Consider the following 72089-nt stretch of genomic DNA (forward strand, 5'->3'; position numbering starts at 1 on the left):
AGATGTATAAAAAAATGTAGCAAAGAGACTCATCAAGCGTGCATGAGAAAACAAAACTGGGAGAATGATGTAGTTACTGGGAAGCAAGCCACCTTCATGGTTTGCATACTTTGAAAATATGTTCCATCTGATTGCTTAAATCTGGAGAAAAATGAGTGATTTGAATTTCTGACTCCAAATTAATCATTTGGCCATTGAAAGAATTTACAGAAGATATTCATGGAATTTGTATGACCTAGAATGATCTCACCCGTCTCTCCCTTCCCTCCCTCCCTCTCTCCCTCCCTCCCTTCCTTCCTTCCTTCCCTCCTTCCTTCCTTCCTTCCTTCCTTTCTTCCTTTTTTTCTGGAAATGGGGATCCTTCCTTCCTTCCTTCCTTCCTTTTTTTCTGGTAATAGGGATCAAGCGTAGGGGTGCTTTATTACTGGGCTATATTCCCAGCCCTTTCTCTTTTTTATTATTATTTTTTTTATTTTGAGGTAGGGCTTTGCTAAGTTTCTGAGGCTTGCTTTGAACTTGTAATTCTTTTGCCTCAGCCTCCCGGGTAGCTGGGATTACAGGCATGTACCACCATATCTGGCTCTATTCATGTTCTCTCATCTGCTTTTCCACTTGCAAACCTTTCCTAATTCCTAAAACTTATAAGAGATACCCAGATACTGAACTTCAGTGAATTGTCATAAAAAGTTGAGTTGAGTCTATTGCTGGATTGTAGGGAAATGAGAGATATAGATAGATAGAGATAGAGAGAGAGAGAGAGAGAGAGAGAGAGAGAGAGAGAGAGAGAGAGANGTGTGTGTGTGTGTGTGTGTGTGAGAGAGAGAGAGAGAGAGAGAGAGAGAGAGAGAGAGAGAGAGAAGCTTATTTGGGGAGGGAGATACAGATCTAATTCACTTGAAAGAATAGCACCCGAGAATAAAGAAAGAGGTTTTTTAAAAAAAAGAAGCAAATACATATGGTGATGAGGTCACAAACTGAAAAATAGGAGAAAGGCCACATTTCAAAATTAAAATGATTAGTTGTCAGATGAATATTTACCCTCAATTTAACATTTTTAAAATAAATAATTTTGTAATATATATATAACTGTTATATATTATCATATATTATGAATTACAGAATCCTTTGCATAATTGAATTAGAAATAAATCTCTAAGTTTTTTGAGAATAAAAATTTTTATCCAACTTCCTATGTCTTGAGATGGATTTTTTAGATTATTTATTCATCATTCAATACTAATCAATTAATTAATAACTTCTCACATACCAGGTACAGAGTAGCTCTCCACTGCTTACATTCTAAGAAAACAGATAAACAAGTCATCACAAGTTGGACTGCAATAAGGAACTACTTTTGTCTGTGGAAACATAATAAGGGAACCTGAAAAACTACTCCAAGGAGATTTTTGCTGTTGATTATTAGGGTAAAAAGTAAGGGGGAAAGTATCAGAAAGCACATGAGAAAGTTCTGAAGCTAGGAATTTTGGCACAAAAAGACCTGGGATGTCTGGGATGTTGAGTGTAGCGAGGAAGAGAAGGGATTGGGGGATGCAGTGAGGGGAGGGGAACCTGATGAATGTGCAGGTTATACCTTATACAAGGCCACTGAGGAACTAAAAGTCAATGCCTCATGGTGAGATTTTTTTTTTCTTGAATATTCATCTCTTCTCCACAGGTTTATTCACTTCTTCCCTCTCACATTTCCTAAAATTTAAACTTCCCTTAATGCTGTCACTCCTCTTTGTTACTGGCTCATCCTTCTCTTTGTACACTAACTTCCAGCAAAAATAGCAAATGCTTACAGGCTCTGCTTCTTGATGAACTGTTCACTCCTTACCCTTTGCAATCTGCCTTCTGTTCCCAGGTGGAACTGCACTTTCCAAGAGGTCCTTGACTTGATGGTCACAAGCCAGCAGCCACCAATTTTTGTGTACCGATTTCCTCAACACTCCCTTTCTGAGGTCTGTGATACCACCTTGTCTATTCATAGCATCTCTAGCAACTGTCTCTGTCTTCTCACCTTCACCCTTCATCCTTCTATTTTTGGCCTATTTCCAATTGTTTCCTCTCCTTTATTTCCTCTTGATTCTCTTTTTTTCCTGGACTATCTGCCTCTACCACTTGGGTTTCAGCTCTTATGAACACTGAAGATGTCTTATCTACCTGTCCAATCTAGATTGCTCTTTTACTGTTTTACTCTTTTTTTTTTTTTCTAGTTGCCTCTTTTGTAGCTACAAATGGCTGTGCCATTCGTACCACAAACTTTTAGAAAGTCAGAAACCCACTTCACCCAGGTGACTTCTTTTCTTATCTTGGTTAAGTTTCATCACCAATCCACCCTGGGAACCTAAATATCATCTTTCATCCCTTTCTTACCTGTCCTCATACCACTTCTCCCATGTAATCACTTGTTAAATCCTATTGCTTCTACTCACCAATGTCTCTCATGGAGTTACTTCCCATTCCAGCTGCTGCTGCCTTCATTCAGAACCAGTTCCCACTTAGCCGTGGTAAAATCTTCTAATTCATCTCCCAGCCTCTATTTGCAGCTTCACCTAATCCAAATCTATTTCCCATTCCTGTTAAAGCAATCCTCCTAAAATGTACATTTGGTGATCTTAGTGTCTTGCTTGTTTTGAAAAAAGTTATAAATCCTTAGCCTGAAAGTGAATGGGCCCCACAGGTTTGCAATAAACTATTTTTTTCTCTTTCATCTTCTTTATTTCTGTGCCCTGCCCAAAACAGACTGTTTTAAAAGTCTGACATATATTCATTCACACTTTCATTGCTTCATATTTTTCTATGCTTTCTGAACTGTTCATTCAGAAAACTGTTCATTCCACGGTGCCAATGAAAATGGTAATTCTTCAATGAGATCATCCCCTGATCCTCCCAATTAAAATTAATTGCTATATTCTACATCTTCCATGAGTATTTTGTATGTGATTCTGTCACAGAGAACATTTATCCCTTAAAATATCATTATGCACTTGTCATGTGTAAAGGACAGAATTTGTTGTTTGTTTGTTTTTACTGTCTCATGTGAAGGTATCTTCCCAATTCCTAGAACAAAATTAAATATACAATGCATTTGATGAATATATGGTGATTATCAGTTGTTCTGTTGATGTACAAAGTACTTCCAAAGACTCAGCTTTTATTAAAGTATAAACACACACACACACACACACACACAAAAAAAAAAAAAAGTCCCTGTAGCCTCTTTTGCTAAATGAAAACATCTTTTCCCGCCCAGGATCGTCAGGAGCTCTTTCTTATAAAGTTGTTTTTATTCTTTCTATTTAAGGATGAGAGACTTGCTTGGACCATCTTGAGGAGAAGAGGTCCAGTGTAAGAATTCATAAGGTCTGAAATTAGAAGATGTCAAGAACCAAAGCAGCTCTGAGGCTGTGCTCTTCTCTCCAGCTGTCATCTTCAATGTAGTGATTGCTCATTCCCCCTCCCCTGAGAGTTGCTTCATTATCTTCTTTGTTCAATTTTCTCCTCTTACTCATCTTTATCTTCTTGTAGCCTTGGTTTGGAAGGAACCTATTGAGGTGCCACCACCTACTCTTTTGGACTCTGTATCTATGTCATGGCCTTTCAGCTTTATCCCCCACCTTTCCATATTTCCCAATTCCCAGAATCTATGGGAGCACCTCTGGGCCCATCACCTCTGGCCTGCTGTAGATCTTGATGGCCTAGGCCAGGAACTATGAACCAGGTACTTTTTTTTCACAAGGGGCATGAGCCCTAACTGTCCACACTCACCAAATGCCATCACCAAATGGCATGTACTTATATTCCAATGTGTACTTAACATTTGGAATTATTTTCCTCCTATCATATATTCTAACATAACACTAAAATAATTTTATTGATTAAAAAGAAATCATAACCTCAATTTTTGTTTCTCTTATTTTTTATAATGTGCTTTGTCCTTCAAATCACCCACTTATAAGATTTAGGATTGCTGATATTCCAAAAAGTCACAAACCTTAGAGATTCTATTTCTCCTTTTCTTCCTCACCTTTCTTAATAGAGCCCTTGTAAATACCAAATTTCTGATATTTGCCCTTAATTTTCTTGCTTCTGGGAATTTTTGACAGACTGTTAAGAGAAGACACAAGGCTGGAGTCTTCGTTTCCTGCTGTACTACAGGCTGTTGCTCTTTGACACTTAACCCTCAAAAGAATTTTATGCTCTGTAATTTGCTGAGTGAACAAGTTAGAGAGACCATGAAAAGAAAAAAAAGGAGGGACTTTTCTAGATTAAAGTTATCAGGTCTAATGTCCTGGGAAATTTCCAAGATTGTTTAACTTAGTAATTCCCAAATTACATAATTCCTCAGTTCCATATCTTAATAAACCACATTATGGCCATAGCAAAAACAGTCTCAGTTTCTAATTTAATCTCATTTTATATTTTTCTTTATGATCTCTTAAAAATGTCCTTTTATGGCTGCAGCCAGAATCGGAGTTAAATGTTCCTTTATCTTGGCCGTCTTTAATTTTTTTAATTGACTGAGTTTTTAAAAATAGTAATCAAGTGCAAAGTCTTCTATGGCATGTCTTTTGCCTCTAGCTAATATTTGTAATTCCTTGTTAATGTGTTTTGGTATGTGAGTTTTATTCCCCAGCTCCATTTAGGTCATGACAAAATTACAAGAGAATCTAAAACTAACAACTTATTCTTCATGTCAGGAAGCCCAAAAGGAGTGATAATTAAGAAAAACAATGTAATGTAACATGAAAATCAATCTCTAAGGAATCAAATGTGGACTATCTAGATTTCTCTGTTGTCATTGGCAGGCACTCAGTACATACTCATTAAAATAACTGCCAGAACTTTTATTAAGTGAACAGTGTTTTCTAGGGTCATTTCAAATCTTCACTATCAAGATCTTAAAGGAATATGTATTTAAAAACAAAATTAATTTTGGAGGAACATTCAGAGTGATTAATGACAACACGGCCTTCCAGAAAAGTCTCAAGTTAATTGTGTGTCATGCACTAGAGTGTCATCCTTTGAAAAGGCTGCAAAAGACATTCACGTTGCACATGTACAAGGTCCTTCTCTTCCATGAGCCACCACATCAGTGTCCTCATTTATGTATGGGGCCCTGGGTAAGAAGCATGCTTGGTTTCCTTCCTGTGTATTTCACAGCCTGAAATTGCCTTTCTGCTGGAAGATCAATGGTCTTGGTCTATTGTTTTCTAACTTAACTTTAATCAAAAGAACCCTAGCAGTCATAGTGCTTTTAGCAGAACATCCTGAGGGTTGCTTTGATAACCTTAATTACGTATTACAGACACATCTGTTGCCACCTTGAGAAGCCAAGATATATCATTGTTCATATTAATGGTTTGAGACAAATTTATGTTGGAAAGTGCTTAGAATTTAAAAAGCTATCTCCATTAACTTATTTGTGCATGAATTGGGAAATGCCTGCTATTTTTTAATTTTAGCGGTAAATCATCAAACTTGATGAAATCTTGGTTCCATTAAGAACCAATGGTTTTAATGATTTACCTCCTGACAATTAAGCAGAATGACAAGCTGTCTAAAGTCTAAAGTAATATTTTGAGACTGTCAGAAAATTTATCACTGCTTTTGTAACTTAAGAAAATGTTTGTGCCTATATTTGTATCTCAGTAAGTTATAAAATGAATTGTACCTCTTGTCCCTCTTTTAGTGCACTCAGCTTCATACTACCTATATGCACATTTTTTGTTTCATATTAGTGTATGATTTTTAAAATTATTACCAAATATGTCAACTGGGAAACATGAATTAGAGTTAGAAAAGTTCCATTTTACTAAAATCTGAACTTAGCACTGTGATGTTCTGGTTCATACTATTCTTAAAACAAGTATCATTGTCTGTCTTTTACCATTTAGGATGGTCATGTGAAAGCCAAACGGATGTGATCAAGAATTATAGTTCAAAATTACACGTTTTTTAAAAAAAAATTCATGACAACCCTCAAAGTTGTGAAATACCATAATACTTTGTATCTCAGCACTCAGTTACAAAAAGCAGCTGACTAGCAACCATTTCTCAGTGTCTATTTTGCCCCTGCTGTGATATAGATTATTTTCTTTAAAAATGCTATTTTCTGCTTTGTACCTAATATGTATGCTGATGGGTTCCCTGGGGGCCTTGGAAGCTGATAGAATGAAACCACCTTGAAAGTTATCAGCACACCTTCATCCAGGAGCTGGTTTGTTTGGGGGCGATCTTAATCTTGTTCTGACCTTCAGGATGGATGAGATGAGCAGGAAGAAGCACAGTTTATGTTCCCAAGGCAAATGAATGGTGTCGTTATAGGACCAGACTATATCTACTGCACAGCCACAGTGACAAAGAGGACATTTGTTTCTCTGTGTTAAGCTTTTGTTAAGAACCTTTATTCCTGCCCCAAACTGTCACCACACAAGATGCTTATCAAAGACACTGACAACTTTCCAGGCTGCTTTCTCTGCCTGTGCCCCAGTTGCTGCCTGCTTTTGGGTGTCTGTTACCATTTCTAAGCCAACTTCTCTTGCATTTCACGAGCCACTCTGAGCAGCAGTCTCCAGGTTCCACACTTCAGAAAAAACTTCTCTCATCTGGATTTATACGTGACAGGAGGCAGCACTAGTTGGGTTTCCCCGCTTCATATATTAGCCAAAGCGAACTGTGACACTGGTATTGGGGTCAGGAGGGCTTCCCCTTAGGAAGGTGATCAAGATAAATTGTCCTATGTTAATAGGGGTAATTAAGCCGAGAAAAATATTGAACTTGAATTTGAGTAAATATGCCTGGTATTCTTTCCTCTTCAAATTCCAAGCACAGATTTTATGAAACATGTTTTTCAGATCTAGTATTGCACTTTTAATTTTTTTTAACTTAACTAGCCATATCTTGTCTTAGTTTCTTGTTTGTTTGTTTGTTTAGAAGAGTACCTTGTTTACTTGAGACAGCAATTCTTATCTTGACCCATAAAAGTACTTTTACCTCATATCCAGATGAACTTGTGTTCCTGGCATGGCAGGCTATAGGTCATTTGGACAGTCTCCCAGCTGGTCTTTTGATACTCTTGCACTGGTCTCAGCATTTTCTGTAACCATTTTAGGTCACAGTCTCCATACTAGTCATCCTTCATTCTGGGTCCTGACTGTGTCAAGAGTAATGTGTGACCAGGTAGTCAGACTTCGTTGCTTAGCAAATTCATTAATCTCTGGGCCAGGTCAGGCATCAGTCTTTATATCTGATCTCTAGTGGTTACACGAGGTATGCAGTATTGATTTTAGACAACTTTGTCACTTGATAATTGCTTAGTGCCTTTAAAAATGTAGTCTCGATTAAGAAGGCAAAGGGCAAAGGTTCTAGCTCTTTAAAATGTTGTACTTTTCAGGTTTATTTTTCTCTTTGCTCTATCAAGGAGTAAAAGGAGCCAACCAAGTTCTTCTAGAAATTCTGGTTAATAAATCCCCAAAGGAACAAAACCTATGAGGTTACAGTGATTTCTTTGGTATTTGTCTCATTTAATTTCTCAAATGTTTAAAAAAATGGGAGAATTGACAATTGTAAATTGAGGGAGTTCATATCAGAGGGCCATTGAGATGGAATCTTAGATTAGTTCCCCAAAACAGAGGATTTCTTAGTATCAAGAAATAAAACAAATATGAGTTAGGGGTTGGGGAAGGTCCAAAAGGTCAGGAAACAAATAAATATGAAGTTACTAATACTAGGCAATTTATAGATGTTATTTAATTCTTACAATTACTCTTCAAGGTCATTATCAGTACGCCTCTCTCATAAAAACAGCCTTACTAAAGTTAATTCTCAAGTACCAGTAGGCTAGATTTCAGACCCAGCACTATGTCAGTATAAACCACAGAACCTTTCCAAAGCCTTATTTTTGTTCCAAGGAGAAAATAGAACATTCATTCCAATATAAAGTTATGTTTCCTATATTATGTTGGCATAACATGTGATTTCTATCTAGAATGCTTGTCAACATTTTTAGGTCAGAAGGTTAATGTTAAGACTTTGCAAATTCTTTTAAGAGAAAACATATCATTTAGATCATCTAACCCATTGACTTTTAAAGTGTCCAGAAGCTTGGTTCAAAAGCCCTTTTGATAACCAGGAACAAACCCCCTACATACGTGCATACACACACACACACACACACACACACACACACACACACACCACAACTTTTCCTAAGCTTGGTTGAGGCCTTTCAATCAGTGGTGATTATTCAGTTTCTTGAGCCCAAGTGAGAAATTTCAGGGTTCTCCCCTACCAGCACGTGCCAAGCAGGGTGACAATACTTTTTACCTGTAATCTCACTTATTGCTTTTGGAGGTGAGCCTTCCTTCCCAATTTTTCAAAGATTCATGCAAGTTGACCTAGCTAATAAATTACAGAGTAGAATTGGAGCCTACATCTTGACTCTAAACTCCACTCTTCTTTGTATCACTTTGTCTATTCACAGACCCTCTGCTGGGGTGAAATGTATATTTTTGTAGGTAGACGTAGCATTTTATAGAGCATCATAAAATGAGAAGCACAGTGGGAAAGTGATAAGACCTTAGAGTCACATAGAACTGGTTTTTAATTCTACCCATAATCTTGACTATTTTGGTTCTGTCTTTGATGTGCTTGGCTGTTAATCCCATCTAGTAAAATTTTGAGATATTGTATTCTCAAATCTTGAATTTTTCTCTTTGGTTCTTAATTTTTTAGTTTCCACCTATCATGTGCATGCTTGTTTTCCTCTCTATTCTTGAACATACAGAGTATTTTATAATACCTGTTTTAATACCATGTTCTGCTAATCTCATCATCTCTTGGTCAGTTTTTATTAACTAATTTTTCTTCTGATTGTAGGTCATCTTTTCTTGTTTCTCATATGCCCAATAATTTTTATTGAATGCCCAACATTCAGTAAATTGTGATTTTCATGTTTTTGTGCACTCTATTTTATTGCCCTTCTTTGAAGAATTTTGGGCTTGATTCTGGTAGGCTGCTGCATTTGTGTGGGCTAGTTTGATTCTTTAAATTCTTGTTCCTAAGCTCTTTTAGGACAGATCTAGAGTAGATATTAACTTTAGGACTAACTTATCCCCATGTTTAAGGTTTGGCCCTTGAGAGGCCTTTACTGAATGTTCTGTGTATTCAGCAAGGTCTCTCCCCTGTGGCTGGTGTAAACTGGAGCAATTTCCAGCCTTGCATGTGCTCCCAGATTGTTTGGCTTGAAGTTTCCCAGGAAATTTTCTTTCTTTGGAGGTTGCACTTGAGGCCTTGAGGGGCTTTTACTCAGCCATGTGAAGGTTTCTGTAACTTCTCTAAGTAGCTCCCTCCTTTGGGGTGTCTGTCCTGCACATGCTAGCTGCTCTGGCCCCCTCAAGCTCTGATCAGTCCCTCAGTGAGATTGTCCACGGAGGTTTCTCCTCCCTGCTGCACAGTCTAGAAACTGCCACCAGAAGAGCCTCACTTGTTTCTATCTCTCAGGAATCACTGCAGCCCAATGGCTGAAAATAGTTGTTTCTTATATTTTGTCCGGTTTTCTGTTTGTAGCGGGAGAGTAATTCTTGACCCTGTCAATTCCTCAAGAACAGAGGTCCCAGCTGACTGTGTTTGGAAATGTTATTTAACTGCTCTGAATCACAGTTTTATTTGTTCATTTTCAAAGAAATCATATTATTATAAGATCTACTTCTCAGTAACATTGTAAATAATAGAAATAATATTATATTTAGTAGCACACATAACATTTGATTTAGTATGTGTCTCAGATTCCTTAATTGTATGATGGGGATGATAGCTGTGTGGATTAAATGAGTTAATATTTGTAATTTATTTAGAGCAATGCTTAGCTTTCTAAAGGATTAGACAGGGGTATATTGTCTACTACCAGAAAGAAAACAAACTTATCATTAATCAATAGGGAGCACACCTAGTGTTAAAGAACACTCAAACTACTTTATAATGTCCTAATGAGATACTTTCTGTCCATGGAGAGTCCATCTTAAGTGGCTGTCTAGGGCCTCATGTTTCCCAACTCCTCCCCTTCTTTCTCTCTGCTTTAATCCCACTTTCCTTTCCTGTCCAATTTCCTGGTTCACTCCTGGCCACATGATACAATATCCTCAGGATCATGATGGCTGTGCTTGCCTACATCTTTTAAAAGCATTAATGTACATTTTAACATTCAGCTTTTAAAAACTTTTAATGTTTTCATATTGGAGCATCTATAGGACAAACCTTTCCCTTGATAGATAGGTCACTTCTAATATAATCTTGATGTGATATGTGAGTCTGTGTAGTTTTACTAGACAGACCAAAGAATTCTGCTAAAGATTGGAGGGTAAATGAAAGGATTGGAAGGAAATTGGAAGAAGAGATTGAGACCAAACACTCAAAGATCTTTGAGAACTGTCTTATATATAGTATATATTCAGGAAATGGTAGCTGTTGTATTGATATTGTCATTTGAATGGATACACAAGTGATTGCTATCTAAAAAGTATTAAGATGAAAGAAAAAAGGAAGTCAGCTGTTAAATATTATCAAAGAGTTTTAGAAGAATTGCATTGCCTCTGAACTTAATCATACGTATGTACAATCTAATTAATCTGTTATAGACTCTGGGGTCTAATATTCCCACTGCTCTCCTATTAATGTAGAAATTCTTTGTTTCATGGTCATTTAGTTGAATTCCATTGATAAAGCCCCAACTCAGAATAGACCATGATTCTTCTCCATTTCTGCTCAAATCAAGGCAAGTTGATGCCACTGTTACCTTAGGATCACCAATCTATATAACCAAATATTTAAATTTGCTTTCCTACTCTCTCTTACCCCCCATATGGCTGACTATACTTTACATTCTTGCTTTCACAACTCTACATTGTTTCCCTTTCTCTTCAAAGCACCTTTTCTTTCCTTCCCCATTGACTTCCTACATAAATCTAATATTTATTGACTACCTACTCTGATCAGGGTTAAGATTATGGTGTGCTAGACTATGAGGTTGCAATGGGAACAAAACCTGGACTTGGTCAGGGTCCCCTGGGGGAAGAGAGAGAGACAAAAATCATCAAGTGGTCACAAATCTTATGAACACTGACTATGATGAAAGCAATAATTGGAGCTGTGAGAGGCTGCCTAAGAGAATATCAGTGGGTCAAGAGCAGGAGGATGTGGAAACAAGCAGGGCTTTCAAGGGAAAAGAGATCATGTGCCAAGGCGTGTGTTCATCTCATAGATGCTTTCTTCAGGTGAGGTAGATGCCCACTTCATCAAGGGAACTCTGGAAACTGTCAGTATGAAACTTGACTTCCTCTTTTACACCTGCAATTCTCCTATCCTTTTTCCTTCTTCCTGTTACAGAGAAAGACAGACCTGAGTGTTCTCATTTCATTTCTCTCTTTCACTCTCCTCTCTTTCTCTTTCTTGCTCTTACTCTTCTAGTCAAGAGTTTTCATCACCTTAAAAAGAAAAGAAAATGAAAATGAAAACCTTCCAAGCTTCCATTGAAGCTCCCACTCCTGCTTCCACTTAATTTCCCCCCTCCATGTAGTGATCCATTTCTTGCTGGCATGGCCTATGGTTGGTTTTTGTTTTGTTTTGTTTACAATTTTTTATTAAGAGCAATGGAATCAAGCTTCCACTTTTACTCTACTGGAAATTCTATTCATCAAAGTCACTAATGACCATCGGGTGTGGTGGTGCACTCCTGTAATCCCATCGACGGGGGAGGCTCAGAAGGCAAGAGGATCGCGAGTTCAAAGTCAGCCTCAGCAAAAGCAAGGTATTAAGTAATTTAGTGAGACCCTATCTTTAAATAAAATACAAAATAGGACTAGTGATGTGACTCAGTGGCTGAGTACCCCTGAAATCAATCCCCGGTACCCTCCACCCCCCAAAAAAGTCACTGAAGACTTCCATGTCATTGACTCCAACATAATTTTTTTTTTTGCATTTTTTTTTAGTTGTAGATGGACACAATATTTATTTATTTATTTATTTATTTATTTATTTATTTATTTATTTATTTATGTGGTGCTGTGGATAGAACCCAATGTCTCACGCTTGTGAGGCAAGCACTCTACCACTGAGCTACAACCACTAAAACACTGTGGTTTTGCTATTCTTGGGCTACTAAATAGGTGAGATAGTGTGTATGTGATGGTAGGTACATGTTTTAGTCAGCTTTTTTGCTACTGTGACCAAAAGATCCAGCAAGAAAAAAAAAATTAAAGGAGGAAAAATTTATTTGGTGTTTGTGGTTTCTAGGGTCTTAGTTCATAATGTTGGGTTCCCAAGGTGAAGCAGAACATCATGGTAGAAGAGTATAGAGGAGGAAACAGCTCAGGACATGGCCACTAGGAGGCAGAGAGAGACAATTCCACTCTCCAGGAACAAAATATATAACCCAAAGTCATGCCCCAGTGACCCACCTCCTCCAGCCACACCCTACCTGCTCACAGTTACCACAGTTAATCCCTGTCAGGGGATTAGTGCACTGATGAGGTTAAGGCTCTCATAACCCAATCACTTCACTTCTGAACTTTCTTGCATTGTCTCACATATGAGCTTTTGGGGGACAGCTAATAGCTAAACCTTAGCAGTGCCAAAAGAATGTTCTGCCCCATTAGTTCTCAATTATCACATCTTAAATAAGGATTGTTTAATTTAAAACACACACACACACACACACACACACACACACACATGCTTTTTTTTCAGTTTGGAATGATTACAAAAGTTACAAATATGTTAGAGAAACCTTGTGGTTTTTTTCCCCTTTATTGGTTCTTTTTACTTATACATGACAATAGGATTCATTTTTACATAATTATAAAAGCATGGAATTTAATTTGTTGTAATTCAGTCCTTAGTATTTCCCCTTCCCCTCCCCTCGCCCCTCCTTTTGTTCTCTTCCCTCTACTCTACTCATCTTCCTGCTATTTAATTATAGTGTTTTTTTTTAAATTAGTGTCTTGTGTATGTTCATAATGGTGAGATTTTCTGTTTTTGAAACAACAGATTAAGTTACCAATCTAATGTTCTAATACTCCTAAGTATTTATAAATAAATGTATATTTCCTACCCATAGGCCCATTTCCCCCCATATAACCACAATACATTCACCACAATTCAGAAATCAATGTTGTTACATTAACACCATTTAATATTCAGTCTTCATAATTAAATTTGTCCAGTTGTCCCAATCTCTACTTGCAAATGAATCATTTCAAGTCAAGGAGTGTATTCAGTTGTCCTATCCTTTAGCCCCTTTTAGTCTGGGATAGTTGTTTGGCCTTTCTTTCTTTCTTTCTTTCTTTTTTTTTTTTTTAATGGCCTTGAAAGATTATGGGGCAGTTACTTTGCAGACCATTCTTCCTCATCCCACTCAGGCTATGATTCCCCACAGGCAAGTCCTCCTTGACAGGTTCTCACTTGCTGTGCTCATTCTCTGACAGCCCATGCCAGGTTCTCTCTCCACATGGACACTCACTTCACCCTGTCTGAGCTCCAGCACTGTGGACCCCTTCCTCTTCTAGTACATTGCTTACCATTTTTTTTCCCAGCTCTTGGCTTGAGGGCAGAATTGTGGAGGAAGGGAAGGGGATACAGAGATTAGATGTCATTTAAGATCACATCCACTTCCAGTGTTCTATGACAAATAAAGTAATATGGTTAAATACTGGCAAGCCCAGGCTCAGAAAATGGGGTCGAGATCACTGGAACAAATGACCATGCCTAAATGAATCAACGAGGCTAGAGCAAAGTGAGGCTATAGCAAAGTGAGGCCCTGAGTAACTCAGTCTGGGGCTGCATATGACACACTGGGAAGTATGACTGAAAGCATAAGATCTGAGAATGAACAAAGAATTCAGGATATGCTTACCCATGGTGCCCCCCAAAAGGAAGGGGAGATGATGGTGGATGTTGCCCAGAAAGCAATAAATATTCATTAGGGTAGATCAGGCAAGAGAGGAAAATATCTAACAATATTAATCAGCAAGAATCTTAATCCACATCAGAGAGATTAGTGATCTTATGCATTGTGGGAACAATTAATCTAGCCTAAGTAATACTATACTGATGATCACATAGTATTACTTACTGCTACAGATGCCATGAACTTGATGCCGTGAACTCACCAACTGCGAAGCCAATGCCAGCATTTATGTAATTAATGTTATGCTGCCATCCTTTGGTTGAATTTAAAATGGCTTCTCTACTAATTAAAACTATTTTGATATATTCTCAACACAAAGAGGGTATCCTGACTTTAATTATAGTATTACTTTCTTAGATAAACAGTAATGATAAAGAAATAATTTATGAAAATAGGAAATAAATAAAAATATACATTTATTGTTATGGTTTGGGTATGAGGTGACCCCAAACACTCTTGTGTAAATGCAGGAGTGTTCAGAGGTAAAATGATTGGATTTTGTGAGCTGTAAACTAATCAGTCCACCCTAGTTTGAATGGACTGACTGGTAACTGTAGATAGGTGTGGCATGGATGGGGGAGGTGGGTCACTGGGGACATGACCTGGAAGGGTGTGTCTTCCTTGTGGCTTCTTCTCACCTCTGCTTCCTGATCCCACCATGAACTGAGCAGCTTTCCTTTGCTAAGCCCTTCCACCATGATGTGCTGCCTCACCTTTGGCCCATAGTAATGGAGCCAGCCATCTATGGACTGAGACCTCTGAACTCCTGAGTCCCAAATACACTTTGCCTCCTTTAAGTTGTTCTTGTTGGGTATTTGAGTCACAGTGACACAAGTTGACTAATACATTTCTACATTAATTTAAAAGTCTTCAAAAAACTCATTCTAGTTAAAAATAGACTGCCACCACTAGGCCTTGACTTGCTTCAAAGACTTTTCTCATGCTCAGTGATACTATTTAGATCCTTTTTGTCACTATGACACTTTTCTATTGTTTTTTTCCTAGTTTGATATAAGCATGCAGTGAATTTCCTTATAAAATAAGCATGCTTTTATGAAAAAAAATTAATATTTTAATATTTATTTTATATTACATTTTAAAATAAAATATATTAAAATGTGTAAATTTTTAACAAAATTATATTTTATTTTTAGTCTTTTAGGTCAGGGTCCAGCAAACTTTTTTTTTAGTAAAAGACCAATGGTAACTATTTTAGGTTTTGCAGACTATTTAGTTTTGTCAGCTCTGCTATTGTAGCCTGAAAGTGTCATAAACAATATATTTAAAATGTGCATGGTTATATTCCAATAAAACCTTATTTACAAAAATCAGATGTGGGCCAGATTTACCCCATAGATTATAGGTTGTCAACTCCTACTTTAATTTTGACAGAACTTCCAGCCATGAGGAACGACCAGATTTATCTTCTCACTTTAAACAACTAAAAACTGAATAAAATATAAAAGAAAATGTTTTTTCAGACAATAGACAACAGGAAGCATAGGATAATGATTCCTGAGGAAAAGTAAGTAATACAATGAGTCCTATAATTGTTTCAGCCTACTCTGGGAAGAGAGTTTCTTGGCTGCAGTGCAAGGAAGAGAAAAGCCAAATGGGTGAGGATTTCATGAGATGGTAAGTCAGAGGTTTGAGTTTAGGAAGCAGATAGAGATTTGAAGGACAAGATTTTGAAGAAAATTATTGTCCTACAGAGAGAGACTTGGATATAAAGGGACATTCACAATGATCTCTAGAAGTGCCTGTAGGAGTCTTTAGCTGATAGGTAATCTCTTCATGCATGTGAAAGAATTACCCATAACTGAGGAAAGAACACCCAGAAAGGAGACGTGCTGGAAATAGTCTATGTTTCCCCCTGCCCGAGAGTAAAGACTGCCTGATACAGGAAACATTGAATAGAGTCCTCACAAGAATGTATCCTTGGTGTGGGATACATTGCCCTGGACTATTAAATCTGCCTCTCCTATGCAAAGAAAGCTTAAAGGCAAATCTTAAAGGAATCAAACAGATTTCAAGTCACCACATCCTAAAACAAAATCTTACAACATTTTAAGATCTTAACAAGTTCAATACCCAGTAAAATAAAATTTATAATGTTCAGAATCCAGTCAAAAGTTACCAGGCATGAAAAAAAAACCCACAGGAAAATAAGACACATAAACAGTAAGAAAAATATAATTCAAAGAACCAGACCTAGAAATGACACAAATGATAGAATTATCAGACAAGGAAATTAAAACACACACTATAAATTACCTTATTTGTCCTATGAAGTAAAGGAAAGCAAGAAATGATATCAAAAAAGAAACAAATTCAACACCTAGAGAAGAAAAAATATATCTTATATGATAAATGTACTTGATCAACTGAAGAGTAGATAACATATTACAGAAGAAAATATCAATGAACTTAAAGACAGACATAGAAAGTGTGAACGATAAGATCACAAGTTCAAAGCAAGCCTGGGCAACTAGTGAAACTTTGTCTCAAAAAATAGAGTGGAGTTGGCGTGGGAGTAGTCTGGGGATGTAGTTGAGCACCCTGGGTTCAATCCACAGTAACACACACACACACACATAAATAAATAAATAAATAAATAAATAAACAAAAGATTTACCATAAGTCTTCTCTCTGGTTGTCTATCTGTGTGTCACTCACTCTTTCTGGGGTAAGCTGACAGTTGATTCTATTTAATGATACCCGACTAAGTGATACCAACACAGAGTTGAGCTAGTATAAATGAGATTACACATGTGTTTGTTTTCAACACTTGGGGATTCACCCAACAGATGCCTGAAAAGAAATAATCAAAAATAAGATTTAATATCCTATATTGCTTCATGGCAGAACATATAAATTCACTCTAAATCAACACTTATTTATGAAACATCTACTATTGCTGTATGGGTAGTAAAAAGTATGAGTGTTTATTATATCTTCTTCTGAGGGTTTTAACCTTGGGAGCTTGTAAATAAAAAGGTACAAAGTGTTGTGGGAAGAGTGTAATTATAGCTCCTGGGAGAGATCTAGGCTTCAAAGGGCAAGTAGTGCTTAGTCTTTGCATAGACAAATCCTCAGTGGAGGAAGAAAACAAGGAGATGTTTCAGAGAAAATGTAATCAATGAACACAAACATACCATACACACAGCACAATATATAATATTAGGGCAATAGTGAGTCCTTTTCTCCATCTTAAGTTTGGGTTTCCTCACACTCTATTTAGAGCAATAGTGGGAAGATGGGAAAAATAGATTGGGGGCTTATGCAGGTGAACCTAGAAGATGGAACTTGGTGTTTGTCATGCAAGAGGAGTTATTGAGGCAGACATATTCACATTAGTTTACCATACCTTTTGCTACTCTGGGGAATATAGATGAACTAACTACCAATAAATTTCTTCGCAAACATATTTTATCACTTAGAATGTTTCATAACATTTCATTATATGGGGGAACCAAACTATATGTAACCATTCTCCTGTTGTGGAACCTGAAGTTTGTTTCTACGATTCTGCTACTACTGTAGTATCCTAACAGCCTTCTTTTACTATATTTTACTCTTTCACATATGCCATACGCTTAGATTTTAGATATTATACTGATTGGACAAGATATAAAGCAATCTAAAATTGCTGATACATATTTTAAGATTATTTGCTCAAGCACTTATGCAAAACCAGTTATATTTAACACTTTAAATTTAGTAATCTGTATGGATTTTAATTTTTGCCTTTGAGTGCCATGTAGGTGCTTCTGAGCCTCTGATAAATATTTCCCCATGAAGGACTACTGCTTTCAAAAAAAAAGTTTTACTCTCAATAAAAAAAAAGTCTAATAGGATTGACTAAATATTTAGAAAGCACATTGTGTTAAGTGAAACTTTGTATATAATAAATAATGTGGGTAACAGAAGATCATCTTGGATAACTAGGTTTGTAATTGTCTCAATAAAAGCACACAGTGAGATAAGTTCTTTTGGTTACTTCCTCAAACAACCAACACAATGGGGAAAGTGGAGGAAATGATCCATGAACAGCACAAAAAGGGAACCAGAAAACTTGACGTGTAAACTTGGAGAAATGACAACAATTAGAATCAAACCCAACAACAACAACGACAAAAAAAAAAAAAAAAAAACACTCCAGAATAAGGTGAGAAGCATGAAAAACAAACATTCCCTAGTACTGGAGTTTAACTAGGTCTGCATAAGAGATAAGTAGCATATTTGACCTTCACCATGATTCAGAAGCAATTCCCTGGCATTGTGTTGGTGCTACTGGTCTTCTTTGTAGAACTGAAACTAGTTCTCCTCCAACAAAGAATAAAGGAAGAGAGTTTACAACTACTGAATAATTTGCAAACCTCATCAATCCAGCAGTGTCTGCCATACAGGAAAAATTTCCGGCTTCCTCAGAATTCTGTGAATTTTCACCAGTACCCCAAAGGGCATGTACTGGCCATTCTCCATGAGATGCTTCAGCAGATCTTCAACCTCTTCAAGAAAAATATTTCTCTGGGCAGTGGGGAGGAAAACCACATTCCAATATTCCTCACTGACCTTCACCAACAGCTAGAATACTTGGAAACACTCTTGGGATTGGAAGCAGAACAGAAAAGTCATGCCCTGGGGAGTAAGAACCTTAGATTGCAGGTTAAAGCATACTTTCGAAGGATCCATAATTACCTGGAAAGCCAGCGACACAGCAGTTGTGCCTGGACCATTGTTCATGCAGAAATCAATCGGTGTCTGGTCTTTGTATTCAGACTCATCAGACAAGAAATAGACCCTTGACCGGTGTGGAGCAAGAGCCAACCACAGATTTTAAGTGGATAAGGTTGGTGAAAGAGCAAGAGGACGTATGTAGAACATTATTACCTTTTGCCATAAAATGATAGCCTTGTTTTGGTTTTGTGTGTGTGTTTGTGTGTGTGTGTATATATATATATATATAAAATTATATATATATAATATATATATTTATATATATAAATATTATATATTTATATATATATTATATATATAAAATGTATATATATATATTTTTATATATATATATATAAAATTGTGTTTTAATTTTATGTATAATTGACTGTGATTGTTTTTATTTTGCCATGCCACTTTATTTTATTAAACTGTGAGTCACAATAAATTCATTAATAATTCTAATTGGTTCTTCAAATAGATATGTTGTCATAGAAGTTGGTGGGTAGATAGAATGAATATCTAAAACTTGCATGTTTGTAAAATGACTTAGATTTTAATATTCACTGCAGCATTATTTATAATATCTAAATATAGGAAGCCACCTGAATTATTCTAAATAGAGATAGTTAAGCTGTATTCACATAAAGGAATATCACTCAGCTAGAGAAAAGAATGAGGAGCCTCTTTCTAGTCTAAAAAGAGTAAAGAAAAGAAAAAGAAAGGCAAGATACAGAATAGTGCATATAAAATGTTGGGTAAAATGTAAAATAAATTTAATTTACTGTGTAAAAATAAAGAATATATAAGAAATAAATTTCAATGATTACCTGTATTTGTGAAAAAGGAGGGCAAACTGAGAGAAGAAAACAATAAAGGAAAGATTTACACTTCATTTTTATATTTTATTTTTGAATTATGTGACTATTACAAGTTAAAATAATACTTTAGAATGTATCTAACAAGTCACAGTTATCGGAAATATGCATGAAGGAGTTTTGTTGGTGAAAGGTCAGATGAAACAGGATGGGCCAGCCTGTCCTTGGTTGGGATAGCTGGGAGGCAGAAGGCTGGAGAGAAGTGGAGAGCTGGATCCATGTCAAGGGAGAGAGTTCCAGCTCCTGGGAGATGCTGCTGATGAAGAGATTATAGCTCTTCTAAATAGGAGCCCTCAGAAATCATCATGGATCAAATGTGGGGCCAGATCACTGAATTTCCTTGATACTTGGTGACTTTCCCACATTGGCCCCATGTAGGCAACATAACCATAGTCCCAAACTTCAGAACTAGTTTCACCACTTTATGTAACGTTCTGTGCAGATTCGTTGCATGATTCAAGACAAAAGTAGTTATTGAAAGTAAAAACTTGCTGAGGAACAAAACATAATCCAGTTCAGTTTAATTAGTGCAATTAAGTAGATTAACTATTGCCTGATGATTCTAGATTTAGTTTGAAAGAGAAGGGTAGGAATTGACTAAGATACTAGAAATGAGACAGTTACCTATGGCAGTTAAAGGAGGCCAGGAAGCAGAGGCTGACAGTCAGAAACAGTTCCTTGCTGACTTCTCACTGAGAGGTGAGCAGGAGCGGACCTGCTTACTCCCAAGTTCACACAGAGAGAGTGACGTGGAGGGAGGAGAGATACCACCCTTGACCACAAATACAAGCCACTTTGTTTCTCATGGGCTGGAGAATTTGTTGTTGTTTTCCTTCTTTAAACCAGGAAGTTTTCAGAACCAAATCCTATATTTAACACATTATTCAATTCTATAATTAACCTTACAAAATACTTTCTTGTTGTCATTCTCTTTTTTTTTTCTTCAGGTGAAAACAAGATTTTAAAGGTAAAATAGAACATGCTCAAAGTAACACAGCAAGTCCCAGAGCCAGCAAATACCAGAGCAGAGATTACACTCCCAAATTGGCCTGATGCAAAAGCCTACACCATGTTCTTGAAACCACAAACCTGAACAAAATTGTGCAATATTGCTGCAAAACAATTGTATCTCTAATGATAACAAGTTTCTCCTGGCTTTTTCTATTGAAGTTCACAACAAGGTCTGCATTCTTGAATTAAATAAAAGACATTTCCCCTCCTCTAGACATTTCTTCCTCAAGAACTGAAGAGAAATTAAAAGCACATAGGAAAGGGGACAAGAGGGAATAGGTATAGTTACTATCATAAAAGACTCTGGAATAAAACCTTTTTTGGTTCTGGATATCATTCAGAATCAGAGAGAGAAAGTGGCTGGGAGAGAGAAGGAGAAAAGATAAAGAGACCCAGAGTAGCTCTCCTCTTGGTGAAATTTTGGAGGAGGGCCATGGAAATCCTAGATGAATCCAAAGTGGGTCTTGCTCCTGGATATTCAGGGCATTGCCTGAGATACCAGGTCATGTAGACAACGTGTATTATGCCAGCTTCCACAGGCAATTGTTATGTCCAATTCCATATGGGCCATGGGTGAGATGGGTGGGCACCAAAAAGTCAAAGTGCTGGGATATCTCCATTTTCTTTAACATGTAATGTTCAAGAACACTACCAATGGAAAATTGAGGAAGGAGGGTCACACATAGGAATTTATATGCATCAAGCCACACACACACACACACACAAAAAAAAAGACACATCTGACTTCTATCCATACTATCTTGATATAAGTTTATTCACATGACCCCAACTAATTTCAAGGGTTGTGGAGTTTAGCTGTTTTATCCCAAAGGAAAATGAATGGATTTGATGAACACATAGCAGTGAACTCTTTCTAGATTGTTTATCAAATGCAGTCAACTATATTTAACATCTACTACTAATACTGGTTTACAATCTCTACTCTTAGTTACAAGCTCAGTAGGCACATAAGCTACTTTCTAAAGCAAGTGATCATTTTGTACAGGCTTTGTCATTGTTTAATGGGGATATGGTTTTCCTAAATGAAACTATTCATCATGATGAGATTATTCACCCCAAAATGTAATGTGCTGTGTTAGTAAGCTCTCTATCACTATAACAAATAATTGAAGTAATCAATTTATAAAGAGAGAAGGTTTATTTTGGCTCACAGTTTTGGAGATTTCAATCTATAATTGATTGGGTTTGTTGCTTTAGGTTTGTGGTGAGGCAACATGTCATGTGGGGACATGTGGAGGAACAAAATTGCTTTCCTCATCTCCAGGAAGTAAAAGAGAGAATGAGAAGAAAAAAGATCACTGTCCCCAATTTCCTTCATAGGCAGGCTCCCAATGACCTAAGAATCACCCACAAAGCTTTACCTCTCAAAGGTACCACCACCTCCCAGTAGCACTACCTTGGCAACCAAGCCCTCAACACATTGACCTTTGGAAGAAAATTAACCTACAAAGTATAACATGCACATAATTGAATAAGACATGACTACACACAAATTTTTATAAATTTTCATTCATTCATTCACCCTTTCTTATTTTCATTCATTACATTATATAACTCTTATATGACAAAAGAGACAAGGAGTTACTGATGGGCAACAGAAACCAAAATTCTTATTACATGTGTATTCATAGGCTTCTTTCTTAACACAGGAATTTTCTCTAAGGAATATACTAAGTTTGTTTTGTTGTTGTTGTTGTTGTTTCTAGGCACTTCTTACGTGCCAAGATGAGGATGATGTATGTGCATTGAAAGGAAAATAGAACTGGAAAGAATGTAAACAAGTAAATGAAGGTTTTACTTTAGAAAGAAGGGAACATTCTGGGTAGTGAGGAAGAATGGGTCTGGGAAAGCAAGAGGATACTGTGATGCTGACCTATGCCCTGGGTGGAGCAGAAGGTAGAATACCCACTCCTAGCTTGGGTCTCTTCTATGCTGATGTCAACTAAGTGCATATTATTAACCTCAAATTCTTTCTTAAATTAAAAATTATATACTCAGTTGACTACTTGACACCTCCACTTGATGATCTAAACAGCAACTAAAAGTTAGTTTGTTCAAACTGATCTCCTTTCTTTTTCTGTTTTTAAAAAACTTTCCCAAGTTTTTTAGTAGCTGTTCTACGTTTGCAGGCTCTCATGTAGTCATTCTTTACCTTTGATTTACATCTGATCTGAGTGCAATTAATATTTTTATCTCATCAAGCATTCTTATATAGGAACTTCATATCACTCTTTATTTTGAACACAAGTGTGTTAATCAATTGAATTACAATGTTAGATTTTTTGGAACTATTCTGAAATTCCTTGGAAAAAGAATACTTAAGACTTGTTAATATTAATATGCCTCTGAATCTTTTCTGGCATTTTATTGGTAGCTATACACTCATAGTTTTCTATCTGAAGTGTTCATTGCTTTGTTCCATCTTATTTCAACCTTCTTTATTTCTGAAATCTGTTTTATACTAGGCTTAAAAATTAAGTTGTAGAATTTTCTAAATTTCACTTGCTGGGTCAATAATCATGTGTAAATGTTTTGGCATGTTCTTTTCTGATATATTTTTCAATTTACCACTTATTCAAGAGACTTCATTGTAGAATATCTTTTAATTCTAAAATAATTTTGTCCAAAATATTAGGAAAACTAATTAAATAAACCAAACTGGACTCAACAGAAAGGCTCAGAGAGTCCTCCATAAAATAATATTGTATGATTTCAATATACTTGTCTCACTGATAGGTCATTCCATCATAAAATCAACAAAGAAACTACAGAGCTAAAACACACTTTAAGTCATATGAACTAAATAGACATCTACAGAATATTTTATCCAACAACAGCAAAGTCCACTTTTTTTCAGCTGTTCAGAGAACTTTCTCCAAAATAGGCCATATTTTATGCTATGAAGGAAGCTTTAGAAAATACAAAAAAGTGAAATAGTTTCTTGCATTTTACCAGATAATAATGGAATAAAGTTAGAAATCAGCAGCAAAATAAAACACACTAACTATACAAACACACGGAAATTTAACAATATACTTTCAAATAATGACTGGATCATTAAAGAAATCAGAGGAGAATTTAAAAATTCTTAGAATAAAACAAGGATATAAACATAACACATAAAAATCTCTGGGCATAGCCAAAGTGACTCTAAGAGGAAAGTTTATAGCTATGAGTGCCTACATTAAAAAAAATCAAAAAGATCTCAAATAAACAACATAATGATACATCTCAAACCACTAGAAAAAAAACTAAGAAAAGAACAAACCATTCTCAAAACCAGTAGAAGAAATAATAAAAATCAGAGCTAAAATTAATGAATTAGAGAATAAAAGAATGACACAAAGGATCAATGAAAAAGAGTTTGTTCTCTGAAAAGATAAACAAGATTGATAAACCCTTAGCCAAACTAACAAAAATAAGGAAAAGAAGAATGAAATCAACACAAATCAATAAAATTAGAGACAAAAAAGGAGATACTACACCAGGCACCACTGAAATCCAGAGGATCATTGGGAACTATTTTGAGAACCAGATGAGGACATTTAAGGAAAGAAAACTACAGATCAATATCCTTGATGAACATAGATGCAAAAATCCTTAATAAAACATTAGAAAATCAAATTTAAAAACACATTAAAAAGATTATATAACACAATCAAGTTGGTTTCATTCCAGGGATGCAAGAATGGTTCTACATACACAAATTAATAAACATAATGCATCACATAAATAGAATCAAGGACAAAAACCACATGATCATCTCAATAGAGCCAGAAAGAGACTTCAACAAAATTCAACACCTATTTGTGGGAAAAAAAAAATAACTAGGGATAAAAGGAATGTATCTCAACAACAGAAAGGGTATATGTGACAAACCCCAAACCAACATCATACTGAGTGGGGAAAAACTTAAAACATTTCCTCAAAATCAGAAGTCATACAAAGGACGTCCACTTTCACCATTGCTAGTCAATATAGTACTTAAAACTTTAGCTGGACCATTTAGGCCAGAGAAGGATATAAAATGTATACAAACAGGAAGGAAAGCAGTCAAAGGGTCTCTGTTTGCAGATGAGATGATCTCATACTTAGGAGATCCTAAGAATTCCACCAGAAGACTTCTAGAGCTGATGATAAACAAATTCACCAAAGGAGCAGGATACAAAACCAACATACAGATATCAATAGCCTTTCTACACATCAATAATAAATCTGCTGAGAAAGAATCAGGAAAATTTTCCATTCATAATAACTTTAAAAATTACCTAGGAAAATATCTAACCAGAGAGGTGAAAGACTTCTACACATATAATTACAGAACATTGGGGGGAAAATAAAGAAGACACAAAAAGATGGAAGCATCTCTCATTTTCACAGATTAGTGAAATAATATTGCTAAAATGGCCATGCCACCAAGAGTGATTTACAGATTCAGAGCAATCCACGTCAAAATACCAATGATATTCTTTTAAGGAACTAGAAAAAAAATAATCCAAAAATTCATGCGAAAGAACAAAAGACCCAGAATATCCAAAGCAATTCTGAGCAAAAAGAGTAAAATTGGAGGCATCAAAAAACCCAACTTCAAATTACACTACTGAGTCATGGAAACAAAAACAGCTTGGTACTGGTATAAAAATAGACAAGTAGACCAATGGTGCAGCGGAGAAGACACAGAAACAACCTACAAATCTCCACTCATCTGGTCCTTGAAAAAGGTGCCAAATACTTCTGTTGGAGAAAAGACATTCTCTTCAACAAATGGTTCTGGGAAAACTGGATATCCATGTGTAAAAGACTGAAACTAGATCCCTATCTTTTACCTTTCATAAAAATCAGCTCAAAATGAATCAAACACCTAGAAATTAGACCATAAACTTTGCAATTTCTAGAAGAGAAAACATTCCAACATATAGGCCTAGACAGTGAAGGTCTTCAACAGAACTCCTACAGCTCAGAATATAATATCAAAAGCCAACAATTATGGGAAAAATACTCAACATCTCTAGCCATCTGGGAAATGCAAATCAAAACTACACTGAAATTCCACCTCACTCCAGTGGAATGGCAATCATAAAGACGACAAATAAGAATAAATTCAAGCAAGGATACTGGGAAAAGAGAATACTTTCACACTGTTGGTGGGAATATAAATTAGTACAATCACTATAAAAATCAGTATGGAAATTCCTCAAAAAATTAAACTATATGATTCTATTATACCACTCCTTGTAATCTATTTACAACAATTAAAGGCAGAATATTTTAGAGTTAAATATACAGTATTTTAGAGATATATTTCATATTTATAGCAGCACAAATCACAATAGCTGAATTATGGAATCAGCTTAGATGTGTGTCAACAAATAAATGGGTAAAGCAAATGGAGTTTTATTCAGATACAAAGGAGAATGAAATTATGCCATTTGTAGCAAAATGGATGAAACTAGAGACCATTATGTTAAGTGAAATAAGAGACTCAAAAAGACTAGTGCCATATGTTTTCCTTCATACATGGAAGCTAGAGAGAAACACGGAGAAAAGGAATCTCATGATAATAGAAGGGAGATCATTACGATAGAAGCAGGGTAGAAGTAGGAGGGAGAAGCAGTAAGTAAAAGGAAGTACTGGGGGTACAATTGATCAAATTTTATTATTTGCATGTATGAATATTCCACAAAGAAACCCACTATTCTGTATAATTAATATGAATTAGTAAAGATTTTTAAAAATTCTACAGTAATTACATAGGGTTCTGAGAATCAGTGTTTTAAAAACTTCCCAGGTAACTCTAAAGTGAAGCCAAGGTGGAAATCACTGCTTTAGAGAACATATAGAGGAACTGTGACACAACTAATCCCTATTGTAATCTGCAGATTTCTCTCAGGGACCTGACCCATAGAGGAATGTTTTGTAATCACCCAGGAAAGATTATCAACCAAAATCACTTCGGCTGTGTAGACCAATGATGGCACATACCCACTAAGGAGTTTTGAAAGAAAGCTTACTGCTCACACTGAAACTGTCAAGGGAGGGATAAGGGAGAATTGAAGGGAAAGCATTATGCATGGTTTGAAATGGAAGTAGAATGGCAGGAGGGATCCCCTCAAAAGGTCATTTGGGATATTCTTACCAGTGTAAATGGACAGAAATTGAGTGCTAACTCAGTTTTCTTGTTGGTCTCAAATGTGATGGGGTAGGGAGGTGAGTGGAGTGTGACCAGAGAGCCTACCAGTGGTAAAAAAAAAAAACAAACCCTAAATATGAGTATTTCTCCTTAATATGATATCTCCTGTTTGCTTCCAGTTCTGTCTCCACCTGTGGATAGAATGCTGTCCACAGAAATAAGGCTATAGAAAATGAAGGACAGTATGATACCAGCCAACTTCCTTATGTCCTAGCCAATCACAGTTACCTGACTAACATTCTCAGGACAGAGACTTACAGACTAAAGACAGAATATACAATGTTAATGGATTGGAATTTTTCAAATTGTTAAAAATCTTGATAAAATTGAAATAAATTTTTCTTTGGAAATTGACAAAAACATTTCAAAATTTACATGGCAATATAAAAGTTCTACAGTAGCCAAACCAATTTTGAAGAAAATAACAAAGTTCAAAGAGCAATACTAACATGTTGAAAAAAAAAATGATCTCAAAGCAACAGCCTGTTATTGGAACAAATATTGAAAAATACACCACTGGAAAAGAATAAAGAGATGACAGTGACCATATATATGACTCCCTATTTTGTGACTGCCATGCAGTGAGCACAGATGTTTTCATTGGTATTGTGGGTCCATCTTATTCGTGCTTCACAACATGCAGGAAAGTATCTTCTGATTTAAACAGCAAAAATATTTATGGGAATCCAGAATAAGTAAGTGATGTCAAGCAAAGTTTAAAAATTCAGCTTAAAAATGGTGATACTAGAAATGATCTGATACCAGTTTTAGGTTGTTATTAACTATCTAATCTGATCTCATTAGACCATCCAATGTAATTGTTTTTAGGGACAGTTTTGGAAAATTTTTCACTTTGATTTTAATAACTTAGCTTTGTCTTTTGGTCTGTCTTTGCTGGATAGGGCATTTAATGACTGAGAGCTAGTTAAAAACAAAAGTTTTAACTGTGCTTATTGGGATGAATATAACCTGGCCCTGTGTTAAGTAGTCAGATGTACTAAGACACAGGAATACCTAAAATTATTTTGTTTCCTTACCATTGGCACACTGAGCAAACTCATGAGTTAGGTTATTCTGCCTTCTACTGGTTCAAATTGGAATCCCCTGTTTAGATCCATTCAAGGCCAGGAATGTAGCTGGAATCATTATAAAATTTTATCTTAAAAATAAAGCAAGCCAAAATAAATAAATAAATAAAGCACCATAAAAATCTTTACATGTATACATTGTCAAATAATCAGAGCAGAAAAATTTGATCCCATGTGAGATTTCATGTTTGTCAAGCACATTGTGTCAAAAGCTTTCAAAACTGAAACATTTCCACCCAGTTTTAAGATTTCACAACCAATACGTTGAGTTCATTAGTAGTTTTCCTGTAAGTTTCTAAGAAGGGAGCCTTGTTTTCAAGCCTTAAGAACAATATTTTCCAAAGGCAGACAGAATACAACACATTCTGACAAAAATCAAGTTGACAAATACTTAATATTCTTAGTGCTTTTTATATATTCCTGAGTTGGCATAGGATTTCTGCTGCTGTAGCCCCATAGCTTTCACCTTGCTCAATACCCTGCCATCAAACACACACAAGTCTATCTGTACATTCAAGCACCCAGGGACAAATGATTCAGCATGGCTTCTGGACCAGCTAACTCAAATTCTCCCTGTCCTCACACTTGTTTCACCCAAGGTCATTTGTTGACCACTGAGCAGTCATTGACTACATTCCCTACTCTCCAGCCCTTTCTCTCTACTCAATGCTCTATACTGAACTTCTATCCACTTAGGATGGATGTAGCTATAAACACATGCTATTTGATGGTGCCTCCTAACTGCAACTATCCTGCACATATTTACAGGTTTCTTTTATAGAGATCACCAAAGAACTAAGTTTAGATAACAGACAATATTAGAATATAATTGATGTGCTGTGGATGAAAGCTCTCCAGGTCTATGACTCGAGCTCTGGTGTTTTCTATGCACACATTCTCCCTTCCCAGTGCTCACCTATAGAAGCATGTCCAGCTCTTCAATGGTCCATGTTCCCCAACCTGCTAGCATAAAAGCAGGGACTTACCATTTGGGGATTTACTGCAGGCAAAAGCCAGCCAACAGGTTTAGGCATTTGAGTAAGGAAACTGGAGTTGTATATTTTAATTACAAATAACTCATCTCCTTTATCTTGTTAAGTAGGTATAGTTTAATACTCAGAAATTAAAACATTCTTTAAGTCATAATTTCATGATCAGGAAGAAATTTCCTGCAATTCATTGTGAATATTATTTTTTATTATTTATATCTTGATTTTTGGTACCAGGGATTGAATCCAGTGTGTTTAACACTGAGCCATCCTCAGCCCTTTTTATTTTTTATTTTGAGACAGGGTCTCATTAAGTTGTGTAGGGCCTCACTAAGTTGCTAAGGCTGGTATCAAACTGCGATTCTCCTGCTTTAGCCTCCATATTCGCTGGGATAAAAGGCATGCACCACCACACCTGTGAATATTATTTTTTAAAAACCCCAAAATAATATATATTTCACAATCCACACAAATATAACTTCTTGATACTAGGCTTAAAGTTTACTCCATGTTTTCAGTCATTACCTCTGCCCACATGACCATATCTTGTAGATAATTATTAAAGCTATATTTCATATTTTGAATGAATTAAGACTAATATGAAGAGGTCACTTTATTTGGATTCTAGGAAAAAGGAAGATGGTTCTTTGCTCTTGGGGACTGAGTATTCTGCCCAAGATATAGGTATGCAAAAGCACACATAACTTTTAAGAAATAACATTTGTTTCTTAAAAATAAAATTATTATAAATATATTGAGAACATTTTTTTTTTCTATAAGATCTAAATACCAGGACCAACATAAATACACAAGAACAGAGTTAAATCTGTCAGGCTGATCATTGACCAAAATTCATGTTTCTCTGCTTTTAAGGTCATCATTGTTAATTTCAGCCTTCAATTTTTAGTTGTAGAAGCAACTTCCAAAATGCATGAATACTTTATTCTTATAAGAATCATACTGTTACCATTTTGTGAAACTCTAGTTCTTTCCTTTTTTCCTTAAACACTTTTTAGTGAACTTGTTAACAAAGAGAAAGCACCTGCTAACTTCCCCTGTGGTATTTTCTTAATGCAGTATCTATATCCTTCCTCCATTAGGAAAACATCCTCTCTGGAAAGCAATTTTTGTATCCAATTTTCAAATCTCATTTCTGGGAAATGCTTTCAAATCTCTCTCTTGATTTAAATTCATCCTCAGCTACTAACGATGTTCAATGAAGAATTTCTCCAAGAGGGTCTCATCCCTGACATGCTGGGACCTTTGTGCTGAAGAAGTTGCAAAGGTAGTACAGAGAAGACAGCTGTGTTGTGGGCTCACTGGAACTGGCCCAATCCTCCAGCATCTCAGGAAAACTGAAGTCAGGTTCTCTAGGAGTAACAGATGGAAACACTCGTTTTAGTTGGAGAAACATTGAGATGTGCTTCTTATCCAGACTACAAGTCACATCACAACCCAGATAAAAGTTGGGTTTGAAGAATTGAAGTTCTTTAAATTCTTTCATTTTTTTCTGTAAATATTTTCAGTTAGATTTGACAGATTTGTGCGTACACACATTTTATCAAAGAATATATGTTAATTTCATATGAAGATGTGAAAAAATGCTCAACATTGTTAGTCATTAGGGAAATGCATATTAAGAGCACAGTTAAATACCACTTCCTGTTTCTGGACATGGCCAAACTTAAAAAAATTATCCATAACTGGTTTTGGAGAGAGGTGACATTAGCTGGGACTCTTCTCTATTGAAGGTTGGGATGTAAAATGGTAGAAGCAGTTGGGGAAACAGTTTGACAGCTTTCTAAGATGCAAAACATATACTTTCCATAGATTTAGAAATTCCACTCCTACATATTTACCTAAGAGAAATAAAAACATACATCCTCACAAAGACCACATAAATGGTCAGAGCAGCTTTATTTGCACTTAGAACCCTGAAAAAAATCCTAACTGCCAATTGACAAGTGAAATGGTAAACTGTGGCAGAATAATGGATGTCAGTTCCACAGAGAATTAATAAAATTATTAAATTATTCTCAAGTGTCAATAATGTGATTTCTCTTTATTATTTGCTGAATAATATTCTACTATAAGGATATACCACAAATTAACTATCCTTCCATTCAGACTACCATATACTCTAGCTTAGGGCAGATAACCATAATATAGGAGCCTATCATGGTCTCTACACCATAGTTTAGGCAAACAACAAAATGTAAAGAAATTGCTCCTAACCTGGTTTGTCCAAAACGCAGGAGTGAAGGAAAGAAAGACCAAAAAAAAAAAAAAATCCTATTAAAATATTACTAAGATCTTCTCCACCCAGTTTGTAGAGAAGCAAACTGAAGTCTTGGATAGGTCATTTGAGGCCTATTCAAGGAACATTCTCCCAAATTGATGTCCCTTCCCCTGCCTGAGTGATGCATGTGCGCACACACACACACACACAATTCTACACAAAAGTGGTTACAGTAACATCTCCCAATTCTCCCAACATCCATTACGTTTCAATGAAAAGGATTCGCTGGCTGTCTTTTGCAAGATTAGGATTTTTAACAGTTTCTAAAATACACCCGAACCCTCCATTTGACTAATGTAAGTGTTGTAAATATTATTATTCACGGTGACAATGGGTGGACTTTCATAGTTAAACGAAAGTCAAACAGACTGTGATATTTGGAATAAACTGGGAAGCAAAATTTACTCTTAACACACCAGCAGATATAAGGTTTCCATCTACTTACCTCTGCAGTTCCACACAAATTTGTCCAGCTCACCCGGAGAGTGGATAAGGGACAGTGATCAGGAGTTTTGAGAAGTGTGCAGAAGGCTGGAGGCAGAAAGCATATCCTAATCCCCTTTTCTCTCCAGAGAGGCCCATTGACCAGAGGCCGCGCCCTGCCTGAACCGGAAATTATTTGTTCTTGTAACTATATACGCTAAAAGAACAGTTCTATTCTAGTACTGGGCCAATATTTGCGACTTCTTTCTGGGGCGAATCCAACGAAGGAACAGGTTTTGGCGCATGAAAGAGAAACCTGCGCTCTACAGATGTGTTCTGGGCCCTGGCAACTTGTGGCCAGCAGGAGGCACGCTTCCCGCGCGAGCGTTCTGCGAGTCCACTCAATCAATGAACTTGATGCAGGGGTTTCCTTTTACTTTCAATTTGTATTACATCATTGTAAGGGGGCATTCCCTCGGGCCTCCCAAATCTTCCTCAGGACACACACAGATACAAACCTGCTTACAACCGTTTTGAAAAAAACCTAGAGCTCTCATTTACTTTCTTCTTGAGGCTTTCCACTCTTCAAAGAGATCTTGAAATCAGAAACCACAGCAGAAAAGAGGAACCACAGCAGAACCAGAAACAGCTGCGTGAATAGGCGGGCAGCTACAGGACTAAGTGACTGTGATCAGGAACCAGTGGATTCAGTGCAGCAGGTACAGGGGTTCATGGGAAGAAGAGTACAGGGACCAGGACCTGTGTCTTGTCCCCGGCTCTCTAGGAAAGGACTCTCTCATTCAGATATTCTCACTCAGCACTGTTTGCTGACTGGACACAAATCCATCACTGCTCTGACTGTTTTCTCATTAATTCTTCCAGAACTGTAATCCCATCTTTGAGAAGTCATTTTCTAACAAGTGGCAGAACAGTTTCATGGAATCTAATAGGAAAATACGATTCTAAGCTAGATCTATGTATAAATACGAAGATGGCTACCATATATTAAGAACTCACTCACTGGAAGGTACACTGCTAAGTTTTCAAAAACATATGTGTTGGTTTAATACAATAGTCTTGTGAATATTTCCACTCCACCTTACATTTGAGAAACTAAGGCCCACAGAAGCCAGGTGAGTTGCCCAGCATCACACATGTGAACTGGCAGACTGGGGATTCCATGCAAAATCCTATACTGGAGATTTAAATGATTTCTAAATTTTATTTACTTTTTATACCTTTATTTTATTTATTTACTTTTATGTGGTGCTGAGGATCGAACCCAGGGCCTCACACGTGCTAGGCAAGTGCTCTGCCACTGAGCCACCATGCCACCCCCTAAATTTTATTTTATGAATTTGTGATAACAATTGTTTTAAGTCTTTGTTTACATGGTTATGAAGTTATTTCTCCCCAGTCATTCTTATTTTGGTGACTATTGTACATCTTGTACAATTAATTTGAAATTAATATTATTGCTCTGTGGTTAATAATTGTTCCTGGCTCTAAGTTCTGAGAAAGTTTTGCTGATCCTGCTTTTTTTTTTTTCAGTAGTTTTTATCATGTGTCCCAATCCTTGATGCACTTTATAACCATTTTGGAAGATACAGTAGTCATGATTTTCATGAGACTAAGGTTATTTAGCTTAGATCAATGATAAAATGACTTATGAAATGATGTAAGCAATAATTTTTAAAAAGTAGAAATGGATTTTGGGTCTCTCCCGGTTTAATCAAAGGAATTAAACATTTTAAATGATCACTAATAAAAAGAAGTATAGCAGAGTGGAAACTTAACTACTCAGGCTAATAAAATGAATAATCTAAAAAAATCTTTGTATTTTCAGTAGTAATTATATTTATGGTAAAGATATATCAGATGTTAATAGGAAATGAAAGAACATGTCAACAAAAAATTCCAGGAATTCCCTGATATTCTAAAAGAAAGCAATTTAGATCATTACCTCATACTGTGGAATGAAAAAAACTTGATGGAATACAGAATTGAATGAAAAAGATTTAAAGAGAGAGAATAGAATATATTTCAAGGCAAAATAGGAATGCGATTTGGAAAAGGCTTGGTCCTCTGACCTAGATCGCCCATGATTTAAATAAAAAAGTAACTATACAGCTCTTTGTATACATGTGAAGTTAAAAATAAGCATCACCAGCAAGACAAAGTGTCATAGGCCTGCTATCCCAGTGACTATGGAGGCTGCTACAGGAGGATCACAAATTCAAAGCCAAAGGAACTTAGTGACACCCTATGCAGCTTAGTGACTCAGTGAGAGCCTGTTTCAAAAACAAAACACAAAAAAAGAAGGAAAGAAAAAAGTGGGTGCTGGGGATGTGGCTCAATGGTAAAAGTACCTCCAAGTTGAATTCTTGATACCAAAAAAAAAAAAATGGAGAGAGAAATTATAGCAAGAGTTACAAATTATAAAATTACAAATGTAATTACAAATACAACATAAATTACCAACACAAAAACTGGGAATATTTTCCCTAAGATAAAAACACCAAATAAATGGGCTCATTCCCTACTGGGGTCAGTTCTTTTAGCTCCGAGAAAACAAACAAACAAATAAATAATAAGCACAGTAGCAGGAATCAGACTTGGGCGTAAACATCTAGAGACTTGATGTGCCACCATCTTCATCCGTCTTCATCCATGGTGGCCAGGAGGTGGCGCTGAGGCCCGGGAAATCTTGAAACAAGCCCAGAGTGTCCCGGATCTAGCTTTGCGTTTCCTTTTCGCTTTAGTTACTGTGTGGTCATTGTAACAGGGAAATCCCTCATTTCCAAAAATATTCATAAGGGGGTGGGAGAGGGAAATAAAACAAATACAGGAGTTTCTGACAAGCCGAAAACTTTCACTCAGTTTTTGCTTTCAATTAGTGGGTTGATACTTTTGAGGGGGATATCATTGTCCAAAAGTAGTCTCCGGAAAATGAAGAGAAATCCCCACGCAGTGCAAGGACTTCTGCATAAGTCAGAAACCTGTCCGCCACCCCCACCCTCATCTTGGTTCTTGTACTTCCCTGAAAGAGTTTCCCTTAGTCTGCAAGCACTGGCCGCTGCTTTCTGTTTCCTTTGGGCACAGCTACTATGACATCACATGCAACGGAAATTAAGGAGAGCTCTCTAGCAGATGTCTCTGCAAAACCTAGACGTTTTAGGGGAACTTCTGCTTTCTACTTTTGCTGCACTGCTCTTCAGGGAAACCTTTAAGCTGAAACCAGAACACATTAGAAAGCAGCCCTGTGTGAATGGGCAGGCAGGTGAAGGGAGAGAATGACCAGGGTGACCTGGGATTCTACCTGAGAGAGGAAGGAAACTGTGGTGTCCTGGAATGCTGAGGGGAAGGGAGAGGGTGTGCCCGGGACCAGAATCACGAGGAAACACTATGTGTCTTCTGCTCTTCCATGAAGACATTCATTCCCACTGTCAAGTATTAATGCAAGCCACCGTTACCTGAGTGCATGTACATGACACTTCTTCAACATGAGGAGGAACAATTTTTCATCCTTTCTCAAACTCAGGACAGACTTTTGAATTTTGGGTTGACTCCTTTGGAGGTCAGGGAATGAAGGGGGAGGGGCACAGTTCCAAAAATATTATATGGAGACAAATAATGTTCTTCTAGGCAGTGAAGAAAATAAGAAAAATACTACCATATTTCAAAAATGTAGTCTGTGAAAGATACCAACCCAAATGTTTTTAAAGGCAAGTGTTTGCTTACTATTTATAAAAACTCAGTATTTTGAACTTATTTTATTTCTAAGTAATCGGTGCTCTCTGTGGCTCAAAGAGTTTCACTGGGTTGTTCAACATCACACATCCAAACAGAATGGACTTTTCAACATAAAATTCTTCATCCCAATTTATGACTGATTTTGTAAGTTTTATATTTTATATTTCACTTACAGTTGTTAAATTCCTTTTATTCTGGAAACATGCACAATTCTCTATTCTGTTCCAGATGCACATGATTTTTGTTATATTTTCAACCTTTTTTTTTATTATTGAGTAATGGATTCACTAATCCAGTTTCCCACTTTCATTTTAGAAAGGAAGTATGTCAGTCTTTATATCTATGGTAAGTATGTTATTTTTTGTTGTAATTGTTGGGATTTTTTTGGGAGAGGGTATGCCTGGGGCCAGAATCACTACGAAACACTAAGTGTCTTCTGCACTTCCATGAACTTTTTTTTTTGGGGGGGTATCCACACAAGTTTGTGATATCTATAAAACCAAGAAAATTGCCAGGAATAATACAAAAGAGTTCTTAACACATGTAACTACATCCCAAAATGAAATGTGTTAAAAAGCTGTTGATGTAAACCAGTGTGACATGCGGTAAGTTGAATAGCTTAATAAGAAGCCAGTATTTCCAGGAATCCTTATGTGAGCACTAATAATGAGAAATTTTGAGGAAGGACTGAATTAGATATCTATTTCTCCCTAACAAATTAACAAGAACCAAGTGCTTGCTGGTGTTCAAAATAGTATTCATTAAAACAACATTAAATTATTATTTTAAGTAGCTATGTTCTTACTTAAACATATTAAGCATAATATGATTTTCAATATATTAATTGCATAAAATTTTTCTGGAGAAAAACCTTACAAAGAGGAGAACACTAGGTAGAAAAAATAACCACCCATAATCTTTCCAGATCTCATGATTTTTGTTTTTCCACTGCAGAGTCACTGTCTCCTCCTTTTATCTACACCCCTCCTGTTCCTGGGGTGATGAAATTTCAGTTGAGCTTCTTGGTTCATTCTTCCGCTCACAGAGGAGACCACGTGACAGTGAGACCCAGCAAATTATGCTAAATAAAATTAGCCTGATGTTTTTGTTTGTTTATGAGCTGTTTTTGGAGTCTTTCAAGATTTATGCATTATTTTTTATTTAATATCTTTCTGACAAGGATTGTCTTGCTGCTTTTGAACTGCTTTCTCTTTCTTCTTGACGTTAGAAGCAAAATAGCCAAGAAAAAATGAAGACAAAAAGGGCATGAACCATTATTCTCAATAATTTTTGATGCATTATTTTTTCTTTATCCGGTCAATATTTCTAGGAAGCTGTTATTGCATTTGAAAACAATGAAGTAAAAGGAAAAGATATAAGTCTGAATGAGTTGAAGGTTAAACTGACTGATAGCTCAGGTAACATAACACATGGGAGACCTCTTATTCAGCTCCCACATACTTCAGGGTCATTTCCAACACAATAATTCTAGGATCCACTTCTAATGCTCACCAGTTCCATCAATTTTCCCATTTCAATGATGGTTTCAATCCACAGATGAGCAGACTGACATTTAACATTATACCAATCAAATGAGAATAAGTTACCTTTGTAATAAAATATATCATGATTTTAAATTAATACAATATAAGATATTTGACTATCTTAAATCCACGAATCTAACTGTACAAAATGTTTCAAAAAGTGAAAACCATGCCCAGAATAAAATAATCTTTTTCAGATCACACCCTATTTTTATCCATGCCTCAGAAGATAATCTCTCATTAGTGTTTTCTCTATGTTCTCACTAACTTTTTTTCATTTATTCATCTTTTACCCTCTCCAGTATGGTTTCTGTTGGTTACTTCTACCCAATCTGCTCTCATTGGAACCACACTGCCAAATAGTGAGAAATTCATTCCACATCTTCAGTAAATCCATGGATATCTCTTCTAGGCAAATTAATTTTCTTATACACTTTATCTCTACCATTCTCTCTTGTTATCTTTCTAGTATCAGTGTCTTCAATCCCTATCAACATCTTGGATCTTCTCTCCCTTCCTTTTACTAAAAGTCAAAAAGTTCTCAGTTTGTCTTTTTCTTTCTCTATACTCTCTCCCCACAAGACTGTCTTCTCTGCTAGATTTACAGTCGCCAATCATGACAGGTAGAGTTGCCATCAGACATTGTGTTTCTTGATAGACATCAAAGTGCAAATGCCCAATGAATGTACAAGCTTGCAATTTAGAAAAGATTTCTCTGCATTCACCTTTATGGGTTAACATGCTGCATGTATCTTCCACTGAGAAAATTTCACTGGTTTCCTCATACTTCTCATTATAGCATTTAACATAATGGACATTAAGTATGATCATCTTGTTTAGGTTTCTTTCCCTGTAAAAATCGGATAGAGGGTTGGAGTTGTAGCTCAGTGGTAGAGTGCTTGCCTAGCACACATGAAGCTGGATTTTATCCTCAGCACCACATAAAAATAAAATAAACATATTGTGTCCATCTACAACTAAAACAAAACAAAACAAAAATCAGATAGATGAGAGTGGGAACTGTATGTCATGTTCACCTCGATACCCTCAGAACAACTTGCAACTGATTTACACGATGTAAATTTTTAAGTATAGCCTAAATGTAACATTAGTGGGTAAATCAATTATACTATTGATTTTTTGATCAAGTCACAAAATGAAATGTGATGAATTCTTTCAAGAATAAGTGCAAACTTTTCATAATAAAAATTTAATAAAAGAAACAAAATAAAAAGTTGACTAAATATGAAGTATATATTTATTTTATCAGATACAATTTAAAGGCACACCTGATATTATATAAACAAATATCATTAAGATTTAATAAATAGTACAAAATTAAATATTTCAATAAATACATAAATAGATACATCATAAGGGTCCTGGGTAAGGAATGTGATATTTTATAATAGTCCTGAAAATATCTAAAAAATTATTGAGTTTATGTCATGATAACAGCAGGAATGAGAGTCTTTGAAATGGCAGAACTTGTGGGAGTGTGGTAAGGTGTGTTCATCAGTGAGAAGCATTTCCCTGCTGGACCAGGTCTCATTCCATGCCCCTTAGTCTTCCATACAAGTTGGCTGATGAAGAGAAGGATTTCATGATTTCTGCTCTGACCACCTCCCAGGCACAAGGCAGGTATTTCTTCTCCTTCAGGTAGACAGTGATCCTGTGGAAGTATTTCCTCACAGCCCTCAGGGGAGCCTCTTCCACCCCCACCTGCTTGGTCCCACAGGCTTTCAGGTCATCCAGATGCTGATGGAGGCCAGTGAGGAAGGTGTCCAGGAGAGTCTTGTTCCAAGCAGCAAAGGCCTCCTGGGTGCTGAAGAGGTTGAAGACCTGCTGGGTCATCTGGTGGAGGACAGCAACAGCTTGAGCCTTCTGCACCTGCTCACCCTCCAACTGCTTCTAGGGGAAGGCAAAGTCCTTTCTGTAGTTCAGGCAGGAGAAAATGGGAATTCTCCTCATTTTTTCCAGGAGCGTCCAGGTCCCCTCCTCATTTTTCTCAGGAGTTTCAAGACCCAGGTTGTGTATCTGAGGCAGGTCACAGCCCAGAGAGCAGGTGGACTTACAGCTGAGCACCACCAGGGCCAGCAGGAAAGCCAAGGGCAAGGCCATTGGGAGTCTTGAAGATGCTGCTGGGCTGCTTGAGATGGGTGGTCTTGAATCTTTGCCTCTAGGTTCTCTGAAGCCCTTGACTTGTTCCTATGTCTTATATAGAAACCATTATACTTTCAAGTTTCTGAATGTCACCCCTGGAACTTTCTACTTCTGTTCTTGCTTTCCTTTATGCATTCACTACATATGCTTAGAGCAGTGTTTCTCAACCAACCATTTTTTCAATATTGATTCTCTGTCCCCTGCCCTGAGACCCCCTTTTAGAATTATTTTCCCAACTGAAACTCCTATTACTTTTTTTTTTTTTTTTTGGTACTGGGTATAGAACCCAGAGGTGCTTAGCCACTGAGCCACATCCCCTTCCCTTTTATTTTTATTTTTAGACAGGGTCTCACTAAGTTGCTTAGGGACTTGCTTAGTTGCTGAAGCTGGCATCCTTCTATTTCATCCTCTGGAGTCACTGGGATAACAGGTGTGTGCCATCTTTCCTGGCGTCAATGCGGTGGGAGGGGTGTACTAGGAAAGAATAGAGTTACTTTAGATTAAGTAGAGGGGAGTAAATGGAGGGTAGGAAATATGAGGATAAGAAGGATAGTTGAATGAAACAGACATTATTATCTTATGTACATATATGACTGCATGACCAATGTGATTCTATAACATGTACAATGAGAAAATTAGAAATTATACCCCATTTTTGTATGATATATCAAAGTGCATAAATGCATTCTACTACCGTGTATAACTAATTAAAACCAAAAAAAATTAAGCTAAAAGTTAATCAGAAAAGCTTTTGGTATTGAACTTAACTTTCTAATTAAGTTTACTCAGTGGCTTTAATGTAACTAACTTACTTATCGAAATCATTGTATCATATTCATGTGCCAATAAGCTCTTAATAAAAGCATAATAATTTTAATGTAATGAAATATTTAAAATCATATAAATGCTATAAACTATGGAAAATTATTTTTTTTCACATTTATGGTTAGTTTACTTCACTTTAACTCTATTTACAAAATTTTTTACTTCATTCTTTGCTACATATTTTTCAAAGAGTTGATATTTTCTTTTTGTCAGTGCAGAACATAATAATTGACTTGTTGAATAACATTAGTAGAATCCAATAGTAAGATACAAAATTTTTATATATAATGCTCAAAGTCCAAAACACACTCATAAGAACTGTTTTGAACTTCAGAAAAATTTACATTGAAGATAATGACAGCCCATCTCTATATGGAGGCCACCTCTCAGGATGTAACTTGGAGATTTAGCAACCCAGGAAAGTCCTCCAATCCCAGCCATCTATTTGCCACAGGTTTGGAACACTGATCTTATGTACACTTTACTTATCTCCATGAACTCAGCATGCATGCTTTCCATGTCATACAAAGGAAAGCCAAATGACTTCTTTTTTTTTTTTTTTCAGTGCTGGGGATCAAATCCAGGACCCTGATGAGGCTAGACAAGCACTCCACCAGGGAGCCACATCCCCAGCCTAGAAAACCCAATGAGAAATGATACTAAGGTATAAATTTTTGTCAGATAGGTTTAGCTTTGAGTACCTCAAAGGAGAAATTTTCACACTTTGGGGACCAATATCATGATAATGAGAAAACAAAATTCAGAAAATGCTATCACTTTTATTTTTTTTAATTTAATTTCAAACTTTCTAAAAAATTTGCAGAAGTCTAATCCTAATTGACTCTTATCAACACAAGCAAATCATCTTTTTCTTAAATACCAATACTGAGATCTAAAGATATTAAGGTTAGTGGCCTGTGCAACTGTTCCACGTAGCACATAAGACACTAGATATTTTTCTTTCTCATTTTCTTCTTCATAGAAAGCAAAAGTTGTCACTTTTTACATCCCAATGATTGGAGACAAAAATAACACAAATACATGTCAAAATGTGATAAAAACATAAAAAAACCCAATATCCTTCTAGAAAACAAAAGAGACAAAAAATAACTTAGCTAGGTTCAGCCCAGCAAAGAAGCAAATTACTAGATAGGATAGAGAAGAGACAGTTGGGTAAGGAATGTAAAGGAAAGTAGCAAGCAGATGTGGGCTCAAGGAAGAGTCATTAATTCCTGGTTCAGGACTTGTTTCCAGTTTTGCAAATCCAGGCTTTACATAGTGTGAGGGAAGACACACCAACCAACACACAAGTTCATGTGCAAGAAAGGCTAATTTGTGAAATCTCAGTATTTTATCTGGATGGAAAAGTGTTAGATATATTGAATTCTCCCTTATGAAGAAAATAACCTCAAAGATCAGTATTCTTCCTGTAATTTTTATCTGTCAAGAAACAAAGAATTGATACTTTCAAAATATATTTTCCCAAAGCTAGTAGAGATAAATAATATAAATCATGTTAATGAAAGAATGAAATATTTAACTTGTATAAAGTTTTTACTGTCAATGAGACATTGTCCCTAGAATTTCTAAAATAATAATAATAGCAATATTCATGCTTTCTCTATATGTTTAACATGCACCATTGCTCAGCCTATTGAATTTCCAGAGACCATAACAGACAGTGCTATTGCCCACATGTAACACACACACAAAAAAGGAAGTACAGGTGTCTCATGAATAGCGGAGCCAATATTGGAACCCGGTGCACCCTTTTCTCACTCCCCAGTTCTCACTTGGTCTCTGGGGACATTTCTGGCCATAAGAACCAGAACTGATTTTTAGACTAATCAATATTTTCCAGTAGAGCCTTGCCTCAGTCATGGCAGTCTTTCAATTCAGCTCCCATTCCTCCCCTTCACTTTGCCAGGCATGTTACATAATAGCAAAATTGGCCTCCATATACTTACCAATGTTGTATCCTATTCAAATGTATCCTCAAGAACTTAAATGTATTTATTAAACAGTGTGTGCACCTCAGTGCATATTTATGAACACCTCTTAGAAATCTTAGATATTTCTACTCTTGCAATCAAGTATCTATAAAGCTCTCTATTGTATTCACCACAGCCCAAGGTTGTGGGTCATGATCAAGCCAGAGGCTTGAGACAAATTACAACTAAACCGAAGAACTAAGGCTCAGAGCTCACATCTGATAAGGCTCACAGAGGCAACTAAAGGTGTAGAAATTAGAGTCTTTCTGGAGAAAGGAAGAGTCCAGGGTACTTGAGGTGGAGGACTGAGATGACAAAAGGCTCTGGGTCAACTGCCTTCCTAGTTGCTTCATGTCTCCTGTTTATAGCCTGGAAAAGTTTACATACTTTATATACAGAGATATGAAAAATTGTGCTCTATATGTGTAATAAGAATTGCAATGCATTCCACTGCTGTCGTGTATTTAAAAAAAAATGAAATCAATAAAAGATTAGAAAAAAAGAGAAAAGTTTGCTGCTGGGTTCATTTTATAAACTTATTTGGAGAAGTGGGCCCAATAAATTGAAAATGTCAGGATAAAACAAAAGAAAAGATGTTGGAAGAAAAGAACATATTTGCAGTGGTAGAAAATGATTGGACAAAATGAGCACAGAAATGGAGGAAACTCTGTCTTAGACTTTCCATATTTTCAGGTGGATCTTTATGGTTGTAAAAACTACTGACCTTTATTCTTCCATTCTTTCAGGTCTAAACAAACAAACAAACACACACACACACACACTGACACACACAAACACAGTAAATGAGTGTTTCCTTCCTTTATCTCCATTTATTTCTATGGGAAAATGGACTCCATTCCAGTTTGACTACCAGATTTTGCATGCAATAATTAGAATAGTACTTTAGATTGAAAAGCACTGGATTTTGAGTCCTTAGTTCAAGGTTTTTCCTGCCAAGATTCTCATTCTTCTTTTTGTATGACTATATTCTCTCTTCTTGCTACCAGGGATGGAGCCTTCAATGACTTTGCATCTTGCTCCTCAGGGGATTAATCTCCAGAATATATAATGAAGTAAAAAGATGAATACCCAAAATACAAATAACCCAATTAATAAATGGGCAAAATAACTAAAGAGAAACTACTCAAAAGAAGAAACACAAATGATCAACCAAAAAAAAAAAATGTTCAATATCTCATCATCTCTAGCAATCAGGGAATTGCAAATCCAAACTACCTTGACATGTCATCTCACTTTAATTAGAAAGGCAATTGTCAAGAATACAAATAGTAATAAATGCTGGCAAAAATGTGAGGGAATGGTACACTTGTTCATTTTTGGTGGGACTGCATAGTAGTACAATCACTGTGGAAAACAGTTTACAGATTCCTCAAAAAACTGTGAATGCAACAATCACATGATCCAGTAATCCCCTCTTGGGTGTATTCCCAGAACATCTAAAATCAGCATGCTCTAGGGAAGGAGCGCCATCAAATTCATAGTAGCACAATTCATAATAGCCAAGCAATAAAACCAGCCTATGTGCCCGTCAATAGAAGAAAGGATAAAGAAATGTGAGATACACACACACACACACACACACACACAAAATGGAGTCATGAAATTATGGCATTTTCTAGTAAATGGATAAAACTGGAGAATATGATGCTAAGTGAAATAAACCAAAACTCAAAGGCTGGATGTTTTATCTCATATGCAGAACCTAAAGCAAAAAACAAACAAACGAATCAATAACCAAGAAAAGAAAAGAAAATTGGGGTGGGGAATCCAAAGGGAGATGAGGAGATGAGTGGTGTAGAGAAAGGAGATTGAGAATGAGTGATATAGAGAAAGGGGATTGAGAAGAAAGGAAGAGGGACGACAGGAAAAGGGAAGAACTGAGGAGTGAATCTAACCCAACGTTCCTATCTACATACATGAATGTAGCACAATGAATTTCACCTTTATTTATAATCATAACACAATAAACACGAACTATAAATAAAAGAAAGAAAGATCAGTAGTGTAGAAGAAAGAAAATGAGGGGCGGGGGGAGAAGGAAGGGGCAGGGAAATTATCAGGGATTAAACTGGTGCAAACTGTGTACCATGCTTGTACAATTATGTCAAGATGAACATAAATATTATGTATATCAATGATAAACTAATTTTATAAGGTATAAAATTTTAAAGGCTTTGAAATAAGTAAACATGAAAAAGCAGATTAATTTTATTTAGCACCATTTGCTGGGTCCCACTGCCCCACATTTTCTCTGTGAGATGGAGAAGGAAGAACCAAGAAGCTCAACTGAAATGCCATCATTCCAGGGAGAGGAGGGGTGTGGATAAGAGAGAAGTTAGTGACTCTGACGTGGGGGAAGAAAAAACAGTAGAACTGGAAAGATTGTAGATTACTTTCTTGTGTGCATAGTTGGCCATTGTTTTCAATACACTTTTGATAGATTTTATGTAATTGGTGTAGTGAAAATCATATTAATATGCTTAATATAGTGTTAAAGTTTAGAGAGGAGGGGTTCCCCAAACAGTTTTCAAGACTTGGTTCCCAGTGCAGCAATGTTGAGAGGTTGAGCTCTTGGGAAGTGATTGGATCATGTGGATATTACCTCATCAATTGATTAACCAACTGATATCTGAATGGCCTATGGGGGGCTGTGAGGAAACTGTAGGAGGCAGGGCCTACAGGAGGAAGTGGGTCTCTGGGGGCCTGCCCTGGAAGGGAAGGGTTTATCTTGAACTTGGATGCTTCCTTGTTCTTTCTCTGCTCCTAGGATGTAATGACCTGAGCAGCTTGGCCCTGCCGCCATGATATTCTGCCTTGCCTCAGGCCCAGAGCAATGGAGTTAGTTGACTATGGAGTGAAGCCTCTTAATACAAAATACTTAATACTTGTTTATGTCAGGAGTTTTGTCCACAGCGACAAAAGTTGACTAACACATATGTTTATTTTAAATTATGACATAGTTATTTACAAAAATAATTGATAATTGTTTCAATTAATAATTCTTTGATTACCAGTAAGCTACTTGTATTTTGTTGAGTTGTTGAGCAGAAATAGAAAATTATTCAATTTCCATCAAAATATTTATTATTACTGATGAGAAAATGACTCCTAAAATTGTTGGCTTTGTTAATTTATTTAATTTACATAATTGTTACTACACCCATGTTCAAATACATTTCATTTTCTGATATTGTTGTATTTGATAAGAATTCTTTTATATTACTTCTTATAATTTTCCTAGTATTGGACATATTAAAATTTCTGTGGGTACACATAATCAATACAACATTGACAAGAAGACTGACACATTTCCTTTATAAACTGAAAGTAGGAAAATGCATCAGTGAATCTATTACCCAAAAACTGAAAAAAAAAATTGGTTAAAACCAGTTGAAAATGTAACATGAATCATGGAAATCTAAAGTGCAAATGTGTTGTGTATAATTCCAAAGAAAAATTGAGTTAACAATTATAACAGGAATCAAAACTATTTACAATATCAGTTGTCAACCAGAATAAAGCATTGGCATTGAATTTCCATTCTGCTAGGTGTATGTGTGATATAGCACAACCCACTTAAACTTTAATCCACAGTTTTCTTATACATAAAATTTATGTTCAAAATATGTTGCAAACACTAAAAAAATACTTGCATTTCAAAGACCTTAGCATAGTATCATCCATAGACAGGATTTAAAATTATATAGGCATTCTCTTATTTTTCTTTCCTGTCTAGGAGGATACCACTTGTTTTTGCAGAGAATTCTTACAACTTTCCCCCCTAAGGAGGGACTAACTGACCTTTAAAGGAGGCAACCTGAAAGCCTATAATTCTGTCATGAGTTCTATAAAGATTGAAGAATGTCTTTTTTCATTTTAAAGAACTGGCATTTACATGCACTCAGGAAATTGTGGCTCATGTTAATACCTGACAGTGGGAATGAACATTTTCATGGAAGTGCAGAAGACTCATGGTGTTTCGTTTTGATTCTGGTCCCAGGCACATGCCACCACCACTACCACCCTTGCCCTCAGCATCCCAGGACTCATTCCCATAGCATCCCAGGTTTCTTCCTCTCTCAGGTAGAATTCCCAGGACACCCTTGCCATTCTCTCCCTTCACCTGCCTGCCCATTCACATAGGGCTGCTTTCTGAAGTGTTGTGGTTTCAGCTTAAAGGTTTCCCTGAAGAGCAAGCAGTGCAGAAAAGGTAGAAAGCAGAAGTTCCCCTAAAACATCTAGGTTTTGTAGAGACATCTGCTGGAGAGCTCTCCTTTTTCCGTTGCATGTGATGTCATAGTAGCTGTACCCAAAGGAAACAGAAAGCAGCATTCAGTGCATGCAGGCTAAGGGAAACTCTTTCAGGGAAGAGTTCACTCTGGTGTGACAAGAGCAGCGACAAGTTTGGGGGCAGGTTTCTGATCTATGCAGAAGTCCAACCACTGCATGGGTTTTTCCTCATAGTGCAGAAAGTACTTTTGGGTAATGATAATGGTTACCATCTATGTAAGGATGTGTATCAGAGTAGTGATACCTCACCTCTCTCAATAACTACCTTCAAAAGCATGATATTTTTAAAAAAGAAAGAAAATCTGGGAAGAGTTCTAGAGAAGACTGAAGAATAGTTACTCTTCACATGGAAGATAAGTCTTATTTGTAGGTTGAGTCAGAACATGACAGCTTGTAGGCCATTCTGGATACGTTAGGCTCTGAAACTGACTGGTAATAGGTATGTTACTCTCCCGGCTTATTCTGATGGCTGGCACATTCCTCCCTATTACTCTGGCTCACATTTTTTTCTCTATTAGGAAATCACAATAATCATTTTCCCTTCCTCTAGAATTCCCCACTTGGGGTCTTCCTTCACTCCTCATTAGCCTGCTCTGCATATTCACACAGCTGTTTTCTCCTCCCTTGTGGTTTCTTTCCATCAATTTCCCTTTTGTAATACAGATACCACATTTGACAGAAAAAGTTGAGTGAAAGTTCTCAGTTTGTCAGAAACTCCTATGTGAGTGGTTTTTGTTCATGCATTATGAATGTTTCTGGAAAGGAGGGGATGTCCCTATTACAATGATGTTATAGAAGGAAACAGCAAGCTCCACTGTACTCTAAGGCTATTTCAAAGTCATAGAGGAGGATCACCATCTGCTGGCCACAAGGGATGAGGATATCAGCAAATCTGTGGAGAGCTGGCATTGTTGGGTTTAAGCAGTGTTGATCTCCAATGATATAGTTTGTTTCTCCAGAGGGAAAAAAAGCACAAGTCTCTCACCTAGGGGGAAAAAGCCTTTACCTTTAATATTGGAATAAACTACTTTCCTTGGCATTTTAATCTTAGGGAAAATTCATCAAGTTTCAGGCAGGTCCTGTCCTCTGAGCAAAGGACAGGTCTGTGCAGACAAAGGATCAGAATGCAACTTGCTCCATGGTACAGACCCTCCTGATCACTACCTCCAGTTTCTCAGGACACAGAGCATGGCAGGGGAGCTGCCTATCCACTGTGAAGCTCAAGATAGCCAGGAAAATCTGCTGAATGGTGCGTTAGCTCTTTATTAAGTGCAACTTGTCCCTACAAATCCCTTCCTACAATCAGATTCCATCCTTTTAATTTATACCAGCAGGAAGACCTTAATGTTCCTCTCTGTAGGTCATGAGCTTGTATTATTTCTGTCTGGACTTGGTCATCAGAGCACAGAGGAGAGTAAAGGACTTCAGAGGACACAGCAGCCAGCTGACCCTGTGGACACTGTTTGGGTAGGACTGGGAGGGATTCAGGCAATCTGCACAGCACTGAGATTGATAAGTGGATCAGGAAGTGATTGTGAAGCTTAGGGGGAAGGAAGGGGCTTTGCTTTTACTAGGATCTCTCAAATCTCTCCCTAAGATGATTCTGGAGCTTTCCATTGCTTCCCTCCCTTCGGTGGGCTAGAGAGCCTCAGTTTATGTGTGAAGTCATTTTGGTCCCTTTCCTTTCTTTTCTTGTCCACCCCTTATGAGGTAACTGGCTTAGGAGCAGAGCTATGTGGATTTTTTTTTTTTTATGAACTTGGCTGTCTTTGAATGCTGACATCTTTCAATCATTATAACCTCTTCCACTCTTTACTTGCTACTTACTTACACTTTATGCAGTTTTTCATTATATTCATATCATTTTTTGTTTATATAACTTGGAAAAATTGTGTGTCTAACTTCATAATATAACCTTCCTCTGAAAATCTGTGTAGCCACATACTGCTTCAAATCCTAGTTTTATTAACTTATGAATTCAACAGAACAGAGAGCCTGGAGGCAGGGTGGAGTATGGGGCACGGGTGGGCTAGGGAGAGAGAATCAACACAGAGGTGTCAAGTGTTCCTCTCTGCAGACACAGGCTGTGCTTCACCCAACCTCATTTACATCCTGGCACATTCAGCCCACCTAAGAGCACGCACCGAAAAACAGGAGGAATGTCCAAATGCTCCTGGGATCACAACACAGCACAACCTGGAGACAATCCTGTTTTTCGAACTGCATGACCAGGAATGTGAACATGGCCATGCTTGACTCTTCCTGTCTACTAAAGCCTAAGTTTTGAAGGTCAATGCCCATTGATGTTCAGCCTGGCACAGAATCAGTAAGCAGAAGGGGACCTGCCCACTCTTCTTTTCCCAGTGAGCTGCCAAAGAATCCAGCAGCTTAACTGTGCTCCTGTTTAGAAATTTCCATGTCCTGATTCCACCAGCAAGTGACTATACCCAAAACACAACTCTTACATGTTCACAACATCAGAGCTCATGTCTAAAAATAGGAAGAAGTTGCAGGAGCCAGTATGATTCATGGAAGGATAAGATACATGCTCTAAGCGTCCACTGAAATAAGGGCTGATCCTCAGGAAATGAAGCAACATCAATTGAGTTTGTTTTTCCTGCAGATTATAAGGTCTGATTTTGGGATTTAGAATCATTCCACTTGTTTCCTCTAACACAGAGAGGTGACTAAAGTGGAGGCTGGAGCAGAATCTTCGCCCAGAGTTAAGGACAACATCAGTGTCCCCAGTATGAGTGACAGAGCACAGCAGCCTGCAGAGCACTAGTAGGGTGGAGGGTTGCTCCAGTGAGGCCTGCAAGGGGAGGCCAGTGCAACCCATGGAATCCCTCAGTCCTAGTCATAATGCAGCTCCTTTAAAAAACAAGCAACATGTGAACAGCACTTGAACTACGGGGTCACAGGCAGGCGTTTGAGAACATTCAGCAACAATTGGGGCACCACATTTCTTTTTTATCATTATGCATTTATTTTTTCAGTCTTTTACACTGGTGCATTCTAATTATACATGATAGTGGGATTCATAGTGATACATTCATATGTGCTCATAACTTAACGTGGTCAATTTCTCCCCTTTCCTTCCCCTCTTTCCTCATCTTAATCCTCATTTTCACTTCTGTGGTCTCCCATATATTTTCATTATAATTATTCCTCCCCCACACTTTTTCTTTTCTCTCTCTAGCTTCTACATTTTAGTGAAACCATACAAACCATGACTTTTTGAGTCTGGCTGATTTTTCTTAACAATGTTGTCCAGATCTATCCCTGTAACTGAAAATGCCATAAATTTTCTTTTTCTTTATGGCTACATAAAACTCTATTGTATATGCATACCACATTTTTTTCTTATCCATTTATTTATTCATTTATTTCCTAGACTGGTTTCATAACTTGGCTAATGTGAACTTGAAATTTATTATCTTAACTCCCTCATCTACTTTATCCAAGCTGTGTCTTCTCCTTGGTTCAGAAATTCCACGTTCATCCCTGTTCTCCTTTTTTTTTTTTTTAATGAGTACTTTAGACATACTTGTCTCAACTCTCCCTGGAGTATTGACATTAGATCTTTGGTTCAGTACTCCAGATTTATATTTCTTTCCAATAGATTCTATAAACCAGGGTTACTGAGAGGACTGAGTTAATATTTGCAAGGCTCTAAGAGCAGTGACTGTTCTTCTGTTCTTTTACAGCTTTCTGAAAGTGGTCTTTCAATGTCTGAGTGGATCATTATCTTGGTGATCTTTATCACTCAGGGGAGGATAATAGCCACTGACCTGCCAGAAAAGGTGAGTGCTGGAGTGATTGGCATCAGTGTTCAGCCTTCTGGGAGTTGGTTTTTGTGACTCTCCCCTTTTGTCCTCAGAGCTGATCACATGTGGATTAAATGTAAGCTGAAAGCAGTATAAAAATGATAGTAGGAAAAACAAACAAACAATAAAAGCATGGTGTTATTATTTTTTTAAAAAAGGATACACAGACCATGGAATACAATAGAAAAACCAGAAATTATTCTACAAAAACAGCCAAGTAAACTTCAACAAAGAGCAAGAGCATACATTAGAGGGAAAAAAAAATTCTCTTCAATGAATAGTGGTAGGCAAACAGGGTATACATATGAACAACTATGAAACCAGAACTCCTATTTCTCACCATTTACAAAAATCAATTCAAAATGCACTAACAACCTAAAAGAAAGACTCCAAACTATGAAGTAGTAGATGAACATATAGGGAAAAAACTATGGAAGTATGCAAAATATTTTGATAAGATTTTTGATATACAGGCAACAAAAGTAATGTAGACAAATGGAATTATAAAAAATTAAGAAGATTCTGCACAGAAAGGTAAACATTCAACTGACTTAAGAGATCATCTAGAGAATGGGATGGAGAAATATTTGAAAATGATTCATCTGACAATGGGTTAATATTCCATTTTTAAATGGGCATAATATCCGGATTGACATTTCCTGAAAGAAGACACAAAACAGCCAGTATGAAAAATTTTCAGTATCACTAACAATCAGGATAACAGAAATCTAAACCACAATGAGATAACATTTTAATCTAGTTAGAGTGACTATTATCAAAAAGACAAAAAGTAATAAATCCAGGTGATGATGCATATAAGGCAAAATTTTACATATCATTAATGGGAATGTATATCAATATAACCATTATAGAAAACAATTTGGAGATGTCTCAGAAAACTGAAAATAGGACTCCCATATGATCCCACTAAGGAATATATAGCCAAAGGGAATAAACTCATTGTGTAATAGAAACACCTGCAAAGCTGTGTTTATTGCCACACTATTCTCAATAGCCAAAATATAAAACCAACTGTGACATCTGTCAATGGATAAATGAATATATATTTCATATATGTGTGTGTGTACACATATACATTCAGGCATCCATTGTGTGTCCATATGTACACAATGGAATATTGTTCAATCATGAAAGGATGAAATCTCATTTGCAGCCATGTGGATAGAACAAAAGTCATTCATTATCTTATGTGAAATATACTGGGCCCAGGAAAACCAATACCACATGTTTTCACTCAAACACAAGGCTAAAACTATTGATTATATAGAAGTTGAATGAATAAGGCCTCTAGAAACTACAAAGATGAGGTAGAGGGAGGACACAAAGAGGCTGGATAAAAGGTACCTAAATGCAGATAGAGTGAGGGAAGTAGCTTTAATACTCTATAACAGAGTTAGGTAACTATAATCTTCAACAATAATTTTTACCAAATTGTATACCTTAGTATAATGTTCTCAAGGTTCATCTATTCTGTAGCATATATTTGGTACTGTATGACAAATGATATGCAAATATATTATTCCATTCTTAAAGTTGCATTTTTACTCTTTGTAGCTTTTATTTTTTCTTTTGGTATCAGGGATTGGACCGAGTGACACCTAGTTACTGAGACACATCCCAGCCCTTTTTTATTTTTTGATTTTTGAGACAGAGTCTTGCTAAGTTGCTTAGGGCCTCCTTAGGTTGCTGAGGCTGCAATCATTCTCCCAAGCCTCTGGGATTACAGGAATGTGCCACTATGCCAGAAACACTGGGGATTTCTGCAGCAGAGAGAAGGAAACTACTGTGATATGAGAATGACATGTTAGGATCCAGGGAAATAGAGAGGAAGGGGGAGTGTCACAGGCATCAAAATTCACAAATAAAATATATTTGTTTGAACATGTACATATATATATATATAATATATATAATATATATATATATATATATATATATATATATATATATATACACACACACACACACATATATACATATTGTGAATAACATGTTACCAACAATTGTATATTAAATATGATATACTATACACACATACCCAACATTTGTTTTAGACTCTAATCCTACACAAGATGCTTACAAGCCATCAATACAGTTTGAATATTAATCAGACTTACTTTCAGTGCCAAGTCTATCTATTTCAAGTCTTCTCCAGTACAACTCTCATTTCAAATATTCAAAATTGTGCCACCTTGTCAATAAAAACAGAGATTTATGAGTTTGTTATTCTTATACATATCTCTATAAATAAGTAAGAAATTAGTCTTCACTGTTAAGCCCTCATTCAGTGGAGGATAATTGGCTAAGTGTTTTTTAAAGTTTTAGTGTGTTTGATACATGCAACTTCAGTAATATTTCATCCTACTTTCCATTTGTGAAAACTGAGTCACAGAGAGGCTTAATGAATTGCTCAGGATCAAACTTGTTTACAGGTAGAACCTAGACTAAGTGCAGAATTCTATATCACTTGTAATAATCAATTGATTAATATTTTGAATTTCTGATGTTTTTAATCCCAAAACACCGAAACTGTTGTTTGCTGTCTTTTAGTGATAGATGTAGTGAGGTTATCTTTGTTTTAAGAATGGTTTTCACTCAATTTTACTTTTCAGTTTCGATATTGATGATGAGAAATTTTTCAATCCACTTTCACTTTTCCATCTTTTGAAGGAACTGCCTTAGACTATTATATTCACTGCAAATGTATTTGTGTTAATCCCTAAGAGTTTAAGATTTATAAAATCATTATCCTATATGGAGAAGAAATCTTAAATGAATCAGGAAAAAAGGAAATAATAAAGAAGAATTCTTGACATAGCCATCTCTACTAGAAAATGAGAAAGACTTAAAAATAGTAAGAACAATGTTTCAAAAGGTAAAAAACAAAACAAAACAAAACCAGGTTGTTAAAACATGTTATTTCCTAAAATTGTTATAGAAGAACAGTAAATAGCTTTAGGATTATGCATGTAACTATTGTTAAGTAGTGTGCATAATTATTAACACAGTGATTACCAGAGAATCTGCATAATAAGCAATAAAAGCTCTCTTTTCATATGGTAAATGAAAATAAAATCCTGGCAGAATAAAGAATTGATGTTTTGAGATTAGATTATCTCAAAGATTTTAGTTGGTTCTTCAAGAGGCTTAAACATGTGACACTGTTATCAACAAATCAGAGAACTGGCACCAAATGAAACATCAGAGGCAGAACCTGGGCTGTAGGCAGTTCTGCCCAATGCAGTATCATTCAGCCAAGAGAAAAGAATGAAAAGCTGTGATCTGCAGCATGGATGGAACTGGAGATCATCATGTAAAGTGAAATGAGCTGGACAGGAAGACAAGTGCCACACGAGAAGTTGATCTCATAGGAGCTCAGAGTGGAATGGCACTTACCAGAGACCACAGAGAGCAGAAGGTGGGGAAAGATGGGAAAGGCTGATCAATGGTTCCCCAGTACAGCTGGAAAGGGGCAAGAAGCTGGAGGGCAAATGCAGGATGTGGTGACTGTATAGGGAACTAACGTCCTGTGCATTTGATAAAGCTGGAGGGAGGTATGTTGAGATGTTCACAACAGAGACATGATAAATGTTCAAGGAGATGAGCGTGTTTAACCTGATTTAAACTTTGCACCAAACATAATATGGTACCCCACTAATGTGCACCACTTTTGTGTTTTTATAAATCAGCTGTTGTGTGTATTGAAAGCATCAATCACTACAGGGGAAAAGAGGTGGAATTGGCATAATTAGTGAGAGATGAAGAATATCTAAGCAGGAACCCCATCGGAGTAGGAGGAGAGAGAGTAAGAGAAATCCCGTTATTTTTCCCTTCATATGAGGTGAGATATTCATGTTTTTCTTTTATATACTCAGATTTTCATTCATTTTTCTGTTAATCTCAGCTTGTCTAAAAGTATTACAGCTAAGCTGCAATGCAAAATGCAAAAATAATGATGTATGTAAAATGAACTCAACACAGAATTCAGAATTTAGAACTAAAATTTCGATTGCTATTTATGATAAAAATTAAAGAGAAGGGAAAGAAATATTTACACAAACCATCATTCTCCTCCAGGAATACAAAGAGTTAAAAAAATTAAGGGATGCAAAACAAGTTGTTAAAATATAAAGACAATGTTTTGTTTTCATTAATCATACTATAAAGATATACATAATATTTTATGAAAAAATAAATTTTATAAATAGTTAAATGAATATTTAAATAGACAGATAGGAACATCTGTAGGGTTGTAAGAGACTAGTGCCTGTAGATTTGAGTGCAATGTTGCCTAACTCTTGAAAATGTCTCAAAACTGGCTTGAATTCATGTCACAATTCCAGCAGGATTAAAAGGCTTTGAAATAGCAGAACTTGTGGGAGTGTGGTAAGGTGTGTTTGTAGGTGAGAAGCATTTCCCTGCTGGACCAGGTCCCATTCCATGCTCCTTAGTCTTCCATACAAGTTGGCTGATGAAGAGAAGGATTTCATGATTTCTGCTTTGACCACCTCCAGGCACAAGGCAGGTATTTCTTCTCCTTCAGGTAGACAGTGATCCTGTGGAAGTATTTCCTCACAGCCCTCAGGGGAGCCTCTTCCACCCCCACCTGCTGGGTCCCACAGGCTTTCAGGTCATCCAGATGCTGATGGAGGCCAGTGAGGAAGGTGTCCAGGAGGGTCTTGTCCCAAGCAGCAGAGGCCTCCTGGGTGCTGAAGAGGTTGAAGATCTGCTGGGTCATCTCATGGAGGACAGCAACAGCTTGAGTCTTCTGTACCTGCTCACCCTCCAACTGCTCCTTGGGGAAAGCAAAGTCCTTTCTGTACTTCAGGCAGGAGGAAGTGGGAATTCGCCTCATTTTTTCCAGGAGCATCCAGGTCCCCTCCTCATTTTTCTCAGGAGTTTCAAGACCCAGGTTGTGTATTTGAGGCAGGTCACAGCCCAGAGAGCAGGTTGTCTTACAGCTGAGCATCACCAGGGCCAGCAGGAAAGCCAAGGGCCAGGTCATTGGGGGTCTTGAAGTTGCTGTTGGACTGCTGGAGATGGGTGATTTTGAACCTTTGCCTCTAGGTTCTCTGAAGCCCTTGATATGTTAAGGTCTATTTATGTCTTAAATAGGAATGATTATGCTTTCAATTTTCTGAATGTCACCCCCAGGACTTTCTACTTCTGTTTTTGCTTTCCATGATGCGTTTATATGTGTTTACAGCAGTGTTTCCAAAACATTTTCCATTGTTGATCCTCCTCCCCTGCCCCCAGACTCCCTTTTAGAGAGTCCAACTGACATTCCTGTTTTATTTTTTGGTACTGGGTATTGAACCCAGAAGTGCATTTCCACTGAACCAAATCCCTCTCCCTTTTAATTTTTATTTTGGGACTGAATCTTACTAAGTTGCTGTGGCCTTAATTAGTTGCTGAGGTCAGCCTCAAACTTGAGATCCTCTTATCTCATATCCGAGTTACTGGGGTACAGATGTGTACCACCACACCCAGTCTATTATATGTTAATAATAGATATACTGTATACATATTTATATAACCAATGAATATATCTACTTTGAAAGTCAAATTGTTAAATTTAAACTTTGTATTCAATACAGAGTTAAAAATGTCAATATAAAAAATTTAGTTAAAAACTAATCTGAAAAGGTATTGACATTGAACTTAACTTTCTAAATAAATTTTACTTGACTGACTTTTATGTAACTAATTTACATATATAAATCACAATGTATCAAATTCATATGCAAATAAAATTTTATAAAAATATAATAATTGCAATGCAACGAAATACTTAAAATCATTTAAAAGCTACAACCTACAGAAAACAGTTTTCTTAACACTTATATTTTGTGCACTTTGCTTCACCTTCAATTAGAAAATTTTTGAATTCACTCTTTGCTAGATACATTTCAGATAATTGTTATTTCCTTCTCTTCAGTACAGGACAAACTTATGGATTTGTTGAATAGCAACATTAGAATTAAATAATAGGATACACATCTTTGTATTTAATTCTCAAACCCAACAACATATTTATAAGTACTGAGGGTCTAACATAAAAAGCATCCACTCAGAAGACAATAACAGCCCATCCCTACAGGGATGTAACTTGGAGATCCAGCCACCCAGGAATGTCCTCCAATGCCAGCCATCTATTTACCACAGGTTTGAATCACTAATTTTGCATACAATTTTCTTATTCCATGACCTCAGCATGCATTTTTTCCATATCATACAAAGGAAAGCCTAATGACTTCTTTTTCCCAGTGCTGAGGATCAAGGTTAGGCAAGCACTCCATCAGGGAGCCACATCTCCAGCCTAGAAAACCCAATGAGAAATTATATTAAGGTATATGTTTTTGTCAGCTAGGGTAGAGCTTTGAGCACCACAAACATTACAATAAATAAGATGTAGTCAGACCTCAAAGGACAAATTTTCACACTTTGGGGACAAGTATCATGATAATGAGAAGAGAAAATGTCATCACTTTTTTTTTTAATTTATTTTCAAACTTTCTAAAGAAAATGCAGAGGTCCAATCATAATTATGATTCTTATCAAACAAAATCAAATTATATTTTTCTTAAATACCAATACTGGAATCTAAAGATATTAAGGTTAATGGCCTGTGCAATTGTTCCACATAGCACATAAGAGACTAGATATTTTTTCTTTCTCATTTTCTTCTTCATAGAAAGCAGAAGTTGTCACTTTTTGCTTCCCAATAACTGGGGACAAACAGAACACAAATGCTTGTCAAAATGTGATAAAAATGTAAAGAAAACTATATGTCACTGGAAAAGAACAAAAAAAAAGATGAAAAATAACTATATGCATCCCAGGAAAGATGCAAATTACTGAATGGGATAGAGAAGAGACAGTTGGGTAAAGAATGTAAAGGAAAGTAGCAAGCAGATGTGGGCTCAAGGAAGAGTCATTAATCCCTGGTCCCGGGCTTGTTTCCAGTTTTGCAGAATCCAGGCTTCACACAGCATCAGGGAAGACCTATCCACCAACTCACAAGTTTATATGCAAGAAAGGCTAATTTGTGAAATCTCAGTATTTTCTCTGGATAATGGACAAATGTTAGATGCATCATGTTCTCCCCTAAAGAAGAAAAAACCCAGTGATCAATATTCTTCCTGTTTTTTTTTTTTTTTTGTCAAGAAGCAAAGAATTGATACTTTCAAAATATATTTTCCCAAGCTAATATGGAGTTCAATAATAATGATTATATTAATAAAAAGAAATATCTAAGCTGTGTAAACCATTTGTTGAGTTAGACACTACTCTGAGAACTTGCAAAATTGACCCTATCTTAATAGTAGGAATACTTTTGTTTTTCATACATATCAAACATGTACCATATGTTCAGCCCATTGAGTCACTAGAGACATGGGTGACCAAACCAGACAGTGAAAGCTTCTACTGTTGTTCTAATTTACAAAAGAAAATTGGAAGGGCAGGTGGCTCATAAATACTGAACCCACTGCTGGAACCCAGTGTACCCTTTTCTAGGTCTCCAGTTCTCACTTGGTCTCTGGGGACATTTCTGGCCATAAGAACCAGAACTGATTTTTAGACTAATCAATATTTTCCAGTAGAGCCTTGCCTCAGTCATGGCAGTCTTTCAATTCAGCTCCCATTCCTCCCCTTCACTTTTGCCAGGCATGTTACATAATAGCAAAATTGGCCTCCATATACCTACCAATGTTATATCCTACCCTGTCTTCCTTCAAATGTATCCTCAAGAACTTAAATGTATTTGTTAAACAGTCTGTGCACCTCAGTGCATATTTATGAACACCTCTTAGAAATCTCACATATTTTCATTCTTGCATTCAAGTATCTATAAAGCTCTCTACTGTATTCACCACAGCCCAAGGTTCTGGGTCATGATCAAGCCAGAGGCTTGAGACAAATTACAACTAAACCAAAGAACTAAGGCTCAGAGCTCACATCTGATAAGGCTCACAGAGGCAACTAAAGGTGTAGAAAGGAGAGTTTTTCTGGAGAAAGGAGAGTCCAGGGTACTTGAGGTGGAGGACTAATATGACAAAAGGCTCTGGGTCAACTGCCTTGCTAGTTGCTTCATGTCTCCTGTTTATAGACTGGAAAAGTTTGCTGCTGGGTTCATTTTATAGACTTATTTGGAGAAGTGGGCCCAATAAATTGAAAATGTTGAGATAAAATAAAAGATGTTGGAGGAAAAGAACAAAATTGCAGTGGTAGAAAGTGATTGGACAAAATGAGCACAGAAATGGAGGAAACTCCGTCTTAGACTTTCCATATTTTCAGGTGGATCTTTGTGGTTGTAAAAACTACTGACCTTTATTTTTCCATTCTTTCAGGTCTAAACAAACAAACAAACAAACACACACACACACACACACACACACACACTGACACACACACACACAGTAAATGAGCATTTTCTTCCTTTATCTCCATTTATTTCTATGGGATAATGGACTCCAATTCAGTTTGATTTCCAGATTTTGAATGCATTAATTAGAATACTATTTAGGTTAAAAAAGCAATATATTTCAAGTCCTTGCTTCTCCTACATTTTTCAGGTCAAGATTATCATTTTTCTTTTTTCCTGACTATCTTCTCCCTTCTGGTTACTAGGGATTGAGCCTTTAATGGCTTGACCTATTTTTCCACGGAATACCACCCCAGGAATTCAGAAAGTATTTCTGAGCTGAGAAATCTTCCAATGCTGTCTTGAGTCCTAGGCATTTTATCCAATCAATATCAATTCAGGAGCTCACTCTATATTGATGAAGGAAATAAATGTTTAATAATGGTAGAAAAAAATATGCCATTGCATACATGATATATGATTTGAAAAGTCAATAGACCTAAATTCCTTTTCAATTCTTCATTGTTTTGAAGAGAAGCTATAATTGGGGATTGTGAGGCATATTTGAATAAAAGGACCAACATTTCATTGAAGGGATATTTTCTCAAGTTTGTCATCTTAATATTCAGAACATCTGGATGATTAATAGTAACCTGTTTACAAATGGGAAATTCCATGTCCCCTTTTGTTTCAGTGATCACCAAGGATCTGCAAGGAACAACCTGATCATACATTCTTCTCTCCACGGGTAATAAGGGCACAGTGTGAACTTTATATGTGCTCCAAGTATTTTGTCCCATACCTTTGGCCAGTTTGAATATTAACCTAGGACTTTGAGAAGCAACTTAAGTGACTGTTTTACAAAGTCAACTATGATATGATCCTTAATGAATGACATCTTTTCTCATGATATTCAACTTTTATGGAATGAGACTTCAAGAAAATAGGTTATTTTGCCTGCTGAAAATAGCATTATTACATATAGTGTATAAATGAAGACTGGTCCTTAAAAGAAGTTGTCTTTTCTTCCAACAAGTCATCAGCTAGAATGCCTTCCCCACTTTCTTTGCATCTGTGCATCACATATGCATAAACCCTCACCTGGTACATATTGATGGATGTGATCTTTTCCTGTATAGTCTCAGCCCTCAAAATCATCCCCATGTGATTCAGCACATTTTCGCCCTTTGCAACACTGTAGAACAAATTCCAGACCCCAGTCATAGTTAGAGTTACATGTTGGAGATGAGCAAAGCCACCAAAGAGGTGGCACTCAAGTCCTTGAATCATTGTTGGGAGGATGGCTAACCTATGAGTCATCTGACAGGAATTCCTATACTCAGATCTTATATGAAAGCAAGATAACTTTGTGTTATGATTAGTTACTGATAATTTTTATCTTTTGCAGAAACTGGCATTAACTGTTGAATGTTATTCAAAAATGCTCTCTTGATGAGGATGTGATCTTTTCTTATATGATCTCAGCCCATGAAACCATCCCCCTGTGATTCACCACACTTTTTCCCCTTTGCAACACACTAGAATAGATTCCAGCACCCCTGCCACACTTGGAGTTACATGTTGAAGATGAACAAAACCACCATAGAGATGGCACTCAGGTACTTAAATCACTGTTGGAAGGATGGCCTACCAAGGAGTCATCTGACAGGAATTCCTACACTCAGATCTGATAGGAAAGCAAGATAATTTTGTTTTATGATCTAGTTACTGATAATTTTTATCTGTTGCAGAAACTGGCATTAACTGATGAATAGCATTCAAAAATACTCTCTTGATGAATTTTTCCTATGAGTAAACTAAATTTTAGGCTTGAAATTGAAAATTCCCTTCAAGAATTCAACAGAAATGCACATATTATAAATCATAACATTATTTGATAAACCATGTTATTGTTTCTAAACATTTTTTTGTCAATTTTAAATGCCTCATGTACACAGATTTTTAAAAATAATGTCATGATTTTGGTTCCAGATATTTTTCAACTGAAACAAAACTCTGAGGTGAGATTTTATTTGGAGATTTGGGAAACAAGTATGTAATTGGTTAGAGAGAAAGTATAACTTTCTTCTTGTGGATTTTTCTTTTCATTGTTGCTAATGAATGAAAAGGACACTTCAGTTTCTCCTCTGACAAACTCCTAGGCACAGGAGTTGATTTCTTTCCCTTCAGATAGCAGATGATTCTCTGGAAATACTTTCAGAGTGTAAATCCAAATGGGAACACAATGTTTTTTCTACAACTGTCAGCTTCAGTTAATCCAGACTGAGATGAAGTCTGGAGAGTAGTTGATCCAGGAGGACCTTACCGTTGGTGGCTCAGTTGTCCATCATGCTGTTGGGATAGAACATCTGCTGGAGCATCAGATGGTAGAGACAGGTGACTTCTATCTTCTGGATTTGGGTGTTCTTTTCTGTTTTTCAAGGAAAATGAAAGTCGACTCTGTCATTCAGGCATTTCTGATTGGGGATGCTTTTCAGCTGTCTTAATAGCAGAAAAAATTCTTTGTTTTCCGGGTCACAGTTGCAGAACCTGACTTTCACTCATATTGCTTTAAAGGAAAATGAGCAGGGTTGTGTGTAAGCAGGTAAGAACCTTTAGTGGATCAAGCTTCAGATTTCCTTGGGTAAGAATTATATAAAATTAATAGATGTTGCCATGATTTTTTGCATGCATCTTCTTTGTTACTTAAATCTCTTGTGGATTTGCAAGTGTAGGGCCATGTCTTGTCTTTACTTACAATTTTAATATCTGGATTACCACACGTTTTTGCACTGATTTTCATATTGATTAAGATATCATTTATAATTACACAGACTTAATACTTCCTTAAATTTTGGGCTCCAGTGTTGTACTCATCCACCTAACCCTATTACCAGTCCTGGAAATACCCTGTGAATTACCATTCTAGGTTGCAATGGCTGAAAATCAAGAAAAGTTTCTTCTACAATCACTCTCCAAAAAATATATATTCCTATATACATATTCATGAATATGTCTCTCTCTATATTTTATATTTATCTTATATAGTATATATATTTGTTATTTGTCATATATTTGTTAAATGTATCAATATAATATAAAATATGAATAATATATTCAATATAATATACTTTATATTCTAAATATATGTAATAAATTTATATAGTATGTATGTATAAATAATATATGTATGTATAAATAATATATGTATATATAACAACAATATTGTATATAGAATTTTATCTTTTTAAAATTTACATTATAAATCATTGTCATTTAATACATATATTTTTATAACATAAATATATAATTGAAATGTGTTATATAGGTAATATTCATATAATTATGAAATATGTAGCATACATTAATAAACATGTCCCACAATATGTAATACATTTTCATGTTATGTTAAATAGAACACATTTATATTATTTTATATTCATATCATATTTAATAATATAAACATAATATGTTGTATACATTACAGAAAATATATATTTATATTTTAAAATACATATATTAATATATGAAATATATGTATATTACATGTGATATCACATATTATTATAAGTGTGTGTAATATAGATACTTATATTTAAATAAATATGTGTAAAATATATTTATATATTTACCATGGAATATATACATATAAATATATGTATTAAAATTACTTATAGAATATATAACATATGGAATATACATTAGCATTATATAAATTCATATTATATATAACATGAAATTTACATATTATTTAAACTTATAGAATAATTGTGTAGTCCAAGTTCAATCAAATGAAGCCAAGAGAAGCTTCAACTGCAGCTCCTGTGCATTCCCACATTCCTGCACTTTGTCACCTCTGAAATGCAAACTGTAGTTTGGGATTGTCTGCTGGACTGGGAAGGAGCAGAGCCCTGGCTCCCACTTCTGACCAATGCTGGGCTCAGAGGGAGGAAAACTGTATAGCACCTGGAGGTTCCTTTCAGGAACCAGCATCTAAGCAAGTTATTCAATAGAAACTAGCTACACTTATCAATAGCAAGATAAATGAAATAAACTCTACCCTCAGGTTCAGATGGTGTCAAATCACATTAAGTGTTTTTTTTTTTTTTTTTTTTTTTTAAAGAATGGGTTAAAAAATAGTCATAAAGAGGAAAAACTCATTTACTCTGTTTATATATGTAGATATTGATATACAAATATATATCAATATCTACAAAATATATGGAAAATATATATGGAATAGTGGAATATGGAATAAACATGGAAAAGTATACAAAATAAAAAATATGACACTAATTAAACATATAATATATTTCTTTCTTAAATATATTGTATACATAAGATAAATGGATTTGTATTAACAAAAAATATATGAATCATTATAAAAATAAACACACTTATATGTGATGTATTTGATATTTATAGTATATATAAATTTGCCTCCATTTATAAAATGATAGAAGCACAGGGAGTCCTGAATAGTGGAGCCACTGTTGGAACATGGACCAGCCTACTCAGAGTCCTCAGCTCTTACAAGCTCTATGGAAAGCTAATTTCTAGACTCACCAATGATTTCCCAGTGATCCTGTGTAAGTAATGGTAGAGTATTTCTCTTCATCTTCCATTTGACTCCTTCACAAAATAGCCCCATATGCTCAAGCCAAAGCCATTAAATTAAGCCCAGTTTACTTACACATTGTAGTCTTGCCTTTCTTTTTCACATTGTGTCTTCACAAACTTGAAGACCTTTGTAAAACCCTTTTAGTCCAGCAATATATTCATATATGATATAAATCCTACATACCTCCATTCACTTATTCAAATATATTTGAAACCTTATGGACTAAGGCCTTCATTTTAACCTATAGAGGTGAATTGTAGTCAGGCTAGAAGCATGAGCCAAATCAGAACTTGTGACTTCAGGCTCAGAGCTCAGGGAGCTCACATCTGGAAGGGCTCTCTGAGGGCATTGGAAGTGTGGCCTGAGATGACGAAAGCCTCTGAGTCACCCTTCTTGCCAACTTGTGGATTCCTGTTAGTTTTAGCCTTCTGGGCTAACTCTACAGAATTACATGAATGACAGGAGAAGAAAAATTATGGTGACACTAGGTAAGGAAGGTTTTATTCAGATCTATTGGAACCGGTATTAAGACTCACAACATGGTAGAGAGATAGGGCCCCAACTCCCAAAGCAGCAAAGACAGCCTGACATTTATAGCCAACAAGAAGAATGGGGGTGCAGTGGATGGAAAATTGCCAAGAGAAAACATCAAGATGGAGGGTATCCTTGCTAAACCAACTTCACAGAACTCTTACCAAGGCAGGCCTTTTTACCAGATATGAAGTATGGAACACAAGAAATTGGATTCAGACATCAAGGGTGACAATACCAAGGGTTAGGAGATTCTCATAAACCCAAATTACCAGGATTCTTATGACACCAGGATGAGGCAGACCAAACACTGGGCCACAAAACCAGTCCTACAGCCAAAGAGGACTCAGCTCACCTGATTAAAGTTTGATCAAGGATGATGTTTGACAGAAACTTAAGTTTTAAGAAGTAAGAGTGAGTACTCTCTTCTAAACCATTACATGGGAGATAGAATTATACTTCTTTAAAAACAACTGTTTAACAAATTGTTTTAATAAAATATATTTTTTAAGATTTCGAATTCTAGATAGGGAGGAGGGGTGGGAGGGAAAGGGAGGAGGCAGGGGATTAGCAAGGATGGTGGAATGTGATAGACATCATTATCCAAAGTACATGTATGAAGACATGAATTGGGTATCAACATACTTTATATACAAACAGAGATATGAAAAATTGTGGTATATATGTGTAATAAGAATTGTAATGCATTCTGCTGTCATTTTTTTAAATCTATAAAAAAACTTCAATTACTAATACCAAGAATCTCAAAGCTTCTTCCTTGTAACTTTTATTTTGAAACAGTGTTATACTTACAGAGAGTCTCAAAGTTCCTCTTTTGCCTTTTGCCTAGCTTCCCCTAATGTTAACAACTTACATTACCATGGTACAACTACCAGAAACTAAGACAATGACATTGGAGCAAGACATTAACCAAACTTCAGACTTCACTCAGATTTTCTCAAGTTCCCACTAATGTCCTGTAATGTTTCAAGAATCAATCCAGAATCCCACACTACAATCTGTCTCTCTCTGTACTGTCCTGCAGTCCCTAATACATACTCAGTCTTTCCTGACTTTTATGACTTTGAGACTTGGAAGGATTCTGGTCACTTATTTGGCAGAGAAATCACCAGTTCCGATGAGTACAGTGCTTTCTTGTAATTAAACTGTTTGCTTAGGAGAGGAGCATTTAGGAGTGATGTGCTTTCACATCAAGGGGTGACTTGGGGATAAGTGCTATCAGTGTCTCATTACTGCTGATGTTAATCACTTGGCTAAGATTGTCTATGCCAGGTTCCTCCATTCTCCACTGTGGTTGCTAGATTTCCTTTTCTATGTGTTAGAAAAATGTCACTAGTATCAGCTCACATTTAAAGGGAGGGAAATTAAAGCCTACCCTTAGAGAGAGGAACATCCAAGACTGCCCCAGTCTGGCTGGGCAAAATAACTGGGGGGTGACAAGCAACTTGTGAAGATTGAAACAGTGGGAGCCACTTTATTGTAGGACAGCAGAGGTATATATACATAACTGAATACACAGCTTGACTCAATTTAGCATCATCCAGTTATAGCAATCAGTCATTAAGGAATCCTCATCATCTTAATAATTATACACAGCTTAACTTAATTGGCATAATCTAGACACAGCAGTCAGTCATTAAGGAATCTCCATCATCTTAATGGCTTGCTGGCATTACTTCTCAAACCACTCCTCCTGGCAAAGTGCCAGGCGCCATCTTGACTTGTCTGTGGCCCTCAACATCTTCCCCTTTTGTTTAATTAAGCAACAAGTATGTGGCTTAGGGACCGTGCCTGTTTTAGGTTGTCCAATATTACATATGGTCCTTACCCGTCATTGGATGGTCTGACCTCAAATCGTCAGCCTCCTCTCTTAGGTTGGTACCATTGTAATTGGATCTTACCCGTCTTTGACTACCGGACCAACACACTCAGCCATACTTGTGGATAACCTGCTACAAGCAGAAGGGGAGGATACAAAATGCCACTATACCAAGCCAATTGATGGCTCCAAGTAAGAAGCCCTTGGAAAAATTGTACCACAGATGACACCATCAGCAAAGGTATAATTTGTTGTCTCAATAGATTAAATCACAGTCCAGGTAAATCACAGTCCAGGTAAGTTCACAGTCCAGGTAAGTTCTGCAGGCAGCTAACTTAAGCTGTAGCAGCAGAAACAGCAACAGCTATGATGATCCAAAGTCTCATATGGTTTTCAGCAATATTGTAAATCCCTCCACCCTTGTCCTTACCCGCACTGGGACGAAGGCAGGAACTCCGGCAATGAATGGCTATAGAAAATCCTGTAGCATTCCAGGAGGCACTAAGAAAACAATCTTCTGAACAATTTTGTACATTATCTCAAGGTTTTTTACATTTGAAATACGCCTTAATGGTGCTCATTATTCATTAGCCTCCAGGTTTGGGGAACCATTGTAGTTATTGACATTGGAAATGACCAAACTTCAGGGGCGCGGGTGCATCCTCTGCTGCCAGCTGCAGCGTCGGGCAGTCCCATGGTCGGGGGCAGGGAAGGGCCACAGGCTGGAAAGTCCCCACTGCGCCCGCGACAGGCTTGCTCACGTGGCAGCCGCCTTTCGGCTTCACGCACCCTCTGGTGAGGAAAAGTATTTAGTAGTAGCCTTTTGTTGCAACTTTTTTTCTGATAGTCCTTCCTCCTCTGAACTTTCTTCCTCTTTCTGACTAGAGTTCCGGGGCTTTTATCAACGTATGCCCTAACCGTTCTTGGTTCCACTGGGGTGCCTCCTTCCCTTAGCAATTTACTTAACACCTCTTCCATATTTTCATCACAAAGACAATACAACACACCAAGACAAAACAAGACACGAACATACTGTATCAATCCTCTCCATTTTCCTGAGAAGGCCATCCTTCCTCTCGTCCTATCTGCTTCTAGGGACGAGCAGCTTTTCTCCCGTCCTATCTATCTCTAGGGACGGGCAGCCTTCCTTGTCACTTACCCCCAGCATCCCGGGGCTCCCCGTACGGGCCACCATTTGCTGCAGTCTGGCTGGGCAAAATAACTGGGGGGTGACAAGCAACTTGTGAAGATTGATACAGTGGGAGCTGATTTATTGTAGGACAGCAGAGGTATATATACATAACTGAATACACAGCTTGACTCAATTTAGCATCATCCAGTTACAGCAATCAGTCATTAAGGAATCCTCATCATCTTAATAATTATACACAGCTTAACTTAATTGACATAATTTAGACACAGCAGTCAGTCATTAAGGAATCTCCATCATCTTAATGGCTCGCTGGCATTACTTCTCAAACCACTCCTCCTGGCAAAGTGCCAGGCGCCATCTTGACTTGTCTGTGGCCCTCAACACAAGACCATGTGCATTCTCACGTCATTGTCACTAGACAGGCAGGAAGGAATCCTAAATTCCTATATTCTCCCCTGGTATTGGTGATCCCCTGGACCATGATGACAATCTGCCTGCAGGCTTATACATTATTCTGTCTTGCAGGTTCCTTAGAAAGGGCATGTACTATGTTTTCCTCCTCCATATTGTGCCTAAAGCCCTTGCTGCAAGAAAATCTATCATCCTTACTTCACTTTGTAGTATTTCTTGTACCTCAAATTAGTACAGCTTTTATTTTTCTTTCCTGTAAGACTGAATGTACCTACAAACCAAGAATTCTGTTTGCTTTATTTCTCTGTGTTTCTTGATAGTAATTCTAAATTGGCTACTCATAGTACACATAATACATATGAGGTGAATGGAATTAATAAGTAAATAAATATTAACATCCACTCTTCAATTTGGTTCAGAAAAAATCTCTTGGATTTTGGTTTAGAAAAAACAACTTCAATAATTTTTCTTTCAGAATAATTTAAAAAATGATGAAATACTACATTAAAAAAAAGAAAAGGTATACATTCTTTCCAGTTATACTGCAATGTAAAGCAAACATGAAAAAGCTATATATTATAAATATTATGAGATGTAAGAATATATAAATTAAATAAATAAGTAAATAACAGCAGGGCAGCTATCTCTTAGGGACTGATGCCCTAAGGCTGACACCTTCAAATATATATTCACTTGATAGACTGACAAGTAATTGAGTCACCATAAAATATGACTAAAGCAGAAATAATAGGCATTGGAAATGGCCAAAGGTACACATGCAGGTGTGATGTAGTCACTTAGTAAAGGAGAATCATGTCAAGGTGACCCAAGGTCTTCATCCTGATTCCTCAACCTTTTTTGAAAGTCTGCTGATGAAAAGGAAGCTCTCATGATCTACACTCTGACAATATTCCAGGCACAGTCATTGTATTTCTTCTTTTCCAGGTAGAGATGGATTCTCTGGAAGTACCTCTTCAAGGACAGCCCTCGGTTGACAAGATAGATTATTCCTCTGCCATGGCCTACACTAAGCAGTTCTCCAGCTCTTGCAGCTGATGATGGATTCCAATGTAGAGTTCACTCTGAAGGCTGGTGTTCTCCGCAGCAGAGGAGCGCTCTGGTTGGAAGAGGTTGGAGATCTGGGGGAGCATCCCATGGAGGACAGACATGGCCTCAACTTTCTGGAATTGGTGGCCATGCACCATCTCCTAGGGAAACTAGAAGTTCCTTCTGTCCTTCAGACACAAGGAAGGGCAGATTCTCCTCATCTGGCCCAGGAACACAAAGATGTTCCTGTGGAGCTGGACGGAGTTCTGAAGCAGGTCACAGCCCAGAGATACAAGAGCCATGGCTGCCCACCACTAAGACAGTCAGCAGTGGGAGCAGAAGGGCCATGTGGAAATGAAGATGCTGCTGGCCTGGCTGATCTGGTGTTTGGATGAACTGGGACTTTGGGTTCTGCTGCAGTCTGGCTGGGCACAATTCAGGAGCTACTTGTCAAAAGAAACGAACTTTATTTTTAGAACACACACATCACACCACACAGCTCCTTAGGAAAACCCCTCAGAATCCAACTGCCACTACCGGCTTCCCACAAGCCTCTCAACCTCCCCCACTTCTCCTGCTCTTGAGGCTGATTGGCTGGATGACGTGGGCAGAGCCAAAAAAAGTTCTCCAGTGAGCAGCTCCATGGTCTGAAAGGGCGGGGAAACAGCCCAATGAGCATCACCGCAGAGGAGCCAATCAGTTGGCAGCTAGAAGTTTGCTGGGGCCGCTGTGAGCCAATCATCAGCTGGCAGCTGGAAGTTTGCTGGCAGCTGGAAGTTTGCTGGGGCCCCTTTGGCTGTGGCTCTCAACAGGGTTCTGTGAAGACATTCTGTCTATGTATGGCTTTTAAGTTGGGGAGTACAATTTTAATTTCCTAAACACTTTCCTACACTTTTGCTTCCCACTTTTGTTTTCATTTGTGTATTATTCGGACAATGACCCAAGAATACATCAATTTAATCCACTGATTTTACAGAAGTAAGTTTTCCCAGTAAATTTCAATGTTCTGATCCAAATGGATACTGCCATGATCCTAACATTCATTTTTTTTTCTCCTCCTTCCTTTATATAGAAAGTGACATCCTCATACCTCTGGATTTCTGTGCTGAGCTCAGAAAATCTGGCCCAACATTTCTGGCAATTAAACTCTTCCTGAATGGGATTGCTTTTTGATTTATTCACAGCAGAGGCTGTCAATTACTGGTAAATAATCTTCTCTATGTTCCTCTTCTTTTGAACATATTCCTGCAGTTCCATGCGCTTGTACTTCACTGAGCCACAACATCAGGATTCCTATAGACATTGTCCGTTCTGTCCACCATTTATGCAGTGAGTCCAACAGTGCCCCTTTCTCTACCAATTATCCTAGAAGGAATCCTGGTCCTTTTCAGATTCTTATAAGTGTGTGAAGATACTAATTGCAGGATAATGCTATTTCCCCAGCACCTCCTCACTCACAGGTATTCATTACCCTCTGCTCTCAGATGACAAAGTGTCCTCAATCCACACTCATCAGATTTACCCACAGAGCAGGTGCACCACATCTTCATGACATGAGGACTTCTTTACTGAGAAGAGGCTTGTTTATTTGTTGGAAAATTAATAAACTCTCCATGATTCTTGCCACTTACTAGATTTCTCATTGGAAGGACCCTAGCTCTCAGGAGTGACCTTCTCCTCTCCTGAGACATATCCTCAAGTATCAAAAGAGTGAACAGCCCTCAGATGCTGAGAGTAAAGGTTTGCTCTATATATGTGAGTAGAAGACTTACCTAATAGCAATCATTTTACCTTCAGTAGCCAAATAATTTTTATTTTGCTAAGTACAGTATTATTGTCTAATTATTCTGCTTAAACCATTGAATTCTTGTCCTGCTCAGATTTTCTGAGCTGGACACAGGGCACTCAAGGATGACACTGCCCTTCATTTGAAAAGAATATTACAGAAACTGTGTCCTCCGGTAGGTCACACAGTCAGTGTGGTTTCATTGGAGATCATTGTTCCTTGGTCTCTGTCTCACTCTCACAGGGTGATGAGACCCAGGCTATTATGTCACAGAGAAAAAGCCTTCCTTCCTCTCCTTCACTCTGCAATTTTTTTTTTTACTTTAATGTTTGTACATTGTTTTCACTAGTTGTTTGCTGAGCAATGCATTCTTGTTTCACCTGAATTAGGTTCTTATGATGAAGACAAAGGACAGTAAAAGAAAAGCAAAATGCTGCACTGGTTTTTCTCTATAATTTTCACAACTTCAGATTTTTTTTCTTATCAACTTCCATAGAGAGCAAAACTAGACAGTTTGTGAGTAAAGTTGGGGGAAAAATGGAAGTCTTAATTTCATGAAAGTGAAAGAAGGAAGTGAGTTTTCCTTGACTAGTGGCAGAGTGTAACTTGGCCACATGCAATGTAGCACAGTTGTGCACCAGGGCCATGGCAGAGGGGAAGACTCGGGGCCAATTCTCAGGTGCCCAAGGCCGGGAAATGTTTACTTTTCACAGAGGCTCAAAGACAAGGATCTTGTGTGTCAATGGACTGCCACAGCCTGGCACAAACAGCCACCTGACTATTTTTTCATTTAATCCAGATGTAATCATCCCTGAGAAGAGAGGGGATGTCACATCAACCAGCAGCAGGCTGACCACCAGGTCCTAGTACTAGCACACTCACCCTGTCTGGCAGGACAGTGGATATAGGCCTGCAGGTGTAATATGTCCAAAGACACAAAAGACATGGGATTTATGAACCAAGAAGAAGCCTGCAAGAAATCAGTAGAGCAAAGAGATTTAGATGACAGAGGATTCTGTATTACTCCTCAAATGCCAAGATATTGCTGTGTGTTGTTTTGTAGAAGAGGTATATTGTGGGTGAATGCAACTGACAGAATTCCAACTAGGTCATAATCTACTCCGACTGCCTTAAGAAATTTAGAGTTGAAAGTAGGAAATTAGATGATTCTAAAAGATTTTAGTCTTAGTCTGGGTAATACTAATACACTACTAATAACAATATTAAAAAATTATACCACCAGATACTGATCCATAATGGTGGAGGCAAGGGAAGAATAGAGAAACTGGATTGGGTGGAGGGGAGTGAGGGGAGGAGAGGGTATGGGGGTGGGAAAGATGGTGGAATGAGATGGACATTATTACCCTATGTACATGTGTATGAATGGTATGACTCTGCATCGTATACAACCAAATAAATGAAAAGTTGTGCTCTGTTTCTATACAATGAGTTGAAATGCATTCTGCTACCATGTATAACTAATTGGAACAAATAAAAGAAGAAGAAGAACAATCCCCATTAGACAAAGGGGACTGAATGGAAGGGAGGGGGATGGGAATAGGAAAGATAATAAAATAAATTGGACATAACTTTCCTGTGTTCATATATGAATACATGACTAGTATAACTCCACATCATGTACAACCACAAGAATGGGAAGTTATACCCCATGTATGTATAATATGTCAAAAGATACTCTACTGTTATGTATATCTAAAGATAAAGAATTTTTAAAAATTTTAAATAATACCACCAAAATTTATAGCCAGATGACTATAGACCAACCACTATTTTAAGATTTTTGAAAGTGTTAACTCATATTTCTCAATAGCACTATTTGGGTTAGCTCATTTATGCAGTTCTTTGGATACAAAAATAAATCTAGAGGAATAAATTATTCCAAACATATCAATGACCCAAGGTCAGATAATGACTTACCTGAAAGTTCTTTTTAAAGGACATTTAGAATAGATGTGGACATGGGATTTATGAACCAAGAAGAATCCTGTCTGAAATCAGTAAAGCAAAGAGATTGAGATGACAGAAGATTCTGTATTACTCCTCAAATGCCAAGATATTGCTGTGTGTTGTTTTTTAGAAGAGGTATACTGTGGGTGAATGCAACTGACTGGCTATAAGTTCTAAAGTCAAAATAGATAGCACATCTTTCAAATACTTCTAGAGGAATAGGTTTTTCTGCCCATTGAAAAAGAGTCTAAAATTAATGAGTGATTTCTTCTTTGAAGACATCAAAGTAACTAGAGTACCCCATCAACTGCAGATTCTCAGAACCCTATTTATTTACGACTCTTGAAT

The 72089-nt window shown here is 36.8% G+C and overlaps 2 protein-coding genes and 1 pseudogene across 2 annotated transcripts; 1 reads left to right on the top strand and 2 right to left on the bottom strand.

Moving 5' to 3' along the window:
* Positions 1-17876: 17876 nt before the first annotated feature.
* Ifne (interferon epsilon) lies at positions 17877-18903 on the top strand. Its single transcript, XM_015492528.2, has one exon. The coding sequence runs from the start codon at positions 18221-18223 to the stop codon at positions 18773-18775; it is 555 nt and encodes a 184-aa protein (XP_015348014.1). The 5' UTR covers positions 17877-18220; the 3' UTR covers positions 18776-18903.
* Positions 18904-38418: 19515 nt separating this feature from the next.
* On the bottom strand, positions 38419-39002 carry LOC107147929 (annotated as a pseudogene).
* Positions 39003-54505: 15503 nt separating this feature from the next.
* LOC107147930 (interferon alpha-5-like) lies at positions 54506-55024 on the bottom strand. Its single transcript, XM_015492529.1, has one exon. The coding sequence runs from the start codon at positions 55022-55024 to the stop codon at positions 54506-54508; it is 519 nt and encodes a 172-aa protein (XP_015348015.1).
* Between the last annotated feature and the right edge of the window lie 17065 nt (positions 55025-72089).

Source organism: Marmota marmota, unplaced genomic scaffold, assembly GCF_001458135.2.
Source record: "Marmota marmota marmota unplaced genomic scaffold, marMar, whole genome shotgun sequence".
NCBI lineage: Eukaryota > Metazoa > Chordata > Mammalia > Rodentia > Sciuridae > Marmota > Marmota marmota.

Excerpts from the sequence above, each read along its gene's own strand:
- Ifne (XM_015492528.2), top strand. The coding sequence starts at position 18,221 with ATGATTCAGAAGCAATTCCCTGGCATTGTGTTGGTGCTACTGGTCTTC.
- LOC107147930 (XM_015492529.1), bottom strand. The coding sequence starts at position 55,024 with ATGACCTGGCCCTTGGCTTTCCTGCTGGCCCTGGTGATGCTCAGCTGT.